Source organism: Leptopilina heterotoma, unplaced genomic scaffold (assembly GCF_015476425.1).
Source record: "Leptopilina heterotoma isolate Lh14 unplaced genomic scaffold, ASM1547642v1 Lhet_105, whole genome shotgun sequence".
Taxonomy (NCBI): domain Eukaryota; kingdom Metazoa; phylum Arthropoda; class Insecta; order Hymenoptera; family Figitidae; genus Leptopilina; species Leptopilina heterotoma.
The window spans coordinates 213,629-285,717 of NW_025110819.1; the positions used below are offsets into that span (position 1 = coordinate 213,629).

General features: G+C 24.6%; 4 protein-coding genes and 1 non-coding gene across 6 annotated transcripts; 1 reads left to right on the forward strand and 4 right to left on the reverse strand.

Moving 5' to 3' along the window:
* Positions 1-1,617: 1,617 nt before the first annotated feature.
* Positions 1,618-12,157, reverse strand: LOC122501678. Its single transcript, XM_043611339.1, has 2 exons — positions 12,041-12,157; positions 1,618-4,169 (listed from the first exon to the last, which is right to left on the reverse strand). The coding sequence occupies exon 2, from the start codon at positions 4,148-4,150 to the stop codon at positions 1,898-1,900; it is 2,253 nt and encodes a 750-aa protein (XP_043467274.1). The 5' UTR covers positions 4,151-4,169; positions 12,041-12,157; the 3' UTR covers positions 1,618-1,897.
* A 433-nt stretch (positions 12,158-12,590) lies between these two features.
* On the reverse strand, positions 12,591-25,343 carry LOC122501671 (zinc finger protein 271-like). 2 transcript variants are annotated; one of them, XM_043611317.1, is made up of 12 exons: positions 25,032-25,343; positions 23,195-23,585; positions 22,824-22,933; positions 22,480-22,604; positions 22,109-22,414; positions 21,452-21,911; positions 20,704-21,041; positions 15,919-16,265; positions 15,486-15,559; positions 15,120-15,354; positions 13,204-13,376; positions 12,591-13,066 (listed from the first exon to the last, which is right to left on the reverse strand). In XM_043611317.1, exons 1-12 carry the CDS (start codon positions 25,326-25,328, stop codon positions 12,794-12,796), a joined length of 3,129 nt encoding a protein of 1,042 aa, XP_043467252.1. In that variant the 5' UTR covers positions 25,329-25,343; the 3' UTR covers positions 12,591-12,793. The 2 variants fall into 2 exon arrangements, with proteins under 2 accessions (XP_043467252.1, XP_043467262.1); XM_043611327.1 differs by lacking the exons at positions 12,591-13,066; positions 13,204-13,376; positions 15,120-15,354; positions 15,486-15,559; positions 15,919-16,265 and adding exons at positions 18,603-19,379; positions 19,514-19,754.
* Positions 25,344-25,520: 177 nt separating this feature from the next.
* Positions 25,521-27,650, forward strand: LOC122501711 (NADH dehydrogenase (ubiquinone) complex I, assembly factor 6). The gene is made up of 4 exons (XM_043611399.1): positions 25,521-25,733; positions 26,166-26,388; positions 26,753-27,148; positions 27,390-27,650. The coding sequence occupies exons 1-4, from the start codon at positions 25,603-25,605 to the stop codon at positions 27,576-27,578; spliced, it is 939 nt and encodes a 312-aa protein (XP_043467334.1). The 5' UTR covers positions 25,521-25,602; the 3' UTR covers positions 27,579-27,650.
* Positions 27,651-37,778: 10,128 nt separating this feature from the next.
* On the reverse strand, positions 37,779-49,554 carry LOC122501759 (neurexin-3-beta-like). The gene is made up of 6 exons (XM_043611482.1): positions 49,350-49,554; positions 48,530-48,771; positions 47,972-48,089; positions 44,494-44,670; positions 41,360-41,519; positions 37,779-38,422 (listed from the first exon to the last, which is right to left on the reverse strand). Exons 1-6 carry the CDS (start codon positions 49,552-49,554, stop codon positions 37,957-37,959), a joined length of 1,368 nt encoding a protein of 455 aa, XP_043467417.1. The 3' UTR covers positions 37,779-37,956.
* Positions 46,827-46,918, reverse strand: LOC122501871. The gene has a single exon (XR_006301591.1). It is a non-coding gene; the product is annotated as a U6atac minor spliceosomal RNA (small nuclear RNA).
* Positions 49,555-72,089: the final 22,535 nt, after the last annotated feature.

Genomic DNA, 72,089 nt, shown 5'->3' on the forward strand with positions numbered 1-72,089 from the left:
TGAAAAATGGAAAATTTCCAAATTTCACAATTTTTAATGGATAGCTTTTAAACTTTCTAAAAATGAATATTATATGTTATTTAGTCAGATTTTATCATAATTTTGCAAAAAATACTATCCTACAAGAAATATAAAAAAATTTTCAATATATCAAAAAATCGATACTAATTACTATATGAAGTATAATTCAGTAGTATTTTTGGAGTCTCTGATTAATATTTTGATGTCAAAATAGTGCAATTCAAAATTATTTATCAAATCAATCTAATATTTTCAAGAAGTTCAGAAATATTGAAAATGGAAATTTTTTATGATTAAAATGATTTCGCAGGATGTCAAGAATTGTAAGTCACCTGTGATACAATACAAGCATATTATGCCACTAGGCAAAAACTTACATGTTAAAACGTTTTTTCATTTTAACTCTAGATTTAACTTTAAGAGATGTTTTGAGCAATGTAAAGACAAAAGTTAACACGGTGTCTATTTTTGTTTAACAAAATTCCCTGCTTTGTCCAAACTTTTCACGGTTTATCTCTTTTTTGTCAAATTTAAATTTACTTGATTTTATCCATAAATAAATCTACAAATGGCTATAAAAATTTACTTATTTTATGAAAATACTGTTTCTTAAGTTCATATAAATATAGATTGTATTACTTGCTGTCGTACAGTTTTCTGTTTATACTAATACATTTAACTGGGTATCTACCAAACGGGAAAAACTGTAAAAAGCTGGGAATATGCCGAACCGGGAATTTTCCTATCAAATTAAGAAAAAGTTTCATTATATTAATTCGCTTTTAAAAAATTGCTTTTTACTTCAATTTTTATTGATGTATAATATTTATGAAAACAGACCCGAGTCAAAATTTAAGCCCTACTTTCAGCCTAAAATTTAGGTCTTATGTTAGGTTTTAGCAGTCGTAACGTAGGGTCTACTTGCGATACAATTAGTTCCAATTAGACTCTACTATAACTCCAAAAACTGTATGGAAAATTTAATTTTTTTAATACATTAATTAAAGTACTACAAATTGATAAATATTGTTCTCTGCATTTGAATTGGTTAAAATAACTAATTTGATAACAAAAAGTCAATCACTGATTCAAATAGTAATATTTTCCTACTAAAATAGCTATAATGGTAACTAATTATTATTTTTTTCCGGTCAAATTAAATTCCCTAGCTATTTCCTGATTTTCCAGATTGGTAGAAACTTAAATGTATTGGTAGAAACTAAAACCCGTCGAAGACGGGTACGACAGCTAGTTTTTAAATAATTTTTAAATATATGAAAATAATTGAATATTGCGAAAAAAATTGTAAATAGTTAAATTCCTATGAAATTTTTATTATTTATGAAAATAATTAAATGTTTGCTTAGAATTTTATTAATTTTTTTTTAAATAATTGAATTCTTTTGGAAAATTTTATTAAAATAGTAGATATTGAAAATAATTGAATTTTGATAAATTATAATATTGAAATTAATTAAATTTCTACAAAGAATTTTATTATTTGTAAAGATAATTAAAATTTTGACAAGAATTTAAAAAAATGTTTAACATAATATTGAATTTTGAAATAAGAATTTTATTACTTTTTGAAAAAAAATTAAATTTCTGCATTCATTTGTAACTTCTTCAAAATTAAATTTCAAAATTCACGATTTTACTTTATTCTTGTTGAAATAATTATTCCTATTATTCAGAGAACTTCAAAATTCCCTTAATTCTTAATTAAATAATTATTCTTATTATTCAGAGAACTTCAATTATTTAATTCCCTTAAGGAATAAAATAAAATTAGTAGGTATAAAATTACTGACTTGAAAATATATTGAATGTACAAAAAAATACTTTTGGCAAATTAATAAACTTCGTATTTTCAATTTTATTCACTAAACCCAGGAACATCATGAAAATCGACATAGTATGCTCCAATTGAATTTTTCGGATAGTAACAATATTTCTTTGCAATTGGAGTATTCTTCTTGGTATCCATTAGCGTTGCAATAACACTTTCTCCTTGTGTGACATTTTCAAATTTAATAGCCAATAATTGATCATTCTTGAATGTACACTTCAAACTCGAACCATCCTGTGTCCATTCAATTTCACAGAAATTCTGCGACACCATATCGTTGGCAATTTCAAAATATTGATTTGGCGTTAGCGCATTTTTCCCATCGACAGCCGGTAGTACTTGATGTTTGTCATAATGATTAGCAGCCGCGTACGAATTTCCAAAACTATTAAACATCTTTCCATTAATTGCGTCACAGTCGTTTTTCAAATTTTCGAACGATTCTTTAAGTTGTTGATAATTATTGTCTTTTAACTCGTGAATTATTTGCGATTTGTAGTAATCTTTTGCTTTTATTCCAGAAGGACGGGATGGATTTGGATTTTGTTTGATGCGATTGCTCACTTCACGTTGTACTTGTCTTACTGCGTATTCGGAGGTTGCGCAAAATTCGGTGATATTTTGGGCATTCATCTCAGAGGAGAATTCCTTGCCTAGGAGGATGAAATCGGGATCGTTGTTTAGGGAATGTTTGGTCACTTGATGGAGACGATCGATTTCGTGGGCTTTTATGTTGAGGAATATCTTCCTACCGTTTAGTTCAATGTTCTCGAAGTTCTCGCCAAAGGCACTGGTTATTTGGGCTTTGAAATCGGTTCGTTCTCTGTCGAGGGTTATTAGATAGGTTCGTCTTGTAGTTTCGGTTCGCGAACGAAATTCGTCGAGTGTAATTTGATTTTTGTTCAACTTGGACAAATTCTCGAGAATTGTTAATCGTTCCTGTTCGGGGATTTGTATGAACGCTCGTTGGTGGATCGTTAACTCGCCATTGATTCTTAGTTGGCCATCACTTGTCAGATTGAATTGCTGAAAGAATTGTTCGATATTCTCGATGTTCTTTAGTTCGCGAATGTACTTTCGATCGCCTTCTTGTTTATCAATCTCGCCGATTTCGACATTCTCCCAATGAGCCTCGCGAAGGGAGTCAAAAATCTCCTGCTGCTCGGGTGTTAACGGTTCCTTGAGTTTGGACAATTCCATTTGTTGGGCACGTTTGATGACACTGCTGGCGGTTTGAAAATTCATAGCCGCGTGGAAGAAGAAAAATGTCGTTGTCATTAGATTCAAAATATCTTGTTTTGTGACTTTATCCTTTGTCGCGACGTCGTAAATTAGATTTAGGAAACCGACAGCGTTCACACTTAGAGATGCTACGGAGATTGTTGTGTAGGTCGCTGTCATTACCAAAGAACATTTGTGTCCTAATTGTGCGCTTTGGATTAATTTTGGAGCAATTAATTCCTGTGCTCCCATTGATATGAACGAGACACTTGAGGATGCTATCGATATCCAACAACCTCGGGCTTCCTTGTCGAAAAAGCTAATGGACAATTCGTGATTTTTACGATCCTGGAGAGTGTGGATTGCACGTCCTGCTCCGTAAACTCCACTAGCAGCTCCGAATGAACCTGCTGTTGATAGGACAGCAACCCCAACGGGCATTGTTAGCGGAAACAATGACAAACCCAATCCTGCTACCATTCCAACCGTACTGCCAATTCCAACAGTTGTCGCCGTTTGATCAGCGACTGATAAAAGTAAACCCCGTTCTGATTGATTCCAGAATTCGATATCACACTTTCCTTCAACTAAATTGTAAATTCCGTTTTTTGGAAGCACTAAATAGGACATATCCCAAGTATTCGTCTCCCTATAACTGGAGAGATCACTATACACTCTTCCCAAATGATCGATAATACAGAAATCGGAAAGATTTTCCGTATTTGTTCGTATGCGAAAAATTGGAAAAATATATTCGGCTTTGCTTTCGAATAATATTGACACGTAGACAATTGCTAGTTGAACAGTGTTTCCGTAACAACTTTTATCGATAAATTTCTCTTGTATTAGAGTCATTAATTCTTTTTGTTCCTTCGAGATGTTTTCTGTATTTCCAAATAGAGCGATTTTGATTTTATTATGAAGATGCTCTTTATTTGTCGCATTGTCGATGTAAAATCTATCCCACATTGCCGATGCGAGTGGACCACTTGCTAAATCGGTTTGGAAATTTAACGCCCTCTCCTTCCATTCGTATTGATTTATAAATCTATCGGACATTGTAAATTTTAATCGTTCTCTGAAATTGAGAAAATTCTTTTAGTTCAAAAATCTAGAGACAATAATTATATGAGATGATCTTCGAAGAAAGGTGCCTAAGAATATTTTCAGGCTATGTTTGCATTATATTTACCTTAATTGTAAATTTCTGTTTGATTACATATAAAATTGAAATCGGTTTTTATTAAATATGTTCGGTAATAAAAACTTAAGGATCAATGGTTTATATTCAGAATTGATCGGCTTTGTGTATTTTCATTTTAAAAATTACAAACATAACATCAAATTGTTACCTTCTAAAGAAAAAAATATATAAATTAAACAATTTTAAACAGGATTGCTTCTAAAAAATATAAAAGTGCTCATTCAAAAATTGGCAACTGCTAGCACTAGTTACGAACGATATTTTTCATAACAAGGTGCAAAAAAGTGCCCTTTTTAGCACCGCGTTATGAAAAAGAATATTCTGATTCACTCTAAAAATTATTAGATACTAAAAAAATGTTTTAATACTTTTTTTTACAAATTTCTTCAAAAGTAAAATTATTTGAAAACATCAATAACTTCTTTTTTTATATAAATATTCAATCGTTATTATTTTTCCGTAGGAATTAAAATTTTTCAAATTCAAATTCAAACCTTTTTGAAATTCAACAACTTATAATAATTCAAGATGATCAAGTGATATAATAATTACTTTTTATTTATTTATAAGAATATTGTTACTATAAATTCTTCAAAATTATTTTCATCATTTCAATTCAATTATTATTTTCAAGAATTTTTTACTAAACTTCTTCTTTAAATCAATTATTTTTAAATAATTTTTGAAAAAGTTCTTTAAAAATTTTCAAATCCATTTGTTTACAATTTAATTTTACCTGAAATTTCGAGTATTTGGAAATTGTTCAATTGAATATATATTAGACAATAAAAACTTGAAATGATTTCACAAAACATTCCATTAAACTTTTTTCAAAAAAAAAAAAAAATTAATTCTTCAGAATTGTCAGTTAAAAGTGGCTCGGTGAAACAAGCGATCCGCCGGCCGCCAGCCATCAGAAGAATCCATAGGCGCCGACACACATAGTAGCGCGGTGGCCCTATACGGTTCAATCAATGCAAAAACAGCGTACGCTAGCCAGGGTTGGAAAATGACGCGTCATTTTTGGTTTCTGATGTATATTACGTAGAATAAGTAATTTACGTAGACAATGTAGAAAACCCATGTAATTTACATTTTCAAGATGGCGGCCATTAAAAGACTAGAAAACATTTCGTGCCACCGTTCTTTTGTTCACAGATTCAACATTAAGCTCCGCACTCATATACCTGGTCATAGCCGAATATACACAGCGCAACGCTAGTATAGTGCCAATGTTAAATTCTACTACTACTACTACTACTAGAAAACATAATAACATAACCTCTTGAAAAGTTTGCTTTTCAGGTTATATCACGTGACAAAATACATTAATGTAAATTACGTAGAAAACTCTTGACGTAAATTACCAAGTAATCTACATGTAAACAACTATGTAGATTACCTAAGGTAGTTTACGTTCCCAACCCTGACGCTAGCTATTACAGTTTATAGAAAAAAATTGCAATAGTCACATTTTAAAAAGCAATAATCCCCCTTTCATTTGTGACCAAGAAATAAAAAGGAAATTAAAGAGGCATTAATGCTCCTTAAAACTTGACAATTAAAAGTTTTTTAAATAAATTTTTGATAGCCAGCGTCCTCACCCGCCCGTATCAGAAAAACGAAAATTGGAAAAAAATCGAAAAAAATTCATAACTCGAATAATTTTTGACCAATTCTTGGTTTCTTGATCGCAAATTAAAAAAGCATTAATGCTACTTTGCATTGGACCAAAAAGTTTTTTTTTTAACTTTTAATAGCCAGCGGTCCCACCCGCCCGTATCAGAAAAACGAAAATTGGAAAAAAATCGGAAAAAAATTCATAACTCGAATAATTTTTGACCAATTCTTTGTTTCTTGGTCGCAAATTAAAGAGGGATTAATGCTCTTTAAAACGTGACAATTAAAAGTTTTTTAAATAAATTTTTGATAGCCAGCGTCCTCACCCGCCCGTATCAGAAAAACGAAAATTGGAAAAAAATTCATAATTTGAATAATTTTTGACCAATTCTTTGTTTCTTGGTCACAAATTAAAGAGGGATTAATGCTTTTTTTCATTCGACCAATAAGAATTTTTTTTTTAAATTTTTAATAGCCAGCGGTCCCACCCGCCCGTATCAGAAAAACGAAAATTGGATAAAAAATCGAAAAAAATTCATAACTCGAATAATTTTTGACCAATTCTTTGTTTCTTGGTCGCAAATTAAAAAGGGATTAAGGCTCTTCAAAACGTGACAATTAAAAGTTTTTTAAATTAATTTTTGATAGCCAGCGTCCCCACCCGCCCGTATCAGAAAAACGAAAATTGGAAAAAAATCGGAAAAAAATTCATAACACGAATACTTTTTGACCAATTCTTTGTTTCTTGGTCGCAAATTAAAGAAAGATTAATGCTCTTTAAAACGTGACAATTAAAAGTTTTTTAAATCAATTTTTGATAGCCAGCGGTCCCACCCGCCAGTATCAGAAAAACGAAAATTGGAAAAAAAATCGGAAAAAAATTCATAACTCGAATAATTTTTGCCCAATTCTTTGTTTCTTGATAGCAAATTAAAGAAGGATTAATGCTACTTTGCATTGGACCAATAGGATTTTTTTTTAAAAATTTTTAATAGCCAGCGTCCCCACCCGCCCGTATCAGAAAAACGAAAATTGGAAAAAAAATCGAAAAAAATTCATAACTCGAATAATTTTTGACCAATTCTTTGTTTCTTGGTCGCAAATTAAAGAGGGTTTAATGCTTCTTTTCATTGGACCAATAAGAATTTTTTTAAAAAATTTTTGATAGCCAGCGTCCCCACCCGCCCGTATCAGAAAAACGAAAATTGGAAAAAAAATCGAAAAAAATTCATAATTTGAATAATTTTTGACCAATTCTTTGTTTCTTGGTCACAAATGAAAGAGGGATTAATGCTGCTTAGAACTTGACAATTAAAAGTTTTTTAAATAAATTTTTGATAGCCAGCGTCCCCACCCGCCCGTATCAGAAAAACGAAAATTGGAAAAAAATCGGAAAAAAATTCATAATTTGAATAATTTTTGACCAATTCTTTGTTTCTTGGTCACAAATGAAAGAGGGATTAATGCTCCTTAGAACTTGACAATTAAAAGTTTTTTAAATAAATTTTTAATAGCCAGCGGTCCCACCCGCCCGTATCAGAAAAACGAAAATTGGAAAAAAATCGGAAAAAAATTCCTAACTCGAATAATTATTGACCAATTCTTTGTTTCTTGGTCGCAAATTAAAGAGGGATAAATGCTCTTTTAAACGTGACAATTAAAAGTTTTTTAAATCAATTTTTAATAGCCAGCGGTCCCACCCGCCCGTATCAGAAAAACGAAAAATGAAAAAAAAAATCGGAAAAAAATTCAAACTCGAATAATTTTTGACCAATTCTTTGTTTCTTGGTCGCAAATTGAAGAAGGATTAATGCTTTTTTCATTGGACCAATAAGAATTTTTTTAAAAAATTTTTGATAGCCAGCGTCCCCACCCGCCCGTATCAGAAAAACGAAAATTGGAAAAAAATCGGAAAAAAATTCATAACTCGAATAATTTTTGACCAATTCTTTGTTTCTTGGTCGCAAATTAAAGAGGGTTTAATGCGCTTTAAAACGTGACAATTAAAAGTTTTTTAAATTAATTTTTGATAGCCAGCGGTCCCACCCGCCTGTATCAGAAAAACGAAAATTGGAAAAAAAATCGAAAAAAATTCATAACTCGAATAATTTTTGACAAATTCTTTGTTTCTTGGTCGCAAATTAAAGAGGGTTTAATGCTACTTTGCATTGGACCAATAAGAATTTTTTTTTTAAATTTTTAATAGCCAGCGGTCCCACCCGCCCGTATCAGAAAAACGAAAATTGGAAAAAAAATCGAAAAAAATTCATAACTCGAATAATTTTTGACAAATTCTTTGTTTCTTGGTCGCAAATTAAAGAGAGATTAATGCTCTTTAAAACGTGACAATTAAAAGTTTTTTAAATCAATTTTTGATAGCCAGCGGTCCCACCCGCCAGTATCAGAAAAACGAAAATTGGAAAAAAAATCGGAAAAAAATTCATAACTCGAATAATTTTTGCCCAATTCTTTGTTTCTTGATAGCAAATTAAAGAAGGATTAATGCTACTTTGCATTGGACCAATAGGAATTTTTTTTAAAAATTTTTAATAGCCAGCGGTCCCACCCGCCCGTATCAGAAAAACGAAAATTTTAAAAAAATCGGAAAAAAATTCATAACTCGAATAATTTTTGACCAATTCTTTGTTTCTTGGTCGCACATTAAAGAGGGATTAATGCTCCTTAAAACTTGACAATTAAAAGTTTTTTAAATAAATTTTTGATAGCCAGCGTCCTCACCCGCCCGTATCAGAAAAACGAAAATTGGAAAAAAATCGGAAAAAAATTCATAACTCGAATAATTTTTGACAAATTCTTTGTTTCTTGGTCGCAAATTAAAGAGGGATTAATGCTCTTTAAAACGTGACAATTAAAAGTTTTTTAAATTAATTTTTGATAGCCAGCGTCCCCACCCGCCCGTATCAGAAAAACGAAAATTGGAAAAAAATCGGAAAAAAATTCATAACTCGAATAATTTTTGACCAATTCTTTGTTTTTTGGTCGCAAATTAAAGAGGGATTAATGCTTCTTTGCATTGGACCAATAAGAATTTTTTTTTTAAATTTTTAATAGCCAGCGTCCCCACCCGCCCGTATCAGAAAAACGAAAATTGGAAAAAAAATCGAAAAAAATTCATAACTCGAATAATTTTTGACAAATTCTTTGTTTCTTGGTCGCAAATTAAAGAGGGATTAATGCTCCTTAGAACTTGACAATTAAAAGTTTTTTAAATAAATTTTTGATAGCCAGCGTCCCCACCCGCCCGTATCAGAAAAACGAAAATTGGAAAAAAATCGGAAAAAAATTCATAATTTGAATAATTTTTGACCAATTCTTTGTTTCTTGGTCACAAATGAAAGAGGGATTAATGCTCCTTAGAACTTGACAATTAAAAGTTTTTTAAATAAATTTTTGATAGCCAGCGTCCCCACCCGCCCGTATCAGAAAAACGAAAATTGGAAAAAAATCGGAAAAAAATTCATAACTCGAATAATTTTTGACAAATTCTTTGTTTCTTGGTCGCAAATTAAAGAGAGATTAATGCTCTTTAAAACGTGACAATTAAAAGTTTTTTAAATCAATTTTTGATAGCCAGCAGTCCCACCCGCCCGTATCAGAAAAACGAAAATTGGAAAAAAAATCGAAAAAAATTCATAACTCGAATAATTTTTAACCAATTCTTTGTTTGTTGGTCGCAAATTAAAGAGGGTTTAATGCGCTTTAAAACGTGACAATTAAAAGTTTTTTAAATTAATTTTTGATAGCCAGCGGTCCCACCCGCCTGTATCAAAAAAATGAAAATTGGAAAAAAATCGGAAAAAAATTCATAATTTGAATAATTTTTGACCAATTCTTTGTTTCTTGGTCACAAATGAAAGAGGGATTAATGCTCCTTAGAACTTGACAATTAAAAGTTTTTTAAATAAATTTTTGATAGCCAGCGTCCTCACCCGCCCGTATCAGAAAAACGAAAATTGGAAAAAAAATCGAAAAAAATTCATAACTCGAATAATTTTTGACCAATTCTTGGTTTCTTGATCGCAAATTAAAAAAGCATTAATGCTACTTTGCATTGGACCAAAAAGTTTTTTTTTTAACTTTTAATAGCCAGCGGTCCCACCCGCCCGTATCAGAAAAACGAAAATTGGAAAAAAATCGGAAATAAATTTTATAACTCGAATAATTTTTGATTAATTCTTTGTTTCTTGGTCGCAAATTAATGAGGGATTAATGCTTCTTTTCATTGGACCAATAAGAATTTTTTAAAAAAATTTTTATTAGCCAGCGGTCCCACCCGCCCGTATCCGAAAACGAAAATTGAAAAAAATCGGAAAAAAATTCATAACTCGAATAATTTTTGACCTATTCTTTGTTTCTTGGTCGCAAATTAAAGGGAGATTATTGCTTTTTAAAATGTAAAAAAATCCACACTATAATGCTGTTTAATATTCAATTATCTAACATTTTAACTGAAATTCATTATTAAATTAATTTTTAAATTAAAATTCTACGGGAATTCAATGAATATTTCTTAAAATTGAATTTTTACAAAGAATTTTATAAGCAAATTTTTAAATAATTGAATTCTTTTGATTTTGACGAATTTTTATAAAATTTTTAAGCATAATTACATTTTTTGAGGAATTTGATTAAAATAGTTTTAAAAATAATTGAATTTCTGCTATGATTTTTATTATAATTATGAAAATAATTGAATTCCTTAAAGCATTTTTATTATTTATGAAAATAATTGAATTCCTGAAGAGAATTTTTAATATTTATGAAAATAATTGAATTATTGTGAAAAATTAAAATTTAGTTAAATAATTGAATTTTTTATGAAATTTTGTATTATTAATGAAAATAATTATTCAATTATTTTGCGTAGAATTTTTACAAAATTTTTTGAAAATAATTGAATTCTTTTCAAAAATTTATTAACTTAGTAGATATTGAAAAACAGTGAATTGAGAAATTTTTTTTTTAAATAATTCAAATTTTGACAAGAATTATATTTAAATTTTTGAAAATAATTGAATTTCGGCGTAAAAATAATATTATTTATGAAAATAATGGAATTATTGCAAAGAAATTCATTAGAAAATTTCGTAAATAATAATTGAATTCCTGTGATATTTTTATTATTTGTGAAAATAATTAAATGTTTCCGTAGATTTTTATTTAAAAATTTTTTTTAAACAACTGAATTCTTTTTGAAAATTTTATTAAAGTAGAAGATATTGACAATCATTGAATTGAGGAAAATTTTTTAAAATAATTGAATTTTGTCAAGATTTTAATTAAAAATTTTTTTAAATAATTGAATTTTGCAGAAGAATTTTATTATTTATAAAGATAATTAAAATTTTGACAAGAATTTTTAAAACTTTTTGAACATAATTGAATTTTTGCGAAGAATTTTACTATACTTTTGAAAATAATTGAAATTCTGCAAACATTTGTAAATTCTCCAAAATTCAATTTGTTAATACCTTCAATTTTTTTTTAGTGTTTCTATAACTAAATTATTTTTTCAATTTATTTTTAAAATTTAAATTCTTTTTAATAATTCAATAAATGTATTAAAAAAATGTAACTAATTTCAGAAGAATTTTAATTATTGAAATTTTTCAAAAATTTAAGTTTTTTAAAATTTCTAATTAAATTCACTCAAAATTGAAACTTTCTAAAATTTCAAATTGAAACCTTTTGAAGTTTATCTATTTATGAAAATTGTAAACGTAACTCTTTTAAAATTCAATTAATTTTGAAATATTAAAGTAAATAAATAAAAATAAAAAAATAAATTTTTATAATAAAAAATAATTATTTAAGTTAAGTTATTCATTAAGTAATTTCTAAATAATAATTTTAGGATAGTTCTTCAAGAATGAATTTATTTGTAAAGAAATTATTGTCAGAAATAGAAAAAATTGAAGGTTTTGCATTAGAATTTGCGGTAATTTCATAGTTTATGAGGGAAACAAAAAAAAAACACCAAAATTCAGAATTTTCTTACGAATTCTAAAAATTAAATTTTTTCCGATACTTTTAATAAAAATCCCTGACTTTTCTCTGATTTCCCTGACCTGTGGCAACCCAAAGTATTAAACATGATTACTTACCCATTAGTAACTCTAATGGAATAATTTCACTTTGCAATTTTTGGTTTTCTGCTTGAAACGCAAAAGCTCAATCTTATCAATATTTCTATGAATCAGTTATTTCAAAGAAGAATAAATAGGTGGATTTGTATGTAAAGATAGATTATTTATTGTCTACGCAAGCGCAAAGATGATCAAGGTCAAATTTCATCGATAATAAAATTCAATTTATTTAAAAAATATTTGCAAATCCTTTTTTTAAATTATTTAACGAATTTTATCTCTAAATTAAAATATTTCGGAAAATCAGAAATTTAATCATTCAATAGGGATATAAATTAGAAATAAATGAAAATAAATAAAAATAAAACAATAGCAAAATAAAAAATGAAATGTAAAGATAATAGAGAGTAAATAAAATAAATAGCAAAGTAAATGAAAAAAGTAAAAATAGTAAAGAAAAATAGAATAAATAATAAACCAAAATACACGAATTTTGAAAATTTAACGAATTTCTAGTCCGTACAGAACGAAAAATACACCGAGAAGGTGTAAATAAAAGACGATAATATTCTTAGAAAGATCCTAATCAATGTGTATTTTGAAACAAAAAAAATATTTTACACCTTAAAGTAACATAATTGTAACGTAATTATTTCTATAATATTAATATACTCAATATATATTAATAAACGCAATTATAATAATACAAATTATGACATCAATGAATAAATTAAATTACATTTTTCTTTTCTTTTTTATTTCTTCTTCTTTTTAAACTTTAGACGTATTTTTCTCCGTTACTTTCTCGGAATTTCGCGAAGTAGACGTTGCTTTTTGTTTTTTAACGATAATTGTGGGATTTGAATTTACTTCTTGATTATTATCATTGACACCTAATTGAGCAAAAAAATGCTGTGGACCAATACCCGAATGTACTTTAACAATTTGTCCATCGCTCAATTGACTTATTATTTGACCCTCGGAAAGTAATTGTCGTGCATCTTGCAATGAGAGGGGAATTAAATTACCTTCGTCGTCGGTTATCTGAAAAAGAAAACAATTTTAAAAATTATTCTAATTTACTTTCAAAATTTTTAATATATATGTAAATTATAAAGTATTTTTGTTAATGAAAAGAAAAAGAAAAGGGAATTTTTCTTTTCCTTTTTTTTTAATTATACCTGAACTTGTAAATCAGATTCGGCAATTTGTTCTTCTATTTTTTCCTCTAATTCTGAATTTTGAATTAGAGCTTCATCTGTTACCGCCTCATCATTTTGTATATGAATTGCACGCAATGTTTGACCACCGACTGTTGCTAATTCGCCCTTAAGTTCCACCATTCCAGAATCGACTGAAAACAAATAAATTATAAATTAAAAACTTTAAATAATTAAAAAACAAAATTCCATTACTTTTTGAGAAAAATTAATTCTAGAAATTTCCTTAAAAATCTTGTCAAGAATTTAATTATTTTTATAGATAATAAAATTATTTGCAGGAATTCAATTATTCTCAAAAAATTTGAATAAAATTCTTCGAAATAATTCAATTATTTTTAAAATTGATAAAATTCTTCGCAAGAATTCAATTATTTTCAATATTGATAAAATTCTCCGCAAGAATTCAATTATTTTCTATAAAATGATAAAATTCTTCGTAAATAATCAATTACTTTTCAATATTAATTTTTACGTAATTTTAATTATTCTGACATTCTTTAATAAAATATATATATTAGAAAATAAAAACTTGAAGAATTAAAGAAAAATTCAATTAATCTTTAAAAAAAAATAAATTCTACAGAATTGTTAATTAAAAGTATGAAAAGTTCAAATTTTCTAAAAGATTTTAATTTGAAACATTTTTTAAATTTAATTATTTCTAAAAATTTACGCTATATTGCTTTCAATATTCAATAATAATCTAAAATTTTAACTGAAATTCATTTTTAAATCAATATTTACTAGAAAAATCAACGAGAATTCATGTATTTAAATACAAGAATAAATATTTTATTAAATAATTGAATGTTTCTAAAAATTGAATTTTTATAAAGACTTTTATCAACAAATTTTTAAATAATTGAATTCTCTTGACAAATTTTAATAAAATTTTTACGAATAAATTTATTTTTCGGAAATTTGATTAAAATTTGATTAAAAATAATTGAATTTCTCCAAAAAGAAAAGAGTTTTTGAAACTTTTTTTTTATAATAGTTTTTGAAAATAATTGAAATTTTGCCAAGAATTTTATTAAAGTTTTTGAAAATAAGATTTGAATTTCGGAGAAAATTTTATAAAGATTATTGAAATTTTGGCGAGAATTTTTGTAAATTGTTGAACATAATTAAATTTCTGCGAAGAATTATCTTACTTTTAAAAATAATTGAATTCTCAAGACGAATTTTATAAAAATGTCTTTTAAAATAATTGAATTTCTTTGATGAATTTTAATAAAATTTTAATTAGTAAATTTAAATTTTAATAAAATTTTAATTAATTTTAATTAATAAAATATTCTTAATTTTAATTTTTAAGAATAATTTCATTTTTCGAGGAATTTCATTAAAATTGTATTAAAAAGAATTGAAAGTCTGAGATGAATTTTATTATTTATGAAAATAATGAAATGTTTGTGTAGAATTTAAAAATTTTTTTGAAATAATTGAATTCTTTTGAAAAATGTTATTAAAGTAGTAGATTTATGAAAAATCATTGAATTGAGAAAAGTTTTTGAAAATAATTGGAATTTTGCCATGAATTTTATTAAAATTGTTGGAAATAATTGAATTTCTAAGAAGAATTTGACTAATTTGAAAAATAATTGAATTTATGCAATAATTTGTAATTGCTTGAAAATTCAATTTCTTTTAGTGTTTTTAATTATAATTCTTCTATAAATCCATTATTTTTAATAATTAATTAAAAATATATATTAAAAAATTTAACAAATTTCAGAAGAATTGGAATAATTAAAATTTCTCAAAAATTCGAAAGTAATTAAAATATAAAAATAAAAAAATAAAATATAAATCAATATAGATATTAAGATTCTTTAATATTATAAGAAATTTTTTTTCTATCTTTGTCATACCAATGTGTAACATTCTCGATTGAGGAACGATATTTGTTGGTTCTTGATAGGAGACGTAAAAAATTTGTGGAACCTCTTCATTAGATATATTGTCAGCTGATATCACTTCGGCGATTCGTCCTTGCATTGAATTCTCATTAACTTCCTGGGGATTTGGTAAAATTTCCCAAACTTCACCAATAGCCGTACCTTCCGAAATTTCATTTTCATCAGTTATGTTAATTTCCTTATGAACCTAATAAAAAACGTAAATTTTTTTTTTTTTATTATTTTTCTTAAAATAAATCACAGAAAACAAAAAAATAGTATTTTTATTTTATTTTTTTGTTTAAATTTTCGAGAAAAAAGAATAAAAATCCTTGTTACTTTTTTGTGTTTGGTGAGATTTGAACAGTCGGCGAAAGCCTTTCCACATATTTCACAAGAATATGGTTTCTCTCCTGAAACAAAATAAATTTTTTTGTAAAATTGATTCATTTAATTTTTAAACTTTGATTATTTGGTAATTTTTGATATTCTACTGAATATTTAATTAATTTAATATTTAATTCGTTTAATATTAAACTATTTGAATATTCAATCAATTGAATGTTAAATTACTTCAATATTTTATTAATTTAATATCAAATGAATTGAATATTAAATCAATTAAATATTAAATTAACTAAACATTGAACACTTTTTAGTTTTTTAGCTTTTTTTAGCGCTTTTTTTAGCAATTGAACGAAATTTATTTTAATTCCAAATTAAATTATTAATGAAGTGTTTTTTATTTGGTTTAAAAAATAAAATGAATTACCTGTGTGTAGACGAAGGTGTTTTTTTAAAGCCCATTGTTCCGTGAAAGCGCGATTACAATGTGCACATTGAAAGGGACGTTCTCCCTTGTGTCGACGAACGTGACACTTCCATGTGTCTTTGTGCAAAAAACTCTTCTCACAAAATTCACATTTCCATGGACGATCGCCGGTATGACGCTTCACGTGTAATTTAAATTGTGACGACGTCGTGAATTTACGTCCGCAATAATCACAGCAATATGGTTTTTCGCCCGTGTGAATTCGCATGTGCTCCTGTAAATTTCCATTTTGCGAGAAACTCTTTTTACACACATCACATTTGTAGGGTTTATCACCTGAATGCCATCTGCAATTATTTTTAAAAAATATTAATTAAATTCAATATAAATTTTCAAAAATTCTGATAAAATTCTTTGAAAGAATTCAATTAATTTTATAAATTAATAATAAAATTCTTGAAAAAAAAAATCAATTATTTTTAATACAATTTTAATAAAATTTCTCGAAAGAATACAATTATTTTTAATAATATTTCTCGAAAGAATACAATTATTTTTAAAAATATTAAATAAAATTCAATTATTTTCAACAGTTTTTATAAAATTTCTAAGAAAAATTAAGTATCTTAAATGTTTTCGATTGAATCCGATTAGTTTCATAATTTTTAATAAAATTCTTTCAAAACATTCCATTATTTTCAAAAATGATGATAAAATTCTTCAAAGCAATTTAATTATTTTTATAAATAGTAAAATTCTACGCAGGAAAAAATTCAATTATTTTTATAAATAGTAAAATTCTTTATAGGAATTCAATTATTTTTAATAAAATGTTAATAAAATTTCAAGAAAGAATTCAATTAAATTTTTACCAATTTTTAATAAAATTTTTCGAAAGAATTCAATTATTTTCTAAACTTCTAATAAATTCTTGGAAACAAATTCAATTATTCTTAAAAATTGTAAAATTCTTGCAAGAATTAAATTATTTTTAGAAATAATAAAATTATTGACAGGAATTCAATTATTTTCAATAAAATTTTAATAAACTTTAATTTAACGAGGTATTTAATTATAATTTTTAAAAGACAGGATTATTTTTAAAATTTTGAAAAAAATCTTTGTTTAATTGAATTATTTTAAAAATTTCCAATTAAAATTATTCAAAAACTACATTATTTTGAAAAAAAACAGAAAGAAATTCTTCAAAAGAATCTAATTATTTACAAAAATTCTAATAAAGTTGTTGAAAAGAATTTAATTTTCTATCAATAATTTTAAAAATGTTTTAATAGTAAAATTATTAATTACTATTTTATTATTAACAAAATCGATTATATTCAAAAAATTAAAGAAATTTTTCGAAAGAATTCAATGATTGTCAAAAATCTTGAATAGTATCTATTCTTCGAAAGAATTTAATTATTTTCTATATTTTAATAAAATTCCATGAATGAATTAAATTATTTTCATAAATAATAAAATTCTTCTTCAATCCTTCTTCAAAGGAATTCAACTATTTTCATTAATAATAAAATTCTTCGGAGGAATTTAATTATTTTTAATTGAATTTTAGTAAAATTTCTCGAAAGAATACAATTATTTTTTTAAAAATGTTAATTAAATTCAATTATTTTCAAAAAATCTGATAAAATTCTTTGAAAGAATTCAATTATTTAAAAAAAAATTTTAATAAAATTCAATTATTTTCAACAGTTTCTATAAAATTTTTAAGAAAAATTAAGTATTTTAAATGTTTTAATAAAATTTTTCGATTGAATCCAATTATTTTCTATATTTTAATAAAATTCCCTAAATGAATTAAATTATTTACATTAATATTAAAATTCTTCGGAGGAATTCAATTATTTTTAATTTAATTTTAGAAAAATTTCTCGAAAGAATAAAATTATTTTTAAAAATATTAATTAAATTCAATTATTTTCAAAAAATCTGATAAAATTCTTTGAAAGAATACAATTATTTTTATAAATTAATAATAAAATTCTTGAAAAGAAATTAATTGTTTTTAATACAATTTTAATAAAATTTCTTGAAAGAATACACAATTATTTTTAAAAATATTAATGAAATTCAATTATTTTCAAAAATTCTGATAAAATTCTTCAAAACAATTTAATTATTTTTATAAAATGTAAAAAATTCTTCACAAGAATTCAATTCATCTTTTTTGAAAGATTTTTTAAAAATTGTTTCCTTTCTTAGGTTGAGATTGGTAGTAGTTAAGGATTAATTTTTTATTTCCACTCTTTCATTATTTTCTTTGTTAAAATTAAAAGAATTTTAAAAGAATTTCTTTGCTAGAAACGTTAGGGGAGTGGGTCTAGTTGTGAGACGGGTTTTATTTTCGACCTATAAATTGTAGTAAATGGGTGGACGAAATTATTAATAAAATACACCGTTCGAAAAGTAACTGAAATACCTACGCAACTTTTATTAAAAGAAAGTAGTATTCAAATGCGAATTTTATGATAAATTTTCCGAGTTTTAAAAAAATGTGTCCAGTTGTGAGACACATAAAAAATTGTTAAAATTGAAAAAGTTTGTCATAAAACGTTATGTTTGGGATAAAAGATAAATAGTTAAATATAATATTTATAATATATATATATATATTACATTATATACTAAATAATAATATTTGTACATTAAAATCAGATTATCAGTCTTTTTTTTTCTTAATCGCTGTTGCAATGTTCGCAAGTAAAATAACTTGTGCGCATGTTCGCACATTTTAAATGAACAGGACGTTGGCATGAGTTGCAGTTGACAGAGTTAAATGCGGTCAAATTTTTTGGTAACAACTCTGAGCAAAGAATGCAAAAATCGCTATCATCATCATCGCTATCATCATTATCTGATGGCGATGAAATGTTTGTTTTCGGGCGCTTAGCTGGTGGTATTGCTTTCTTCTTTTCTGCTGCTGCTCTTTTCGTTGCTGTTGCTGTGTTATTCTCCGCTTTATCTTCGAGAATAGCAATTTTTTCATCTGAAACCGATGAACAGCTATTGTCTGTCATATTTGATGCTCCTGGAGATGCTAATTGTTCAATTACTTCAGGTATAATCACTTCTTCAGAAACGACATTCAAAGGATCAACAACAATTCGCAGTTGATTATTTTCCTCGAGATTAGCAACTACAGCAGCAGCAGGATTTTGCTGAACAACTTCAATATATTCATAATCACTACAAATATTGGATGTTAATGGAGTAATTCCCTTTTTGAGCTTTAGTTCCGGATGACGTTTCATAAAAAGATGATACCACTTTGGTCCGGCTTTTGATGATTTATTCCAAACTTGTGGATATTTGATGTTGAGTTTTTTTGCTATCTGGAATGCCAATTCCCTCAAATCATTAACGCTCAGACCATTAGAATGATTAATGCGCTTCAGGATATAGTCGAGAAGAATTTTTTCTTGTTTAAGAGAAAAAACCTGTCGTAAGAAAATTTATTAAGAAACGAGTGTTTAAAGAAATGAGTATTTTATGGAAAAAATATAGTGTTTAAAAAATGAGTATTTTATGGAGAAAAATACAAAACACGGTAGAAGAGAGTAAAAAAACATACCATATTTGATGGAATTTTTTTGCAGCAAAATTCGATGAATTCCATAAATTCATTCTCCTCAACCGATGACATATCATTTCCGAAATTATCTTTTACTTTTTTTATGTAGCGCTGCAAAGTACTTTTATCAACGTTATGTTCACGGGCTGTTGATCGGATGCTTTTATTTTCCAATAAACACAATTTAATAGCTTCAACGAGAGCAGCATTAAAATTGATTTCTTCTGAGTCGGTTAAGTTTCTTCCAATTGACATGTCAAAAAATACGAGAAATAAAAAATCAAAACAAGATTTAAATAGAAAGGTGATTGGAATTATAATTGACTTGGAAAAAAAGTACTTTGCACATATTTGAAAAAAACGCTTTTTAGTCGATTCTCATTCAAAAGTGTTGACAATATCCGCTTCGGTGTTCACGAAAAAGTTGGATCATATAAAACGAAATGTTTTTTTATATAAACCAATCGGCTTTTTAATATTGCGTGTTAAAAAAAATTGAATGTCTCACAACCGGTGGTGTCTCACAACTAGACACACTCTCGTTTGAATCAAAATCGTAAATGGTGAAGGTTTCACTAAATTTTTCTTGTTGTTTCTAACGATTCAAAATATTTTTTGAATCAAATTTTTCAATTAGAATTATTAAAGAAAACTTTGAAGAAATTCTTCGAAAAAATTTAATTATTTACTTAAACTATTAAAATTGTTCAAAAGAATTTAATTTTCTATAAATAAGTTCAATAATAGTTAGTAATAAAATTATAGATTACAATTATTACCAGAATAGAAATTAAAGAAATTTTTCTGAAAAATTCAATTATTACTAAAAATTGTAATATAATTCTGAGAAAAATTTAATTATTTTCTTAAACTTTTAATAAAATTCAATAATCAAATGTTTAAGTAGGTACAATTATTAAAAACACGAATATTTTATCAACTTAAAAGAAATTCTTCATAAAATTCAATTATTATTAAAATTTTCAATTAAAATTATTAAAAGAAACTCCATTATTTTCAAAAAATTCAAAGAAATTCCTCATTATTTATGTAAATAATTAACTTTTTGTAAAGAATTTTTTTTTTTTAATTTATGAAAATAATAATATCGTGCTTTGGGCGTATAACATTTTCTAGTTATTAAATTATTAATATTAATAAATTAAAAAATAAATTTAGAATTTATTCACCTGTGATGTAGTGTGAGACTAGTTTTATGGGCAAATTGTTGTCCACAAATATCGCAGAAATATTTTTTCTCCCCAGTGTGCGTTGATTGATGATTGAGAAGATTTGCTTTTGTCTTGAAACTTGCATTACAATGTTTACAAAGATAGGGACGTTCCTCGGAATGTACAAGTTGATGCCTTTGCAAAAGTTGTTTGTGCTTAAAACTCTTGCCACATTTATTGCATACAAATCGTCTTCCATTATTGTGCTCAGCCTCACGATGATATAAAATTGAACTCGGATGATTTAATACTTTCCCACAAATATCACACGGAAATCCCTTTTCATTTTTGCCATTCTTCAAAATAAAAATTTCTCCATTAGTTTATTTTAGTCATTTAATTACAAATTATTCATATTTAATTTACTTGATTATAACTTAATTTTAACTTAATTAAAATTAAGCTTCGATTTTAATTTTATTACAAGCTAAATTTAACTTAATTATAATTTAATTTTAACTTAATTAATTAAGCTTCGATTTTAATTCCCTTTCAAGTTAAATTTAACTTAATTATAATTTAATCTCAACTTAATAATGAAATGAATTGTAAAATAATTAAAAAATAATTATAATCAGGAGCCTTTTTGGAAACTAAGGATTCTATAAAAAAAAATAAGAAAATAAATTAAAAAAACTTTTAGAAGAAAATTAATTATATAACTAATCAGGTGTTTAAATAAATAAATATAATAAAAAATAATTACCGGTGATGATTCTTTATCGTCGCCGTGATCGTGCGTTTTCTCGTGAGACTCGCGTTCTTCCTCGGCGTTAAACGATTGTGAACATTGCGAGCACGTAACTTCGGATTTTTCTTCTTGCGATGTAATAATTTTATCCGATTTTTCACCTTGTGAATTGTCTTCAATTGTTGTTTCAAGAAATACTTCTTTCGCCGGTATTTCCTCGGTATTCGCTAAAATTGTATTTTCAATATTCTGTTTATTCGATGAGGAGGAAATAATTTCGGTTGTTTCCTCGTTTGTTGAGACGATCGCTTCGGTGCTTGCAACATTTTCCAATGGTTTAATAATTTCATTGACAAGCTCGAGAATCTCGCGTCCAACGTGCGACGTTGTCTTTTGATGTAAACGAAAATTGTCCTCATTCGAAAATTGTCTCTCACACTCCACGCATTTGTATTTTATATTTTTGTGTAATGATCTGCGGAAACAGAAATTAAATTACGACAGTGAATAAATTATTATTATAGTGAATAAATTATAATTATAATAAATAAAATTATAATTATAGTGAATAAATTATAATTAAAGTAAATACATTATTAATTCTAATGAATAAATTATAAATAGATTCGAATTAAAGAAATTATTTTTTAAATTGAATGAAATTAAATTTACTTGTGTGTTGCGTATTTGCTAATTTGATGAAATCCTTTTCCGCAAATATTGCAGTAGTATTTATTTTTTTTCCGCTTCGGTCGTCCGCGGCCACGATTTCGATTAATCACAACTAATTCCCCTAAATCTTTACCCTCCTCAGTCTCTAAATGGCCAATAATTTCATTTCCATCGGGCGTTGTTATTGCTTTAAATTCATCGAATTCGTCGAAATAATCCTCATCCTGGTCGTAATCGCCTTCATCAAAGACGCCCTCCTCCTTGAAAATTCGATCAAGTTCCTTGCCCTGAACGGCTTCTTTGAATCTAAAGAAAAATTTCAATTTTTTTTTATTGATAAAAAATCATTTCTTTGTTTCTATAATTTTCACCTTTCGGGAATTTTTCTCTTTCGACGTCGCCTTCCTGTCCCGTCGTCCTCTTCTTCTAAATCCTCATCTTGTTTTTCCTCTTCCCCTTGACTTGTCTCTTCTGTAATTTCTTCTAAAACCTCCGTCTGTTAAATGAGAAAGAAATTGTTTATTAATTACACTTTGACAATGTTTTTTATTTACTTTAATCTCTTTTGAAATTTCTCCCGCAAAATCTGTCTTTTAAATAATAAAAATTTGAAATTTGTTTTAAACAACAAAACTTAATTTTTAAGTTTCTATAGGCAAAAATTCTGCTTTATAGAATTTAGAATATTTTAAAATATAATTTTGTCCTTAAATACCTTAATTTCGATTTTCGGGGGTCGCCCTCGTTTTCTTCGTGGTTTATCTAAACCTTCCATTTGAAGGCGTACTTCGTGATCGGAAGCGTACATTGAACCGTCAGGCATAACTGAAATAAAAAATTTAAATGGTTTCATTGAAATTGAAATTATCAAATTAAAGTTAAAATTAATAAAGTAAAATTAAAATTATGAAGTTAAAGTTAAAATTTTGAAATTAAAGTTAAAATTAAGAAATTAAAATTATTGAATAAAAATTATTTTTGATAATTTATTATATTTATCATATTATTTGTATATATTAATTAACTATATATTTTTTTTAATTAAAGAAATAATTATTATTTGGTGAATATTAAATTTTTTTATACTCTTTATGTAAATTTGTTGATCGAGATTTTCATTATCGTCATCATCCTCATTATTATCATCGTCATCATCATTATTTCCATCATTCTCCAGATTCTTTTCCTGATTATCGACTCCGGTAATTTCGACACTCTCAACAATTTGATTATCATTATTTTCCGAATTTTCCACAATTTCCGTTTGTTGAATTTCCTCCTGCACTAATTCAATTTCATCGCGTCTTGAACGTTCCATTTCACGTTTCGCCTTTCGTTCATGTTCAATTTGTTGTTTCCAAAGATCGCGAATTTTCTTCTGACCATCAACAACCAAATCGAAAAATTGAATTGTCGATTCCAATTGTATATTGCAACCGGGACAAATTGTTTGCGGTAATTTCCCATCATTTTGAATCTAAAATTTACGATGAAAAATTAAAGTCGTCGTAAAAATAACTAAATTTTTATGAAATTTAATTATTTTTCAAACTTTTAGTTCGAATTCTACAAAAATTTGTTTATATTCAAAAATAATTTTGAAAAGTAAACAAATTGGGTTTCTAAAAATATAAAATTTATTTTAATTATATTTAACAAAATTTCCAATTAACTGTAAATTTAAATAAATATTTTTAAATTTTTACAAGAATTTAACTAAATTCAAAAAGTTATAATTAAACATTTTCGAAAGATTCATTTTCTCTCTAATTTTGAAATTAAATTATTCATAACTTAAACAATTTTTGTTCAATAATTATTCTTATTAGAAAGTTCTACAAGAATTGAATTATTTATATACAAAAATAAATAATTGATATTCAATATCTTCGAAAGAAGAATTAAAATAAAACTTTTGAAAATGATTTTATTTTTCGAGGAATTCATTTAAAATTGTATTAAAAATTTATTATTGAAAGCCTGTGAAAAATTTGATTATTTTTGAAAATAAATGAATTCTTGCAACGAATTATTTCGAATAAAATAATTAAAATTGTATTAAAAATAATTGAATTTTTGCAACGTATTTTATTAAAATTTTTCGAAAATAATTTAATTCCTGCAAAGAATTTTATTGAGTTTTTTAAAATAATTGAATTCCAGTGAAAATTTTTATTATTTGCGGGAAAATAATTGAATTGTTACGAATAATTTCATTAAAATTTTTTTTAAATTAAATTGAAAATTGTATTTTTCAAAATAATTGAATTCCTGTGGAAATGTTATTCGTAGATATTAATTGAATATTTGCGTCGAATTTTATTCATTTTTTTAAAATTGAATTCTTTTGAATAATTTTATTAAAATAGTAAGTTAAAAATATTTTAATTTCAGCAAAGAATTTGGTTACTTATGAAAATTAATTGAATTCTTGAGAAAGATTTTCCAAAAATGTTTAAAAATAATTGAATTGTTTCAAAGCCTGTTATAATAATAATAGTAATAAAAGTTTTTGTTTGAAGTAAAATAAAATTTTGAAACATTGTTTCCGAATTTTCACCCACATCTATTATAATTTTTAATACAAAAAGTTTTAAATAGAAAAAAATATTTTCCGTAAAATGTTTCTCTTTTTGAAAATAAAAAGTGAGGTTATGAATTTCGAGAATGTGGCAATTTTCATTAAAAAAGAAAAACGATTGATCATAATTGTTATTGAGAAATTTATTTGTTTAAATGAAAATTCCAATAATTAAGTTGTTATTTATTTTCGATTTTAATGGGAGTACAACGAAAATCAAATGTAGACCCTTTTTGTAAATTAATAAAATAGGAAGTCAAGTAGAAGTCTGATTTTTAGTAATAGAAAGAGAGAAATGTTGTTGATTGACGAAAAAAAACATGGATGCTCTTATTTATATACCTTTAGTGGTAAATAGCGATTAACCATTGTGCTTATATCCGGTTTCTCTGTGTCATCAGAAAATAGAGATTCTCCATTTTCACTGTCTGTCGCACACAATCGACAAATTGTTGAATTATATAAATAAACTTGTTCCTCCATATTGTGCAAACGATCTTCTTGTAATATTTTTCTTCGTTTAATATCGTCATTAATTTTTTGGAGGTTATGTCTGAATATTATCGACAACGACGACAACGACGCGTTTAATCGATTGTGAATGCAGTTCGATATATCGAATTGTAGTCTCGAATGCATTTGAAAAAAAGGCGCGTAAAAGTAAATTATTATTATATTTAATAATTCTTATCAACAATAAAATATTTTCAATGATAAATTTTCTTTGGAAAATTCTTGATAGAAAAATAAAATTAGTAGGGAAAAATAAATAGAATTAAAATTTAAAAAAAAATATGAAAAATATGTTCAGGACAGGATGGGGAATGATTTTAGTTCGGAAGAAAGTTACTGTAACTACCCAACCTTGTAAATTTTCGATTATGTAGTAGACGATATTATATCGATTATCGATATGCGAATGTCGTGTTATTTGTTATGGAAAAGTGGACAGCGGTGTTTAAATATAAATTTGCAACAACAATGCACTCGTTTAATGTCAACAACAAAACAATCGCCGAGCGAATATTGTTTGAATTTAGTCAAGTGAGTGGGATTTTTTTAATGTAGATTTCTCTGATTTTCTTTTACATTCTTCGCACGCAGTGTCACCATTGTTGCGAAAGTGAGGTTAGGTTCTCTTTCCAAGAGTTTCTATTCGTTTATTTATGAAAATTTAAATAAAAACAAAAAAACGTGGAAAATAATTTTAAGTTAGTAAATAACTATTAATTCGTTTAATGTTATTATTCATTATAGTTAATAAATTTTTATTAATACGTTTAATGTTTATTGTTAATTATAATAAATCATAATAGTTTATAGTTATAATAATTTAATTCTAATAATTTATAATTCTAATGATAATATTTTATAATTATAATTAATTTTCATGATTTATAATTAAATTTTAATTAATTAATATTTATCGTTAAGATTTCTTTTAGTTTAATTTTAATATGTTCGTTTTTTTCACAGAAAACATGACTACGAAGGTTTTCTGTGCAATCTACTTTTGAAAAATGAAATAAGATCGGCTGCTTTTGCGATTCGTGCTTTTAATGTTGAAATAGCGACTGTTGAGGATCATGTGCAAGACAAAAGAAATGGTTTAATGAGACTGAAATTTTGGGACGATACAATAAACAATATTTACAATGATTTACCGCCTAAAACGCCAACAGCTTTAGAATTACACAGAGTAAGTTTTATTTGCTGACAATAATTTATTTTCTATAACTTAATTCTTGAAGAACTAAAAAAATTACTTATAAATTATTTAACGAATAATTTTACTTAAATATTTCAAGAATAATTTATTTTTAAAAGAAGAATTTCATTATTTTTAATACAATTTCAATTGAATTCCTGAAAAGAATTTAATTATTTTCACAAAGTTTCTATTGCAAAACAATTAAATTGTTTTCAAAAATTTTAATAAAATTCTAGGCACAAATTAAAAAAATACATCTAATAAAATTATTAATTAAAAGGGACAAAAAAATTTCAAAAATAAAAATATTTTTTTGCAAAATCTAATTTTTTCTCTCTTTTTAATTTTACAGATTTTAAAGCAACACAAATTATCGAAACATTATTTTAAACGTCTCATTGATGCGAGATATGCAAAATTAGAAAATTCACGATTTAATGATTTATCGACAATGGAGAAATATGCGGAGAATGCATTTTCATCGATTTTGTATTTATTGCTCGAAGCAAATGGTACAAAAGATTTAAATTGTGATCATTTCGCGAGTCATTTGGGTAAAGCTTGTGGAATTGTCACATTAATACGAGCAATTCCATATTATTCGCAAAAAAATATTATCATGTTACCAATGGATTTAATTGAAGAAAATAAGGTTTCTGTGAAATCAATTTTTCGCTGTGAATCCAGTCGAGAATTAAAGGAAATACTTTTTCAAGTCTCTTCGTGCGCAAATTCACATTTGCAAAAGGTGATGAAATTTTTTTTAAATAATTGAATTATTGAGAAGAATTTTATTAAAATTTTATTGAAAATAAGTTAATTCTTCTGAAGAATTTTTTTGAAATTAATTTAATTGTTTCAGAGAATTTCATTAATATTTGTTGAAAATAATATATAATAGTAATTAATTAGCTAATAAGTACCATTTTTAAAAATTTTAAATCTGAAAATTATTTTTAATGTTAAAAATACTGTTTCTTTTGTTTCAGGCTCGATCACTGAAAGATAAAGTGCCGAAAGAGATTTATCCAATTTTCCTGCCTTTCCTGATAGCAGAAGATTATTTGGAAAAATTGAGGCAACACGATTTCAATATTTTTGATCCAAAATTGCAGAGAAAGGACAATTTACTTCCGGCAAAATTGTATTTGCGGAAAATGTTAAATAGATTATTCTAAATTATATACAAGAAAGAAAACACACAAAGAACACACACATTCATGTTCAATAAACAGAATTTTCGTAAGAAACTCCAAAGTAATTTCTCCGGTAAGAATATTTTTTTATTTTCATATTTTTATTTTTTAATTCTATTTCTTATTATTTATACCATTATCAAATCCATACAAATCAATTTTTAATTTTATGAACATTTTTTATTCTCTGACAAATGGGAAAAAGTTGAAAAAAATTGAATTTACAGAATGAACATTTTTTTTTCAAAAAATTAAGAAAAATTAAAACTAAATATTACTAAAGAGTAATTTTTGGATTTTTTAAATTAAAAATGTTTCATTTATAAAATGAAAGACTTTTAGAAAATTATTTATTTATTTAAATATTTATTAAATGAAAAATAGGTAATTTTCTGAAATAAAGACAAACAATTTTTTTTTAATGATTTTTATTCGCATAATTATGTTATGGCAATTAATCCTAATTTTTTTTTTTTTTGTTTATTTACATTTGACCAGATTTTTTTTTCATAAGTTGGGAAGGAGAGGGAAGGGGGGGGGGGCAGTTTTTTTGCAATGCGACTAATTACAGGCACTACCAAATTTTTACGGGTGCAGTGACGTGGAAAAAATTGTCTATTTATAATTTTTTTCAAAAATCGAACCCCTTTTTTTTAAAATATACTCTCAAAATTAATATACAATAATTAATGTCATTAATTAATTAATTATTTAATTAATTGTATTTCTATAAAAGAAAGCGAAAAAAATAATAATTCTAAAATTTGCTTATTTTAACGCGACGTAAAAAAAATCAACATTATTTATATATATTTATATATTTATATATTTATAGAGTAGGCTGATGCTTTCAACAATGATATATCACGCTCACAAAATTCTTTGGTCTCTAAAGAAAGGTTTATTATTTTTTTTTTATTTTTTCATCATCGGGAAGCTTCGAGTCGATGTATAAAAAATCTAAATGCATCATTCGCTAAATTATCATTACGCATTCATTTTTTTTTCTTTTTTTTTTTAAATCTCGCGTTGTTTTTGTTGTTTTTTGTTATTTTCTTATTTTTTTCAAGATGAAAGAGATTTTTTTCACAAAAAGAAAGAAAGAGAGTGAGAGAGGGAAACAAATAAGAAAATAACGAATTTATTTTTATTTGCGGAAAAAAACAATCTGAGCTATAATTGTTTTTTTTTTTTAGTTTTTTTTGTCTTAAATTCACGCTAACATCAGTATCTCCGATTTGAATATAATCTATCTATAGTGCATTCATATTAATATTAACTGTACAATGTAAAATATAATTCCATCTAGCTAGCGACTCCAAAATACGACTGAGCGCAATTTTTTTTTTTTTTTTAATGTAAATCGCATTCTCGCACTTTTTTTCAAATCTTTCATCATTTGTCGTATTTTTTTCTCTTTTTTTTGAACTATTTGCAAAAGTCGAGAATTTTTTTTTCTTTTTTTGATACATTTATTTCAGTTATAATTGATTAAGTTTATGTTATAGGAGTAACATTTTTTTTCATCGTAGATAAAGTTAAATAGGTATAAACATTAGTCTCAGTACATTGAAGGATATGCGCGAATAGATTTTTGGGAAACGTGTCGAGAATACTCGAAAGATAATTTTTATTTTCTATAAAATGTAAAATTATAGTTTAAGTTTAAGTAAAACTTTTCAATTTAAATTTTTTAATTTTTAACTTTAGATTATTCTTCATTTAAAATTATTCGGTAAATTAAAATTTTTTCAGTATTTTTTAATTAAAGAATTTTGTTAAGAGGATTTTTATTCGGCAAGGAATATTTTTCACCGAACGAATTATTAATTTAAGCAATTTTATATTTTATTTTTTCTCGTATTAAAAAAAAATTCTTTTGTGTTGTGATTTTTTGGTTATTTTGAAATTTTTGAATTTTTTTTGTTAGGCCGACTTTTTTTAAAACATAATTTCCATTTAAAAGAATTTTTATTTACCAGAATTTTTACTAATGAGAATTTTTATCAATGAAAATTTTTAATTAAAAGAATGTTTGTTTATAAGAATTTTTATTTGAAAGAAATTTTTATTTGAAAGATTTTTTTTTAAACAATTTTTATTTCACAGAATTTTTATTTGAAAGAATTGTTATAATTGAAAGAATTTTTATTTTGAATAATTTTCATTTAAAAGAATTTCTATTGAAAAGTAGTTTTATTTGAAAAAATTCTTATTTAAAAATATTCTTTCAAGAAATTTTTATTTGAAAAAATTTTTATTGGAAATAAATTTTATTTCAAAAAAGATTTATTTGAAAAAATTTTTATTAAAAACAATTTATTTCAAGAAAGATTTATTTGAAAAAATTATTTCAAACTTTAAAGAGTTGTTATCTAAAAGAACAATTCTTATTTTGAAAGAATTTTTATTTAAACAAAGTTTTATTTAAAATTATTTTTTATTGACAAATAGTTTTATTTGCAAAAATTTTTATTTGAAAGAATTATTATTTAAAAGAATTTTTATTTTAAAAAACTCATTGTAAAGAATTTTTAATAACAAACATTTTTATTTAATTAATAATTTTTCATAATAAATATTCATTATAATAAGCAAATTATCAATTAATGTTAATGAAATTAATTAAATAATAATTGAAACTTTCAACTTTATTTTATTGATATATAATTTTTATTTTTATTTAACAAAATTTTTTGAGCGAAAAGTAATTTCCTTTAATTATTAATTAATCTATTTTATTTGTCTATTTGATATGTTTACTTTGTACGGAATTTCAATTTCAAAAAAAATATTTTTCTCTAATTTATTTTTAATTATTTTAAACCATAATTTTCAGTTTATTAAAATCAAATTATTTTATAATTAATATTCATTATGCCGAAAATTTTGTTTAACTTAATTTTTGTAAATTTTTTTATTAAACTCAATTTTGTTTATTATTTATTAAACCATTTATTTAGCATAATATTTGCTAAAATGAATTTTCATTTTCTGTTGTTGAAGAATTGATATTTTTTATTAATTTTAGTTAAATTTGAATTAATTTTAATTTAATTTTCATTATTATATTATTTATAAAAGAAATAATTATTTAAAATAGCATTTTTGTTTGAAAATATTGTTTTTTGAAATAGACGATTTTAAATTATCGCGCGCTTTAGTTTCGATTTCTATGGTTGGCAGCAGTGTGGCGTGCGCGCTGTGTTCAGCTTGATGCGTACGCGCACAACTTCATTTCATTACTGTAAAGTGTTGTGTCGTTGTGTTTAACATCTGAGCTTTTTCCAATATTAAATCCATATTTATCACAAGAATCGTTCTATTTTTTCGGCAATTATTCTATAATCGTTTGAATAAATAGTTTCTGAACAGTGTAAATATGGAAAAATGTCAATAATTATAAAGTTTATGATTCAGTTCGAAGAAAACTTGTCTCCATTTTTTTTCGAGGTTATGTTGTGTCACTTTGAGAAATATTCATTTTGACACGATATTTATATTTATGAAATCGACAAGTATTTTATGAATCGAGCAATAAAGTTCGAACCAGTAAAGGTTGGTGATAATTACTTTAATATGTAAAATGTGAAAATATTTTTCGATATGTCATTTGATGAAATGTGTTGATGGCCAAAATTCTACTATTTTATGCGTTAATGTTTAAATTTACGAAAAAGGAGTTTTTCCTCTTTTATTTTCGGTGAATTTAATTAGTTTTTTTTGGCAAATTAATTTTCTCTTTTTTCAATTATCGAATTCTTCTTTCAGATTTGAAAATTTTTGATAAACTCGCACAAATCGTGAGTTTGTAAATGTAAAATCTTTGAACGATATTTGTTTGAAGATTTTTACGTCTAAAATTTTAATTTCAATTTATTAATCAATACTTGAATAAAATTTATTTATTTTGAGAAAAATTAATGAATACTTGAAAAATAATTCAAGTATTTTTTTAAATGTAATTTCTTTAATTTTTTTCTTCATTTTTGACCATTTTAAGGAATTTATATTCTGTTTACTTATTGTCTATAAAAATGGTTTTAAACTTAAATTTCGAAAATTATTTTTAAAAAAAATTATTTTAATTTAAAATTGTAATTAGAAACGTAAAAATTCTCTTGACGAGTATTCTTGACTACGTTTATAAGATAGAAATTTTTTTTACAAAAATTGTCCACATTTAATTTTTTTTATACAACAATTTTTTATTTTTCAAACAAAAATTTCTCTGATACGCTTCGGTTGTGTCGCTCTTTTCTCGCGAGGAACAAAAGAATTTCGATATGCAGTCGCTTTGGTTTTTTATCTTCATTTTTTTAATACATTTTTTTTCAAAGTTTTTTTTTGAAAATTATTGGGCGATAGAATTAATTAATTAATTAATTAATTATACTTTGAACACTCGAGAAATTGTGCATAGAAGAGGAAAATCGATCGGTGCTTCGATTAATCGGACAAAACTTGGATAGAAAAAATTTGTTTTTGTCTTTTTTTTTCTTTTTTTTTTAAATGCTCCCTATAATCGACATCAAAAAATTTTTTTTTTTTTGAAATATTTTAGGACACGGCTCTAAATAGTTTGACTAGAGTTCTAAAAATTGTTTCTTTTTACATTCTCGCAAAAAAAGAAGACGGTATTTTTTTATTAATAATATTTAAGTAGAAACAAAGAAAAAAAAATTCTATTTGCATTAAAATATTAATTTTTGTAAAATTATGAACTTGTTAAATTTTAAAAAAAGTTCTTTTACTGGAAATTTTTGTTAATTGGTAATTTATTTTCTCATAAAAATTTAATTTTTATGAATATATTTTATTGAAAAATTCTTTTATTTTATGAATTTAAAGGTAGATGGTCACTTTTTCTTTAAATTAAATTGAAATAATTTTCTTCTAAATTAAATTCAAACGATAAATATTTAAATATTTAATTCAGAATTGAAAAAAAGTTTTGAAATTAAAATTTCTCTCAATTTTTTAATTTATATTAAATAAATGTTATTAAAAAAAATATTAAATATTTAAAATATTATTGCAATATTATTGTTAAAATTTTATTACAATAATATTATTAGAATAATATAGAAATATTTTAGAACTCTAGTAAATAATTTCGAATGCGTATTATAATCCAGCTCGTCATATTTAATTCGAAATATAATAATCGGATGCCAGGAAGAAGCAAGCAGCACGGGAAAAAAATAACATTTTAAAATCATTTTTAAAAAAGCGTAAACATTTTCTAATAATAAATAATATATACATAAATATATGGAGCCATTTTATTTTTTAAGATAAAATAAAGAAAAATAGTTGATAACATTCTATTTACATGGCTCTGTCATACTTTAGCCGCAAAGTAATAGAAATCACCCCTAAAAATCATCCACTAATTATGATTTAAAAAAATTTTTAATTTTTATTAAATAAATTGGCTAAAAAAAATTAAATAAAGAATAAATTATATATTTCTAGACATTTCTATTTTTAGTCTAGATAACGAGTTTTAAAAAAAATGTCTTAATATAAGAACATAATTTCATTTCTTTCCCGTGCTTTTTTAGTTTTTAATTTTTTTTTTTTAATTTTTTGGGTTTAATTATTAAAATTTGAGAACATAGCGCGAGTGTCGAGTCTCCCTGGAAGAAAGCGTAGTGTGTGTTCCAAAAGCGAACATTTTCAATTATTTAAAATTATGAAATCAGGACTCATACAATATACATACACATTTATACGAATACACACACACACTCTTCACTGTACAATAATGCTTCAAATTTTTTACCCCCATTTTCTCGCCAGCCTTTTATTCGATGAAGATGATTTTTTTTTTGTATATATTCTCAAAGCCGAGAAAAGTACGAATTTTTTGTTGTTGATATTTTTGATATTTAAAATATTTAAAAATTTAATATTTCGTTTAAAAATTTATTTTAAATTATATGTAAAATTTGCGTCAATTGGGAAATTAGTAGATTAGAAAATTTAGTTAATTTGTAAAGAAAATTTTAAGGGCATGTGATAGTTGCATTATTTACACTTAAATTGTTTTATTTTTATTAACTCTCTGCCTGTTGAGTTATCCCCCCACCAGGCAATCGAAGCCGATTTTCGCCTATAGACAGAGAGTTAAATTTAATTAATAATTTCGATTTTAATTATATTTCGAATTTTAAAAATGGAAAAAATTTTAATTTTTAATATTGATTTTTTCAAACACTTGGGAAGTTTAATTAGAAAAGTTTGAGTCATCAAAAATACGACTTAGAATAAAAGATATGTTTTTCTTTTTTTGGAAGATTAGTTCAAAAAAAGTGGGAAATTGGTTTTTCCTGATATTTTTTTTAGAGACAAATGTCTTTTTTTTTATTAATCAGTCGTGGATAGATATGGTAATTTTTTTCTTTTGTAAAAAAAATTTTCATTGGATAAATATTTGCATTTTTTTACCCTTTTTTTTCATAATCTATGCGGCTTTGTATGAAACGCGTGCAACGGCATTCGTGCGCTGAAGTGTCTCGCGTTGTATACATAAACACTCTATACATACTTTTTTTTTTATTAACAGTTCTTAATTCGTATTGGCAATACTGCATTCGCACCCTGATTAAGCATATCTTGCATGCTACGTTTTACAATATTTTATAATTTTTTTTTTGTCGGATGCGTCACTTTTCGTATAACTTATATTTATAATGTACTTATAATCAACTTTTTTTTTAAAAGTAACTTGAATATTTATAGGAGATATTTATATATATACTGAGAATAATTTTTATTCTCTAGTTTCGAACATTTCTTGTGTTCTTGTTTTTTCACTTGCGGTTTTTTTCTTTTCTTTTTTTTTGCTTTACACATTGCGTATGTGGAATTTAATAAAATTTTTCTTTTAACTTGATAAACAATTTACACGTATAACACAATTTATAAATAGTATTTTTTTTTAAAATTCTTTTTATACAACAATATAATTGAATAATCTACATAGTTAACTGACCGACACACTCGCTTTTATTTTCTAGTTTTTTGGAGATTAAAAAAATATTTTTTTTATGTAACTATTGCAATGAATTTGGGAATTATTTTCCCGAGGGGTTTTTTTTGGGAAATATTCAGAAAAAGTGTTTTTACTTCTGATTTTGTGAAATTTTTCCGCAAATTAAAAGTCGAAAGTCGCTTGCATTGTTAAACGATTTTCGATCTTATGGCAAATGGGAATAATTATAGGGTCTTGATAAATGGAGGGATTATAATTTTTCCAGACTAAAATTCCAGACCTCTGGGGTAATAAGTGCATCATTTGCTACGCATGCTTCAATTACTGCGCTTTTGGAAAAATATTCATTAATTCAAAGTGAAATTTACAATTTTTAATATTAAATTTTACTATTTTTGGATAAATTTTTACCAAGTCCAAAGTAAAATTTAATAATTTTTACTGAAATTTACTTCGGATATATAGTGTAATTGAAAATTCATAGAATTTTAAAATAAAAGTATAGCTTTACGATTTCTTACTTAATTTAAAATTTGAATTTTTAAAAAAATTATAATCCCCTTTGTTTACAGGCCTCGGATCGACTTTAAGACACAAAAAAAGTCGCTTTAGTCGATTAAAAATACAAAAAAGTCGAAAAAGTCGTTTATTTAATTCAGTGTTGCAACAAAAATTTTATCTTGTAACTGTAATAGTTATTGTTCATGTTTTTTTTAAGTTATTAAGTTATAATATATTTTAAAAAAATTATAATTAAAAAACTCTTAAAATTAATTTTTTTTTAAATTATAATAAAAAAAGTCTTAAAATTAATTTTTTAAAGATAATTGATAGTTTTTTAATTATATATATATTTAAAAAATTTCCAAACAATTGAATTTTGGTAAAATCTTTTAAAAATAATTGAAATTTGATAAATTCTTTTTAAAACAATTGAATTTTGATAAAATTGTTTAAAAGTAATTGAAATTTAAAAAAAACTTTTAAATAATTGAATTTATAAATTTCTAAAAATTAGTTTTTTAAAAATATTCTAATGTAATTTTTCGAAAATAATTGAATTTCTTAAGAGAATTTTTGTATAATTTAAAAAAAAATCTATAAGTAATTTTTTGAAGAATTTTAATTAAAAATTTTCATAATGATTAAATGTTAAAAATTAAATTAATTAAATTAAATTAAGTAATTAATTAATTAATTAAAATTAAATGTTAAAAATAATTCTAAAAAATTTTAATGTTTCTATTATTATTTGTACCTATGTATTTGAATTTTAGGAATAATTTTTTTTTAAATTTTGAAAAGAATTGAATTTTAAAAATTTATAATAAAAAAAATTCTAAGAATTACTTTTTAAAAAAAAATTTAATAGGGGAATGTAGTCAAGGTTGGTCTACTGTCTAGGTAGGCCACTCGCGTTTTTTTGTCAAGTTCACTAGCGCCACCTACGCGCATTTTTGTCGAAGCTTGTCTTAGTGAAACCTAACTTTTTGTTCAATTACATTTTCGGAAAATCGAAAATTGTGTTTTCTGTGACGTCGGTACAAAAAAAGCTCAAAAAAAGTTTTGTGCATAATGTGAAAAACCATTAATAAAAGATAAAAAACAAATTGAATCGTCAAGGCAAGTATGCAGAAAATTTGTGGGACTCATGGTTGAGAGGAAAACAAAGTAAAAAATCGAATCCCGAAACGTATTTCTTTATGGTTACAACAATTCGGTAATGTTACTTACTGTCAAGGTCGGCCACTATGTGTTTAAAATGCGCAAAGATGAGGACGAGCTACTTCATTGGCAAAAACTGCAATTCTGTATAACTCATAATATAATTGATCATCTTATTAATATTTTTATTTAATTTTATTAATATTTTAGTGCAAAAATTTTTTTTATTTATATTTATTTTTTTATATTGTTTATTTTTATTATTTTGTTATTTCATTAAGTTACAAACTGTAAACAATAAAGAATCAATTTTCCGTAACTCCAAACATGTTATTTTATTTTTTAACGATTAATGCCCTTTGAATTTTAAACATGGCCGACCTTGACTGTAATGGCCAACCTGGACTACAAATTTTTTTTTTTTTAAATTTTTATAACTTTTTCATTTTTAAACCTGTCAATTTACTTTGTACAGAAAAAATGTTCCTATTAAACAGGACTTTCCAACCATATTCTTCAATTGTCCAAATTCATTTTTAAAAAAAAGTTATAAACAAAAGTCAAAAAGGTGGCCGACCTAGACTATGTTCCCCTACTAGTTTAAAAAAAAATAGTCAAAAAAAGTCATAATATTCGAGGCCTGTGTTTATCTGTAAAAAATTACTGTGATCCCTGAAAAAACCAGAAGAAAATTTTTTGATAATTTAAAAAATAATTTTGATTTAGTAGAACAATTTGGTAAATTTATATTTTTGTAACTAATTGTTAAATTGTTTCGCATTTACAAATATAATTATTTAAAATTGTAACGTAGCCTTTAAACTGTTATTTTTAATAAGCGCATTATCGCAGTAATTGACACACAGTAATTGATTCAAGCGCATAGTAATAGACACGCTTTTCGTATTATTTTTAAATGTTTAAATTTTGTATTAATAATAATTTATTTTTCTATGATGAATTTGAGAAAAATTATATATTTAATTTGTATATAAGTGCCTTGAGACTTTGTTTTTAGTTTTTAAGGAAAAACTTTTTAAGGAATTTAAGGAAATTTTTCACAAAATGAGAGGCAATATTTTACGAATATGATTTTGTAGAACTTTGACTGTATATTGCTTGTGCATTTAGAAAATTATTAACATTTTTTAATTTAAAAATTTGTATTTGTATTTAGAAATTATCTGTAAAAAATTTAAGAGCCGACTATATGAATGTATTTTTTTTGTTATACTTTTTAATGGTAAAATATTTTTTTTATTTCTTTGCTTAAAGATTTTAAGAAAATATTTTTAAAATGGGAGAATTTTTTCGAAGTAAAAATCGAGTGTGTCTGGTAGATTTTTTTTTTTTTTTGAGGTTCTATAAAACGAAAGGCCCTATACATTTATTTTCTCTAGGAGCAAACGTTTTTTTATTTTCACATTCCTTATACGCTCATTTTCTGAATTGTTTTTTTTGCTGTTTGTTCATTCTCAGTATTTTTTTTTATTCCTATTTTTTGTCATTTCTCTATCTGTATGGTTTTTTTTTTTTTTTTTTGGTTTTTTGTGTTTTTGTTCAACAGTCAGTCTTGGCTTGCTTTCTCTCGTTCGTTCAGATTATTTATTTCTTTTTTAGTCCTAATAGTTGAGAGAAAAATGTTTTTTTTTTTTTTTGTTAACACTTTTAATGTTTTTTTAATTTGGGTTTATTTTACACATACCACTCTTTAATGTCTTTAACTTCACGTTTTTTGCCGTTCCTATTGACATTGGCGCCATTTTTCAAGGCACCATTATAGGGTTGATTTGTGCCGGCAGTGCCTAAGAGTGCGGCATTTGGATCTTGACAGAATGTCTTGTTCTCGTCGACCTTATAATTGGCCTCGGGTCGACTTTTAAATTTGAGAATTATTAAAATTATTAGAACAATTGCTATTAGTGCACCGGCAATAATGCCGATAATTAATGCTGCATTCTCTGCTGTTTCTGATGTTATCCTTTTGTTATTGTTGTTGGTCACTTTGGGACGTAATGTGAAGGGTTTAAATTCAGTGTCGCCAACACCTGGTGGTATTGGTGTGTGACGTTCCGTCATTTCGGTGGTTGTTGTTGATGATGTTGTCGTTGATGCTGTACTGGTCACTGATGACGTACGCTGACGTTGCGTTGTCACAGCACTGAAAAATGAGGTTAATGTTAGAAAAAGTTATTGTTTTTTTAAAAATTTGTGAACATCATTAATTTATATAAATAAAAGATGTTTTGCGATTCTTCTGTGACTTCCAAAAATATTGAATCATTAATTTATAATAGTAATTGATTCTCTTTCTGTATTTTTGATCCAAAAATTATAAGCACAACCTAAAATGTTTTGCTTTTTAGCAAAACTTTATAATCATAACCTATAATTCGTTTGCTTTCTTTAAGGTTTGAATCAATTAAAATTTCATTATTTTAATCAGTAAAACATGTTTTGACTGAAAAATCATTGATTTTTACTGCGGTACAATAATAATTTTAACAGTTTTATCCTGTTTATTCAAAGTTGTTCAATATATGACAGAAATTTTGTGAAGTGATCGATTTATATATATATTATATTATGGTATATTATATATATATATTATAGTACTTATTAATAAATGATTGGAGTCAAATATTGTAGAATATTTAAGGATATATTATATAGACGAAATTAATTGATAATTCTGCAAAGTTAAGTGTCAGTGCTTTTAAATAATTTATAGTTATCTTAATTAACATAGGTTTACTACACCTATATATAAAAATTTATTTTACACTAAACAAATTTGAGTCCAATACTTATTTTTGTTTAATAAACATAAAATTTGTAAAATTGGTTCATGAGTTTTTAAACTTTACACACCTTATATTAAAATTATTAGATTGATTAATAAATTAGTTATTAAATTAATTTAATATTATTAAAAATTAATCAAATATAATAATTTGAACAATGAAATTTACTATTTTATCAATAAAAATCATTACTTACTCGAGTCACATTAACTAATTTAGACAACAAAAATTTAGACATATAAATAAACATATTATTTAAACCTATAATTTAATAAGCGGTTGGTTCTGATGATAAGAACTATAGTTCTTATCATTAAAAGCTTTTTCTTGTACATTTGATTGATACAATCAGTCAAAAGAAGTAATTTGAATAATATCATTTATTTGTTTTATCACTAAAAATTATTATTTACTACATTCAGTATCTCTAATTTTATCTATAGAAACTTATGGTTTTTTTTTAGTAAAAATGAATGATTTTAATAACAAAAACAGCTAATTAAAATAATCAAATGAATGGCTTGAATAATTAAAAACTAATGATTTTTTCTGTATTCGTGATAGATTCAAATTGTAACTAAATTCAAATTCAAATTGTGACTAAATTTTATAAGATAAAAAAATCACAAAGTAGGTGAAAAAGAGTGACAAATTGAAATGAGAAGAAGTGGATTGAAATTTTTTTGAAGTAGTTCTTAAAAGACGAATTTTAGTGACAATTGAAAGAAGTGCAATGCATTGGAATTTTTTTCAATCAGTTCTTATAAAAGATAAATTTTAATTTTCGATTGTTATTTATACTTTCACTAGTTAGAGGGAAAAAGGAAGAAAGAGAAACAAAGGAGGGTTGGGAGAAAATCAATGAAGAGATACATTCATATTAAACATACATATTTTCACTTTTATACTTCCATTTTGAGAGTTTTTTCTTGCTTTAATACACTTGATTTTTCATTCTTTAATTCGTAATATAGGAAATTCATAATTTTTCAATTCAGCTTTAAAAAGACTAAATTTTTTGCAAAAATTTGAGAATCCGCGTTCTACTTTTAAGGTTAGAAATTTTTTTCTGTTATGAATTTTTCCACTTGCATTTTTAAAAATTAACGAATGATACTTGAATTTTTTACTTTTTCTACTAAATTCGATTTCTATCCGGAGATAAATTATAACAAAAGGTCTTTAATTCTTTAATTGTAAATTAATAATTTCGGTAATTGGTAATTTAATTTGGCTTTTGCGAAAAATTTGAGAATATACAGTTCTACTTTTAAGGTTAGGAATTTTTTTTCTATTTCGGATTTTATACCTTTTTGTATTTTGGAAAATTAACGAATTTTACTTTTATTCTTTTATTTTTGTATTTGAATTTGTGTGGAAATTTTTTCAATTCAAAAATAAACAAAAGAAGGAATTTGAAGTTGGGGATTTTTTTTTAAAATTGCTTTAATTTGCGTTTTTTTCAAATTGACAATTTTTCTTTGCAAAATAACTAATTTTCAAGAATTATTTGAAAAAAATGAAAATATTATTGTGAAATACTATAAACAAAAATTAGATTCTACAAAATAGAAATTTTTTTATTTTTATTATTGAACTTTTATTATTAAAATTTAATTTAAATTTCGGGAAAATTAGCTTATTTCAAACAATGGAAATTTATTTATTTTTATTACTAAACTTATTTTAATATAAAAAATGAATTAAAATTAGCGAAAATTATTTTTTTAAAAAATATAAATTTATTTATTTTTTATTAAACTTTTATTATTAAAATTGAAATAGTATTTAGCGAAAATTAGCTTTTAAATATTAAACTTCTATTATTATTATTATTCAAATTAGATTGAAATTTATCGACAATTAGTTATAAATAAGCTTCGAAAAAATAGGAATTTATTTTTATTATTATTCAGCTTTTGTTATTAAAATAAATAAAAAAATGTTTGATTAAACATACTTTTATTATCCTAATAATTATTTTTTCCAATTTTTTACTCAAAATTTCATCCACTTTTTCGATTTTCATCGATAAGGATGAGGCGATTTTTGTATTTCTATACGAAAATATGATCGAGTTGATAATTACATAAAAACATATGGATAGAATATGGAATGGAAAAATATAGAGAAAAATCAATTATTCGTGAAAAGTAATAATGAATTTAGTTTTTCTTTTTTTTATTTGAGCATTAAAAAGGGTTGGAGTTGTGTTTAATTTCTAATAGTTGTTTGGTGCAAATGACAATGTGACCATACTATACCACTACTAGTTTTCATTTTCATACACTCACCTGGTTTGAGTTGTTTCTGTGCCGGCAGTTGAGACATTGTATAGGGTCGAAACAACTGTCACAATTCCTCGTGGCGATGTTGATCCTGTCAATGTTGTCAAGGTGCTGATGTGGCTTGTTGCAATCTCTCTTTGTGTTGTAAATGTCACCGAGCTCGAATCTGTGACAAGAGATCAGTGCGCGTGTTGAATTACTCAGTAAATTGTTAAAGGAGGGTGACCCGGCTGGTAAAATACGCTTGCGTAACCAGGACCGTATCAATTTCCCTTTTATCAGAGAGAAAGAAAAGACTTTTCTTTTGGGTAAATTTTGTTTTATTTTTTTTTTTCAATTCTCCCTTGTACTAGGAGAAATTTTTTTAGGTTTAGTTTTACTTTTTTTTGTTCCTTTTTATTTTATTTTTTCGTTTATTTTGTTTATTTTGATTATTCTGTTTATTTTAGTTTTTTTTACTGTTTAAAATTCTGGAAAAAAAATTCTGTTTGAAAAAAGTTCATTTTATTCAAATTTTACTTTTTTAAAACAGTTCTGAAAAGATAAACATTTTTCCCTAGTGTAAAAAAATCAAGGATCAAAATGCTAGTGAAAACTAACCTAAAAGTTTATTTTTTGAAAACCTGAAAAGACAAACATTGTTCCCTAGTGTAAAAAAATCAAGGATCAAAATGCTAGTGAAAACTAACCTAAAAGTTTATTTTTTGAAAACCTGAAAAGACAAACATTGTTCCCTCGTGTAAAAAAATCAAGGATCAAAATGATACTAAAAGCTAACATCAAATTTTAGTTTTTAAATAGTTCTGAAAAGATATAAACATTAACAATTTAGTGTAGAAAAATCGATGGCAAAATGTTAGTAAAAACTAACCTCAAATTTTACAAAAATAAAATTCTTTTTTAGTTTCAATTTTTAAAGTTAGTTTATAAATTTTTATCTTATAATTTTACTTTTATAAATTTATTATTTTAATTTTGTAATTATAATTTTATAATTATACTTTTATAAATTTATAACATTAATTTTGTAATTCTGATTTTATAATTTTTGTTTAATTATTTTATAATTTTAATTTGATTATTTTTTTTTATTTATTATTATACACTCGGCTTTTGATTGAATCAAATTTTTCAGAAATGTTTTCCAAAGTAATGCAATTTATTAAATGACTTATTAATTAATAATAAGGATATTGTAAATAAATAATTAACTTACTTAAGATTATGTTAAATTAATGTTAATATTTTGTTTAAATTTGAATATTTGAAATTACTATTAATTATATTTTAATTGAATTACTAAAGACATTTTGTAGTTATAAAAATTTGTCCAATATGATAATTTAATTTTACCCTTAATAATAATTGAATTAAAAAGAAAATTAAATATTTGATATTTATTTTTTGAATTTTTGAAATCTTAAACTCAATTTATCAGAAGTATATATTTGGAATGAGTCGAGAAACATATAATTATTCTTTAATGAGGGATCTCGTTATAACATGAAAAAAGAAAAGGAAAATTGAAGCGAAAAAGGAATGAATTCGCGTATTTCAAATGAAACTTGCGGAGCGATTGGATGAGGCCATTAACCCGGGGGTTTTTGGACTATCCGTGCGAGATTTGATAACATAGCTTTGAATATCGACAAAACTGTCAGCGTTGTACGGACACGGTTGAATAGGACCAAGAGAAGTTGTAAAAATGTCTTTTTCTTCCCGCGTATCGTGAAATGGGGCAGTGGAATATATATATAAGATATATTTTTGCAATCTCGTTCATCGCCTTTCGCGTTTCCTGTTCTTTTTTTTATTTTTTTCTTTAACTCCTGCATAAGAAATGAAGAAAAAAATATTTAGATATTATATAGACTAAATTAGAAAACCTCGTGACCTCTCAGAAAACGTTCCTGCTGGTCGATATCCATATACCTTTCTCGGGTATTGATTACCGTACACGTGCTTTTCACACTGGTGCGGGACTATATAGGTTGAAAAATGCTGGTCAATTCATTCTTTCAGTTTTTTTTTCTTCTTTTATGAACGGTAATTTTTACAAAATGGTCGAATTTTGACGAAGTAGTTAATTTTTTAATACTTTGGAAAATATTAAATTTTTAAGTACACAATAATTGTAAAATTGCTTTGGATTATAAAATGTTTATTTTATATCCGCAGGCCTCGGACTTATGCGACACACAACTATTTATTTACTGTTTTTATAAATATGGTACTAATGACATAATTATTTCGTTAAAAAAGCGACTGATTGTATATAGGTACTATTTCTGAAAGTACAAAAATATACCATAATTCTTAAAACGAGATTTTAAATATAAATTTATTTAGTGAGGAAATTCATTCTAAGATGCTACAAAATTTGGAGACGATAAAAATATCGAAAAGGGAAGTAAATTAAATATTGAAATCCGTTTAGATTAATAATTAATATTAAACGGATTTCAATCAAATTTAGAGAGTTTGACAATTATATAAATAATTATAGAGTTAGGAATATTGACGAAAATGTTGAGATTTAAAAATGGAGGTGCTATTCTCCACCTGAGAACGCCAAGGTCACCGCTAGATGGCTAGACGCCATCTAGCGTTGACCTTGGCGTTCTTACGTGGAGAAATTTAACCACCGTTTTATCCCTCAAACACTTTTTTTTGAAAAATTTATTAAATTTTTTATTTAAACAATTTATTAAATTTTTAATTTAAAAAATGTTATTGTGAGAATAATATAAATTGTGTTGTAAATATAGTCCGAGGCCTGTTATACGAACAAAAATATTTTCAATAGTTTCAGTAGTCATTCTAAAATTTATTCAAGAATTGAGGTAACGGGAAAATTAGATAATTCTTTTCTAGAAAAATTCAATATTTACAGGGATTACAGTTTTATCTAATATTATACTATTAATATATTAATAATAATTTTTTAATAATATTAATATATTAATATTACATGAAAAAATCACTCTGATCCCTCTCTGATTTTGTAATAATTTTTGAAAAAAGATTTTCCTTTTACCTAAAACTATATTATCGATTTTGAAGAATATGTATTTTTTATGAGAGAATTTTAAGGGGAAATATATTTTTTTGAGGGTGAATTAGTTTTCTTGAATACCCACCAGTTGCGGAGGTGACGAACACTTCTTGCGTTGTTCCAGGATCACCTGAACCCTCCTCGCAGTCCTCCTCGTCGTCGCATGACGGTCGAATTTGAATATTGTCCTTATTAATGTACTTTGGTTTGAATACAGTTGGTGACCTAGTTGGCGCCACGTAAACTGGCGTTATCAAATCGTCTGCAATTATAATTAATATTATATAATTTTTCATTTTTATAATGGACTAATAAAAATTAAATTAACTATACATATATATGTATAACCAGAAAATCGATATATGAAAATTATGTGACCAAGTATATTGACATTTTTTAATAATTTATTTATAAAGAATATTTACAAATTAATTATACATAATTCAAATCGATTTTTAATTAATTTTTCATTTATATGATGAATTGACAATTTTAGTATTATTTATAAAATGGTGGAATTACTTGCAAGTAATTCTGTAATATTAATAATTCAAATAATAATTGTTTATGAAATTAAGTAATATAAATATTAATGTAAATTAAATATTTATTTATTTATTATTTATAATATTTAAATATTAGAAATACAGATTAAAACTTTAACCGGTGCGCAATATAACCTTAAAAAATTAACTTTTAATTAATATTTGTAAGTTTTTCAAGTTAATTTTAAAGCTATTTCTTCTGTTTACTTTTAAAATATATACACGGAGAGAAAATTATATTAAATCTTGGCAAAGTATTTCACAGTTTGGGGAAAAAATGCGACAAAGCGAAATTTTGATATAAAAAATACTAAAGTTTAAAAAAACTTACTGTGAAATTTAATATAACTCTATCAAATATAAGAATTTTAGTTCAATTTTAATATAACTTTACTAAATTTCATATTATTTCTTTCATTGTTTAGTATTTTCTATATCAAAATTTCGGTTTGTTGCACTTTTTCCCCAAATTGTAAAATATTATAATTACAAAATTTAATATATATTATTTTCATCGTGTAGTGTAAAAAATCAAGGATCAAAATGCTAGTGAAAATTATAACCTAAAAGGTTATTTTTTAAAACCTGAAAAGACAAACATTTTTCCCTAGTGTAAAAAATTGAGGGTCAAAACGTTAGTGAAAACTAACCTAAAAGTTTATTTTTTTAAAACCTGAAAAGACAAACATTTTTCCCTAGTGTAAAAAATTGAGGGTCAAAACGTTAGTGAAAACTAACCTAAAAGTTTATTTTTTCTTTAATAAATATGAAAATCCTTGAATCATATTTTAAATTTCCTATTCGTAATTTTGACACATATTATTATTATTATTAGGTATGGATAACGATTAAAATTGAGTTTTTAGTTGGACGGTGAAGATTTTTCATTGAGCGAGTATCAAGTGAAAAGAGGTCGATGAACGTGAAGAGAGAAAGGACGATGTGTTTGTCTGTGTGTGTGTGTTTGTCTCGCGGGAAGTTTATCTCGGGCAAGGGGAGATTCTAAATATGCAAATGAATTGAAGATACAACCGGGCAAGCATGAAGATGAAAAGGTGGCATGCGTGTGACGATAACTTGTGGCTTATACGTGACCTCTAAACGAATATCCTCTCGTGTATTTCTGTTAGGGGTCTCTCATCCATACATGCGTGAAATTTATTTCTCTTTGTACGTCTGATGCTACTTATATTGTTAACTGAAACATGTCCATTGTTTATGGACGAGTTAATTGTTTTTTTTTTTTTTTTGCTTTGTTCTATTTTTTTTCCTTTTTTAATTCGGTCAAGTATTTTCAATCGTCCTTTTTATACTGTCATTATTGTTATTCTTTTTTTTGAAATTTAATGAAAATTCTTCATTTTTTAAAAAAATATAATTTTTCTAATAGTTTTACTTTAAATTTAAAAAAAATTAAGAATTAAATTCTTGCTAAAATTAAATTAAATTTTTTTAAATAATTGAATTCATGTTAAAAATTTTATTACTTGTAAAAATAATTGAATTTTTGTGAAGGATTTTATTAAAAATTTGGTAAATAATAAAATAATATTCAGACTTAATATCTTTAAATATACAGTCAGTAATATATTATATTTACATTTTATAAAAGAAAAAATAATATAAATTATAATATAATTATAATATATAATAATATAATTATAATATATAATAATATAATTATAATATAGTGATAATATTATAATAGAAATTATAATAATTTATTTTAAATTATTATTAAAAAATTGTAATAGAAATATAAAAATTTATACAGTAGGAAAATCTACATGACAGTCAAAGCAAATTAACACGATTATTAAATTATAATTATATTAAATTATAAAATTTTATGATTTAAAAGAAAAAGGAGAGAAAAAAAATGTTGGAAAGTTTTGTGCCCTTTCCATTATTTGTGTTCCATCCTTGTCTAGGGGAGTGCTAAACGTCTCTCCTTTCATACTACACGAGGGTTCTATACGTTCAGCGGGCTTATATATGAATCGAGGGGATATTTCACAACCTGTGAGAAGCGACAGTTTCTTTAAAAAGTCGAAAGAAAATTAGTTTAATTAAATGGGTGAAAGTGGAAAGTGTCTTATTTTTTCAAAGGAACATTGTGAAATAAATTTTATCAAAAAAGAAAATTTTATCACTTTTTTTTTAAATTTTCATTTGAATTTTATACTTGCGCAGGGACGTAGGAAGCTTACCAAGCGCCCTGTACCTGAGTGTTAATATTAGGGGAAAAATTTGATGTCTTTTAAATTTATTGCGTATTTAATTTAATTTCGGAGAACTTTATTTGGTTATTTATTTTATTTATTACTTTATTATTTTATTAATTATTTACTTTATTTACTTTATTTACTTTATTTATAGCGGTTTTTTTAATAGCGGTTAATTAAAACTAATCCAGTGATGTATGAACTTTTTCACGTGCCCCGAGTATTAAAATTTAAAGTAAATTTTATTTCCAATTTTTTCCAAATTTTTTTGGGAGTCATTCATTAGTTTTATTTACAATGTAATAATAATTAAAATTATAAAATTAATGAAATTATTAATTAATTATATTATTATTTTGATTTACTGTTTAATTTACTTTTTGATGTTTTTTTTTTGACTTTTTGATTCAATCTTATATCTTAATATTTTCCATTATACTATTTAACTTGACACAATTAAAATTTTAATCCTTTCTTTTCATTTCAGATCAGTGCCTTTTGTTATTCTTCATAATTTGGGTCAAGAGTTCGCGTTCTTTGTTTTATTCTTCTCATCAAATGTGAGTCAAATATAATATACTAATATATAAAATTTGCATACATGAAAATTCCTTGTAATTGTGATATTAAAAATTTTTATTTAATTTAACTCCAATTTCTCTTTTTCAAAATATTATTTTTCTTATTTTGAAAAAGAACATACTGTATTGGTTTTTTTTTAAATTGTGCCATTGAATGTGTCTAGAGAAATTTGGTTTATTTTTTTTTTTATTTCATTTGAAATGAAACTTACCAGCGCCATTGTCGACAATAGGTGTACATTCCTCGTCCTCGTCATCTCCGGAACAGCCACTTCCGGCGCCGGAGAAAATTAGGTCGTCCATGACACCCGGGGATCCTGAAGCGGGAGTCTGAAATTTTTTTTATTTTTTTTAATATACCGTAACGTCAAATGTGCCATTTTTCGTTTTAATTGACAAATTTCTTGGGAAATTATATATCCTGCAAAGTGTCAGAAAAAGCGTGATGTTTTAAAATTGGAAGTTGATGAATTAGTTTTTACTTTAAAAACTGTTTGTTTGACACTTATTGCAGAACTATATAATTTTTATTTTATTTTTATAATTTTATTAAAATTATTTTTTATAAATTTTATAATTTTAAAAATAACTTTATAAAAACATTTTGTTTTCTAAACGAGGAATAAATAAATAAGTATAATTACCAATAAAATAATTAATAATAATAATAAAAAGTTATATATATTTTTACGAGATTTAAAAAAACTTAAAAATTTTTACATAAATGAATAAATTTTTTTTTGCCGGAAGGGGGGTGGGGGGAATCTTACTTGTTGCATCCTTTGTAGTGGCGCGGCTTTATCGACGAGACTGCCCATTGGCAATAATTGAACGTCACCTCTTGATGTTATTTTCCCATCTTTGGCGGCTGATAATTCTAAAATTCTTACGCCATTAACGACTAATCCCGAAACAACACCTAAAAATGGCCTGTCAACTCTTCCTTTACTATGATTCCAACGTCCTCCAACTTGAATTGTCGATTGACTGTTAAAAACTGCCATTTGATGACCTGAAACAATCAATATAATAACAAAATTTATAATATTAAATGTATATTGAATTTTGAAATATTATTATAAAATATCATAAATTATCAAAGAAATATTATATAAAAATATTTTGAAAATAATTATGAAATTTAAAAAAAAATGACATCTTTGAAGTATAATTTTTAAAAAATTATACTTCAAAGATGTCTAATATTATATTAGAGTGGAAATTTTAAAATTATTTAAATAAAATTAAATAAAATTTAAAAAAGGACACAATTTTTTATAAAAAAAAATATGTGTCGCGTATCTGAGAAGCAAACAATTTTAGGTTATGTTTGTAATTTTTTGAGTAAAAATACAGAAAGTACAGTAACTATTTAAATTAAATATTTTTTTAATTATCTTTTTTTGTTTAATTTATAATTGTATATTTTTCTTATATTATTTAAATGTATATTTATATATGGAAATGTAGACATATAAATATAAAATGTGTGTGTATTTAAAGATGGAAGGCCTCGTGTGCCTCAATAAGAAGGGCCGTGAAAAGGAATTGAGGGAATGAAATTTCATCCTCCTCTCTTCTTAGTTCCACATTCCGATTGTTGTGTCGTAATTCTGTTGTCGATTCTTTGTTTGACGGATGTTTTCGTTTGACCAAAGAACAGGGGAACATGATCGAGTAGGAATAAGCGAAAGAGAGTGAATATCGCCGGTTTTCTTGTGGGCTTCACCATTGCTCTTGACTGGCTGACCGTTGGCCAGTTTCCCTTCCCTCGCAGCAAAAGATCGTGAACCATATACCCAACTCAAATGTAAATTATATAACTTTCGCGTATACATACGAAATCCGTTTAAATTATTTGAAATCATCTAAAACATAGCTAAAATTATGCATGTTTTACCCTCCCCCTTTTTTTATTTAAAAAAACTTATAAATAAAAATTGATCCCCTTTTTTACCTAAGACCCCCTTTTTCCCTTTAAATTATTAAAATTCTTCATAAAACACCTAAAATTATACAGTTTCTTCCCTTTTACCTTTTGCAAGGTTCTAAAATAATTGAGACATTCAGATTTCTTATTATTCTTAATTATTTTATTTATTTCATATTTTGATGCTTACTTCTGTCCATGTATTATTTGTTGAAATCGTCATTAATGACTTTTGTTTTAAATTTTTTATGTTAATTTTTGATGCTCAAGAACACAAAAAAACGATAATCTAGAACCTATACTTAAATAGGAGCCAAGAATATTCCCTACTTAAATTAAGTGGCCCCACTTAAATTAAGTGAAAAATATTCTTTACAATAAGAATATCAATCTTACTGCAAGAATATTTTTCAAATATTTCATTTTTCACTTAATTTAAGCGGGGCCACTTAATTTAAGTAGAGAATATTCTTGGCTCCTATTTTAGTAGGTTATTCTTAAAACTAGATTAAACTAAAAAATCTCTGATAACAAAATAATGGATCTAACTGACACCCAGAGGTCTGTTTCATTTAGAAAAATAAGCTGTTGGACCCTGAAGTTTGAAAATTTTGAAAATCTATTAGTTTGGCGTTATCTGTTGTTAAATTTTAATTAGCTATTAATTTCGATGAATAAAGTGCGTAATATGCTCAAGAAAAGTTGGTATAGTAATAGTAATTGTACAGATTGTAGATTTAATAATTTATGTAATTTTCTGTTACAACCAGCCCCTAGTAGCGTCTGATTTTGCTGGTTGGTTTTCTATAACTTATATGATATAAAAGTGATAAGAGAGCCCTTTCTTCTCATAGGGTCTAAATTTGGTTGGTTTTAAGAACAGGCAAGCATCATTCTCTTGGAGCTTTTATATATAAAAGGATGTGTGGTGGTCAATGGTCCTTCCATGATGTGGGAAACTTGACCTTCAACTCCACACACATCCCTTCCTTTCTTCCCTTGCCTTGATCATCACGAGTGGAATACACAATTTTTATGTACAACCGGAATTATTCCTGCTTCTTTGTTTCTGTGAGAATTTACTCTTATGGCTTTTACAAGGTTGTCACAGATCAGGGAAATCAGGGAATTCAGTGGAAAAGTCAGGGAAATTAGAATTGGTCAGGAAAAGTCAGGGATGGATTTTTATTAGAAGTACTGAAAAAAATTACATGTTTAGAATTTATAAGAAGATTTTGAATTTTTGTGTCTTTTTGTTTGATGCCTTATAAACTATATATGAAATTACCACGAATTCTAATAAAAAACATTAAATTTTTTCTATTTTTAACAATAATTTATTTTAAATAACTTAATTCCATTGAAGAACTATGCCATAAAGTTAAGACTTATTATAAATCATTTAATAAAGTATTTTTTTGAAAAATTTTAATTTCATTTCTGTTGAAAATAGTTTCAATTTTAAAAATTTTAACGCAATTCTTTATTGAAGGAATTCAACTATCTTAATAAATATTAAAATTCTTTCCAGAAATTCTATTATTTTCAAAAGTTTTTTTTAAAAATCTCGTCAACATTTCAATTATCTTTATAAATATAGGTGCAAAATTCTTCGACAAAATTCAATTACTCATATAGGAATTTTTATAAAATTCAATTATTTTCATCAATAATATCTAGTATTCATCACAAGACTTCAATTATTTTCAAAAATTGTAATAAAATTCATGGAAAAATACAATTATTTTCATAACTAATAGCATTTATTATACAAAATTCAATTATTTTCAAAAATTTTAATAAAATTCATTGCAAAATTCCATTATTTTTTATAAATAATAGTATTCATCACAAGACTTCAATTATTTCCAAAAATTTTAATAAAATTCATGGCAAAAAACAATTATTTTCATAAATAATAGTATTTATTACAAGAATTATTCAATTATACTTTCAAAAATTTTAATAAAATTCATGGTAAAATTAAAAAATTTCATAAGAATTCAATTATTTAAAATAGAATTTGCATAAATTTTTTCGAAAAAAACAAATGTTTTAAAATTTGGCATAAATTTTCATAAATATTAAAATGTTTTTTAGGGATTTAATTATTTTCATAAATAATAAAATCATTAAGAGGATATCATAATTATTTTCAAGAATAAGATAATGTTCATTACAAGAATTCAATTATTTTCAAAAGTTTTAATAAAATTTATGGCAAAATTTCAATTATTTTCAAAAATTTGTCATATTTAAATTATTTTCAATATTCTATTATTTCAATAAAATTTCCCAAAAGAATTCAATTATTTGAAGACAATTTTGACAAAGTTCTATTACACGAATATTCAATTATTTTCTAAAATAATGAAAATGTCACTGAAATTCAATTATTAAAAATAGAATTTGCATACTTTTTTTTTGAAAAGAATCAATTCTTTGAAATATTTTTATAAAATTATTTTCATAAATAATAAAACTCTCATTACAGAATTTCAATTATTTTTAATACAATTTTAATGGAATTCTTTGAAAAATGTATAATAATTCTTGAAAATGTTATTAAAATTTGTTGTAAGATTTCAATTCTTTTTATCAATAGTAAAATTCTTCGCTGAAATTTATTATTATATTTATAAAATTTCTCAAAAGAATTCAATTATTTAAGAAAAATTAATAAAATTTAACACAAAAATTCAATTAATATTACGAATATTAAAATTTTCGTAGAAATTCAATTATTTGAAAAACGAATATTAAGAAAATTTTTCGAAAGAAATCAATATTATTAATATTTTAATAAAATTCCTTTAAAGAAATTAATTAATTAATTATTTTTAAAAATGTTATTAAAGTCGTCGAAAGAATTAAATTATTTGAAAATTTATTGATAAAATTTCTTTATGAAAATTCAATTTTAAGAAGTAATCAATTTTTCAATGAATTATTTTTGTATTATAAATAATTGAATTCTCGTAAAATTTTCTAATAGAAATTGATTCAAAAATGAATTTTAGATAATATAATTGAATATTAAAAGCATATATATATATATATATATATATATATATATTATATCATGAATTTTTAGAAATACACTCCGCCGGTTGAATTTTCTAAAGGTTTCAATAAATTAAAATCTTTGAAAATCCAAATTTTTCATATTTTTAATTAAAAATTCTATATGGAACTAATTTTTTAAATATTTCTAATCAAAATGATAAAAATATTGGTAAATAGGAACTTGTTACTTCTACCCCTGTTAGCATTAGCCTAAAGCTCCCTTAATAAATATTTTTAAAGTTTATATATATGCAAAATTAGCGAAATTAAATCTACACTAAAAAAAAATTTATTTGATACAAATAACCGATTAATAATGACTATTATCAATTTATTAAATATTTACTTGAATGAAATAATATTTATTGGAGTCAATTAAATATATGGTATTTGAAGCAATAATTTCAGTATTTGAAGCAAATATGAATTAAACCATTTAATTGACTCCAATATATTATTTGACTCCAAATATTATTTGATTCAAGTAAATATTTAATTGATAATAGTCAATTAATCGGTTATTTGAATCAAATAGATTTTTTTTATGGAAAAAACGAACTTTTTTCTTATATTTTGTTTATTATAGACGTAAATATTAAACTAACGGTTATAGTTTATCTACAAGTTATATGTAGGTTTATATAGAGTGTAGGATGCGACGCGACGGGTTTTTTCACTTTCAGATATATGTAAATTAATTGGAGACATTAATCAGGCTAGTAGCTTGAGGCTGGAGGTTTACTCTCATATATATATATATATATATATATATATATATAAAATAAGTATATATAAACACATACAAATATATATATATATATAAAATAGGTATACATATATATACAAAAAAGAGGATCTCGCCGCCGGACAGTTCTGATCGAGAAAAATCGATAGCCAGTGTATTTTTATACTAGGCAAGTATATAGTGGTGCCGGTTGGACTCGAAAAACCGGATGTTGACCAATGTTGTGTGGTTTCGACTATATATACGTATATATATACAATATAATTAGACATAATGTGTGTATAGCTATTACACTCTTTATTGGACTCGCTCCCGGTTGAGGATGCTAAAAGCGCTAAAAGCCAGAGGCGCATATTGTGTTCTCTTTGGTAATAGGAAAGTAACAGGGGCAAGTAAGGGCCTTTAGAATCGAGGGAGAGAAGGAATGAGGAGGATCCAAATTACTGTTTTTATTATAAGTGTTTATTATCTCGCATAACAGCCGTGTCATAATTTTTGGACCGTTCCAAGTAAAAAAAAATTACTCCTCCTGACATCTCTACCAGGTTACCAGAAGAAAATAAGATCTCTCGTCACGAATATATACTTTCGTTTTTACCCTTCAAAATTTTCGACGCATTTTTAATTAATATTAATTTGTTAATAAATTGTTATGTTATATATAAATTTCAAATCTATTTCACTGAATAAAAAATTTATTTGATTCAAATAACAGATTAATTGACTATTATCAATTAAATATATTTACTTGAATCAAATAATATTTAATGGAGTCAATTAAATGGTATTTGAAGCAATAATTTCAGTATTTGAAGCAAATACCTACCATTTAATTGACTCCAATAAATATTATTTGATTCGATTAAATATATTTAATTGATAATAGTCAATTAATCGGTTATTTGAATCAAATAAATTTTTTTTTCAGTGTTGGAAAACGAACTTTTTTGTTTAAAATTATTATTAAATTTATTAAGGACTGACTGTATTTTATTATTGATAACATATTCTGGAAAGAACAAATATTAATTTTTAAGAAAAAATAATTAAAACCTAAAAAAATTTATTTGTTTATATAACTTGCATAAATAATTCAAATATTTTATCATGTGCTTCTATATATAGGATTTTTTTAAAAATGCTTCGAATTTAATCAGGGTTGCCACAAAAATTTAATTTTGTTTTTCCTGATTTTCAGAAAAAATTTTGACTTTTTCCCTGACCCTAAAGAATTCAAAAGTAATGTATTCAAAATTATTGAATTTTTGCAAAGAATTTTATGAAAAAATTTGAGAATAATTGAATTTCTCTTCTAAGAATTTTATTATTTATAAAAATAATTGAATTCTTGCGAAGAATTTTATTATACAATTTTTGAAAATCCTAATTTAATTCTTTTGGATAATATTATTTATGAAAATAATTCAATTGTTATAATGAATTTTATCAACAAATTTTTTAATAATTGAATTCTTTCAACGAAATTTAATAAAATTTGGTTTAAAAGTTTAAAAAATTTAGATTTTTAACAGTTTTAATTTGAAACCTTTACAAAATTCAGTTATTTCTAAAAATTGCAATTATTAGTAACTTCTCAAAAATTCAATTATTATATCTAAAACATTAACTGAAATTAATTTTTAAATCAATTTTTATTAGAAAATTATACATAGATAATTTATTGAAAAATTAAATGTTTCTTAAAATTTAAATTTTATAAAAGAATTTAGCAACAAATTTTTAAATAATTGAATTCTTTCGACCAATTTTAATAACATTTTCAAGAATAATTACATATTTTCCGAGGAATTCGATTAAAATTGTTTTAAAAATAATTGAAATTCTGCAATGAGTTTTGTTATTTATGAAAATAATTGAATTATTGCGAAGAATTTTATAAAAAAGTTCCAAACATTTTTTTTTTTGGAAAAAATTTATTCAAATTCTATTTTTAATAATTGAATTCCCGTAAAATTTTCATTATTTTAGAAAATAATTGAATATTTATGTAGAACTTTGTCAAAATTGTTTTTAAACAATTTGAATTCTTTTGGGAAATTTCATTAAAATAAGAGAAATACAAATTATTGAATTAGAAAAATTTTTTGAAAATAATTGAAATTTTGCAATGAATTTTATTAAAAGTTTTGAAAATAATTGAATTTTATTACTTATTATTTTGAAAATAAATGAAATCTTGTGATGAACATTGTTATTTATGAAAATAATTAAAACCCTGAAAAGAATTTAAAAATTTTTGAAAATAATTGAAATTTTGGCAAGAATTTTATTAAAATTTTTGAAAATAATTGAATTTCAGAGAAATATTTTATTATTTATAAAGATATAATTGAAATTTTGAAGAGAAATTTAAAAAATTTCTGAACATAATTGAATTTTTGCGAAGAATTTTTTTATACTTTTGAAAATAATTGAATTTCTGCAATCATTTTTATAACTTCTCCAAAATTTAATTTTTTTAAAGTGTTTTTCTTTAATTAAGATTCTTCTATTAAACTTTGAAAAAGATTTCAAAAAAAAACTTCTTTATTTTTTATTATTATAGAAAAAGCACAGTTTTCTTAAAAGTATCAAATAAATACCAAATTGGATTAAAATGATACCAAAAATTGAGATAAAATTATGATTTTACTTTTTTGGTATCAATTCGTTGCAATTTGATACTTTTAAGTTAATATTGAGGTGAAAAAGTGGACAAATCACCAAAAAAAAGGGGAAAAAGGTGACAAATTATCAAAAAAAATTTTTGATGAGAAAGTATTTTTATATTAAAGAGTGCTATAACTTATATGCATCACAGTTTTCTTGAAAGTATCATTTGGATACTAAAGTGTATTAATTTTGATATAAAAATTTAGATCAATTTTGTATTTGATCATCAGTATCAAATTGATATATTTTAGTAACAATTTGATATACTTTTAAGAAAATTGTGATATTTTGTACTTGAAGTCATTCACTATATAAGATTTAACAATAATTTTGTTTTATTTAAATACCTTTGTTAATTAACAAACGTTGTTAACATGTTTATTACTTATTTGAAGTGTTTTATTTCTTGAATTGAATGCAAAAAACAAAACTTGTTTATCTTTAACAGTTTCAAAGTTATGAGCAATTGAATAATTTGGAGAAATTGTTGTAATATTTTATAAATAAACAATTGTTTTGGCTCAAATAGTTAATTTTCTGAAACTCCATACGATTAAATGTAATATTATCAAGTTTTAAGTTGTTCGGTGAGGATGCTCCGAAAACATTAAAATATAAGATGAAGTCGCACAAGTGAAGTCTGTAGTATGTATATGAATGTATAGGTGTACTATATATATATCTATGTAACATAGTATTTAGTATACATGCGCAATACATATATATATATATATATATAATATACATATGTACACATATGCTATATATACTATGTATATAATATACATATGTACACATATATGCCACATACAATATAAAAAGAATTCAAAGGAATGACCCTTGTGATGTGACTTTTTTAAAAATATTTTAAATACTATGATACAAGTGTCCGCCGCAATTGGCAGATAAGTGTCATTGATACCGCATTCCAATCTGAAGAAGACCAATAAACTGTATCAGTTTACTAGGAGAACATGAAAACGTTGGGGCGTCAACGAAAGATGAACATAAAACCCGACCAGACAAGTTGGTTGTCTGTTTGAAAGGAAACGGGATTTTTCGGCAGTGGGCCAGGTATCTGCGATGAAGAAAAAAGGGGGCGTTACCTTTCTGAAAAATACATCGTCATCATTCATTGCATCTTCAATCCAATGGTCCAAGTTTTGCTCTTAAAAAGTACTTCCACTTCTTAGAATTATTTTTTTTAATCAGTAGAACAATTTTTTCATATTCTAAATATTTTATATGGGAATCATTTCTAATAGGAGTTCATTTTCAAATGGCTTAAGTTAAGAGTTCGTTTCCCGACGGTTATTATTTCAAATACGGTTAATCTTGATCTGGATCTTGATATTTTAGGTTCGTTTCTTTAGTATCTTCAGTATCTTCAGTATCTTCAGTATCTTCAGTAATAAAAGTAAAAGGCAGTAACATTCTATTTAGAAGATAGATTTTTGGTAAATATTTAACTGTTTATTTATTGATAATAAATATTTGTGTTCAAAAATTAAAATAAGATTGAGAATGTTTTTGTGAATCGATTTTGTGTTTTGAAATTCGGATTTAAAATTTGCGCTTCCTCCCTCCACCGTCTCTTCTAAAAATAGCAAAATTATCAGAAAAATATTAATATTCTAATGTCAAGAAGTTAATAAAGTTAATAAAGTGAATAAATTAAAACTTTAACTTTTGTTTCTTTCTTATTCTGTTTGGTATGTGGTAAAATGTGGGTTAAATTTTATTGCTCTGCATTGGAGAAGTGATGAAGATGTATCGGCATATAAGTATATAATATAATATGCTTTTTGAGGCAATTAGCTCTTGGGCGACATAATCTAAATTAATAAGTAAACTGTCAGGAGAACAGCTTTTAGGGAGAGGTGGATGAACCCAAAAGTGGGTTAAGGTGGCGTTCGAAACGCTTAGACAAGTGGCGCATTCGGTTAAAATGGATCAGGGGACAAGGAACCGTTGGCGGATATAAAAGTGCCTAATCTTCGTCTGCAGGGCCAATGTCTACAATCAAGTTGGAATGGTTTAGCTTTGCTTCTGCTAAAATTTAAATATATTAATTTCGATGAAGAAACTGGGTAATACGCTCAAAAAAGAAAAATATTACTGACCTATGGTAATAGTTAAATATTCCTACATTTTTATAATTATACCAAAAATTTCTTTTTTTGAACTAGACCCTAAAAGTAAATTTAATAGAATTGTACTATATAGTTATGCTATATAGTAAAATTTCTGTAAGAATTAGTAGATCTGTTTTACTAATTATGGATAAAAGAGTTTTACTAATTTATTTATAGGGATCGCAGTTAGTCCCCTTTTTCCCTTTTTTATCCCCTTGAATTATTAAAATCTCCTAAAATGCACCTAAAATCATAAATATTCTCTATACTCTTTTCCACTTATTTTTAAAAAAAACTTATAAAAATTGTTAGAAAAATTTTTAGTTATGATTAAAGAACACTTGCTATTTTTGTAAATTAAAAATTTAGTAATTTAAAAAAAAGGTAAAATTCATCCAAAATTCAATTATTTTCATAAATAATAAAATCTCCACAGGAATTCAATTAAATTAGAATAGCATTTTCAAAAAAATCAATTATTTAACAAAATTTTTATACAAATCTTCACAATAATTCAATTTCTTTCACTAATAAATTAATATAACAAAATTCAAATATTTTCATAAATAATAAAATTTCCACAGGAATTTCATAAATTTAGAATTATATTTTTAAAAAAATTTCGAAAAAATCAATTATTTAAAAAAATGTTATATATAATTCTTTACAATAATTTAATTACTTTCACTAATAATGAAACATTTTTCATAAAAATTCAACTTTTAAAAAAATGTTTGATAAAATTCTAAGCAAGAATTCATAATTACTTTCATAAATAATGAAACTCAACGAAGAATTTCAATTATTTTTAATATACTATTTTAAATTAATTAATTAAAAAATTCAATTATTATTTTCGAAAATAATAAAATTCTTTTCAAGAATTCCATTATTTTTGAAAATTTTTAATATCATTCTTTGCAACTATTCAATTATTTTAAAAAAATGTTTTTTTTAATTCTTTGGAAGAATTCAATTATTTACAAAAATATATAACAATTTTTCACAGGAATTCAATTATTTACAAATATTTTAATAAAATTGTGCGAAAGAAATCAAGTATATTTTAAAAACGCAGTTTCAATTCATTTTTTTTTTTTTTTAATAATTCAATTATTTTCTTAGATATTTAATAAAATTCTTTGCAAGAATTCAATTATTTACATAAATAATTCTTCGAAAGAATTCAATTATTTCGATAAATAACAATAATATTCTGGAAAATTCAATTATTTTGAGTCATTTTAATAAAATTCTTTGCAAAATTCAATTATTTTCATAAATAACAATATTCATCACAAGAATTCAATTATTTTTGAAAGTATAATAAATTTTTTCTTCGAAATTCAATTATTTTAAAAATTTCTAATATAATCGTTCGCAGGAATTCAATTATTTTCATAAATAATAAAATGCTTTTTATGAATTCAATTATTTTCAAAAAAATTTAACAAAATACCGCACATACATTCAATTATATTGTCAAAATTTTAATAGAATTCTTTGTAAAATTTAATTATTTTTAAAAACTTTTCGCAATTCAATGATTTTTAATATATACTATTTTCATAAAATTTCCAAACATAATTCAATTATTTAAAAATTTTTTTGTAAAAATCTTCGTAAGAATTCAATTTTTTTTATAAAAAATAAAATTTTTTAAGGAATTCAATTATTTAAATTAAAATTTGCATAAAATTAGTCGAAATTAAATTAAATTAAATTAAATTAATAATTACTTTGAGGCATTTTAATAAAATTCTTTGAAAAATTCAATTTTTTTTATAAATAACAATATTTATCGCAGGAATTCAATTATTTTGAATAAAGTAATAAATTTATTTTTGAAAATTCAATTATTTTTAAAAATTCTAATAAAATTTTCTAATTTTTTCTAATTATTTTCAAAAAAATTTAATAAAATGCATATATTTATTGTCAAAATTTTAATAGAATTCTTTGTAAAATTAAATTATTTTTAAAAACTTTTCGCAATTCAGTGATTTTCAATATACTACTTTCATAAAATTTCCAAGCAGTATTCAATTATTTAAAAAATTTTTTGTAACAATCTTTAAGAATGACATTTTTTTTAAAGAATAATAAAAATTTCTCAGGAATTCAATTATTTAAATTAGAATTTGCACAAAATTATAGTCGAAAGAAATGAATTATTAAAAATTTTTTATAAAATTCTTCGCAAGGAATAAATTTTTTTTTATAAATATTTAAATTCTTTCATGAATAATAGAATTTGTTTGCAGTAATTGAATTTATTAGCAGGATAAGAAAGAAGTAAATATTTTTTGTTGAAAATTAGGAAAAAGTCAGGAAAATAAAAAATATGGATAATGGAATTTTTGTCAGGTTTGTAAAGTGTATAAAACGAGTTTTTTTTTATCGTCAAATTTTTTTACAGAGTGTGGGTTTGAATCAGTCAAATGAATACAACTGGTCCGTCAGTGAGTGGGTATATGGACTATGATCGAATCAGTTATGCTATTAAAAATATGATTTTTTTATAACCAATCTTTTTAATATTAAAATAAAACAATGGCAGATATTTAAAGAGCACTTGTAAAAATTTCTATATTGTGTTAACATTTTTCGTATATATAGATTTATTTTAAAGAAGATAAGGGACAAATAATTTCTAAAAGGATAAACATATATCTATATATAGCATAATTATGGAACCTTTAAGAATTAAATATACACACAGGGACACACAAATAAGATGAACCTCGAATAAGAAACCTTTCTCACTTGTTGTGCTCTCCTGTTCTAACAAGCGCCATGCGCCTTCGCGGTTTTCCCACGCGCCCTCACTCGGTTCTCACGCAGGTTCCCTCCGTCGACCCGCGAAGTGCCCAAGCACGACTTTACTTACACACACACACAAACGTTCTGAGATCAAATCGTCGGCCTTGCCCGTGGGAAAAACAAGAGGGGAAAAAAAAATTAAAAACAGAAAAAAAAATGTGAAATCGGTCCAATGATCATTGGCCATGGCCCATAACTTGGGACCTACTTCTTTGACCAACATGAGGTCCTGGCTAGTCGGGGTTTCAATTTCTCGCGTTCCCGGAGTCCTCTCCCACGGTGCAATCCCGTGGGAACGATTTTAATTGGCTGGGAAGAGGCTGTCGTCCGACTCCAAACTCGGTATGCCAGAATCTTATCTTCTTCCCCCTCCCCCCCTCTCTCTTCTCTCTCTCATCCACCTTCAACCCTATTGACCTCGGACACGTTCACTCTCTACCCCGACGAGAGAGTGTTGTGCTTTTAAAACCACCCATAAAGTTTAACCCCACGAGTCGAAGATCAACGCCGTTGCCGCACGAGAAGAATTCAAGAATGAAAGAGGAGAAGAGAGAGAGGGGGGGGGGGGGGGAGAGACTAACGTATATCGAGTTTAATCGCATCGTAAAGCTTGACCCTTATCGTGTCGGGAGCACGTGAGAATGTAGGCGACGATGGAGAATTCTTTATTGTTAGAGAGAGAGAGAGGGGGGCAGACTGACACTCCTTTCTTTGCCCATTGAGTCGAATTCAATTAATACTGCTAGAAAATTAATTTTTCTCCTCTTATTGATATTTTTTATATTTTAAATAATACTAATTTGACTTTTTTGAAAATATTTTATCAGCTATTCGAATTTTCTTTTGGCGAACCTGATGAATTTGGTTAGTTTAGTGTTTTTATGTTTTAATTGATTTGAATTTTCCCGCCATTGCATTAGGTGCGTGTGAATAGCAATTTCCGAAAAAGTCGGAAAAAAGTAGCATGAAATCTTAGAATAAACGCGACAAAAAAAAAAACACGAAATTGGCAAAATTGTAAAAAAAATCACATTTCTTGACAACAGTTATACAGATTAATATCAAACAATCCGGAATAAAATTGAAAAAAATTTAATAAAATTAATAGCAAAATTTTTAGGTATTTTTAACACTTTTTTTAAAAAAATTCTTTAAAATGTCAATTATTTTTATAAATAATAAAATTCTTCTTCCGAAATTCAATTATTTAAAATAAAAATTTTAATAAAATTCTTCGCAGAAATTCAATTCAAAAATTTTTTTAAAATTTTTTGTCAAAACTTTATAAATAATAAAATTTATCATAAAAATTTAATTAACTTCAAAAGTTCTGATAAAATTCTATATGCAAAATTCAATTATCTTAAAAAGTAAGAAAACTCTTGGCAGAGATTAAATTATTTTCAAAATTTTTTTTTTAAATTCTTCTCAAAATTTTAATTATTTTTGTAAATATCAAAATTCTACTGCAAAATTCAATTACTTTTAAACATTTTTAAAAAAATCTGTTCATAATTTCAATTATCTTTATAAATAATAAAATTTTTCTCCTGAAATTTAATTATTTGCAAAAATTTTAATAAAATTCTTGTCAAAATTTTAATTATCTTCATAAATAATAAAATTCATACTGGAAATTTCATTATTTTCAAAAGTTCTGATACAATTCTTTGCAAAATTCAATTATTTTCAAAAGTAAGAAAATTCTTCGCAGAAATTCAATTATTTAAAAATTTTTTTTTAAATTTCTCGTCAAAATTTTAATTATCTTTCATAAATAATAAAATTCATACTGGAAATTTTATTATTTTCAAAAGTTCTGATGAAATTCTTTGCAAAATTCTATTATTTTCAAAAGTGAGAAAATTCTTTGCAGAAATTCAATTATTTTCAATTTTTTTTTTAAATTGTCCTCAAAATTTCAATTATCTGTGTATAAATATCAAAATTCAATTACTTACTAATGTTTTATAAACTTCTTCCCAATAATTCAATTATTTTCATAAAAAATAATAAAACATTTCTTTTTTATAAAGTTTTATAATATAAAATAATGATTTTATCGCACTCGGAGCAATCGATATCTTCATGTTTTATAAAATTTTTTATAAGTTGTTTAATTTCAAAAAGATTTGAATTTGAATCTTTTGAAAGATTTTAATTCCTATGGAAAAATAATAATTAAATATTTATTTAAAAAATAAGTTTTTGATGTTTTCGAAAAATTTGAAAGAAATTTGCAATTAAATGTAACCGAACATTTTTTTTTATTCAAACTTATTTTTCCTTTAAATTAAAAAAAAAAATTTTTTAATTTCAGTCGCATTTTTTACTAAAAAAATCTCAAAAAAGTCGATTAGTTGCATTTTTTCACAAAAAAGTCGAAAAAAGTCGAAAAAAGTCGAAAAATAGTCGCACAATCCGATGCCTCGGATATTATATAACATTTTCGACTTTTTCCGACTATTTTTCAAAAAATGCGACTTTTTTCGACTTATTTTCAAAAATTACGATTTTTTCGACTTTTTTTCCGAACATTGCAATAATTTTTAGTATAAAATGCAACTTATTTTCGAAATTTGCATTTGAAAAGAGTTTCAATAAATATTGAAATTTTGTAAAATTTAATTAAAAATAATCGATTTTTTTAAAGTGTTTTATAGGTACAAATTTTTGAAAATCAACGTTTAAAGAATATTAATTGCAAATTTTGAAAATAATTGAAATTGAATTTCTCGGTAGAATTTAATTTTTAAAACAATGTTTTTAATATATTTCGAATTAATTCAATTATTTTCTAAAATCTTAATAAATCCGTCGAAATAATTAAATTATTTTTATAAATGGCAAAATTCTTCGCAAGAATTCAATTATTTTCATAAATAGTAAAATTCTTTGCAGGAATTCAATTATTTTCAAAACATATCTTTAATTGAATTTCTCGGAAGAATTTAAATATTTTCAAATATTTGCATAAAATTCAATTATTTCCTAAAATTTTAATAATTTCTTCGAAATAATTTAACTACTTTTATAAATAATAAATAAATTTTCAAAATTTACAATAAAAAAAAAATTCAACAAATAAAATAAAAAAAAAGTTTCAATAATTGAAATTTTGTAAAATTTAATTGAAAATAATTGATTTTTTTCAAATAGTGTTTGATAAAAATTTTTTAAAATAAACTTTAAAAGAATTTTAATTGCAAATTGTCAGGGAAATTTATGAACTGAAGCTTCTGAGCTTGATTTTTTGCTTTTGGATTAATAAATTTTTCTAATAAGTATAGTAATTTCTAATAATTAATAAGTAAAATTTAAATTTAAATGTAGTCGTAAGTATAGCAAAGATTTTGAGGTTATATATGTTGTAATTTTTTTGAATAAAAATAAACAAACTTACTAAAAGTTTTAAGACTTACATTAATTTAAGTCTTCATTATATACATCTAAAATAATTAATAAAAATTACAAATTTTTTTTTTTTGTCGCAAATAATTAAAAAAAATGTACCCATTTTGCGATTTTTAAAATCTTATAAAACGGTGAATACATTATCGCGTGACACATATATTTTAAATTAATTAATCGATGGCGCATATATCAAATATATAATTTAAATTTATGAAGTAGGGAGTCTATGTGGTATATTTATATATAGAATAATGAGGAGTGTATAATGGAATATATATATAGTTCTTTTTAAATGAAATGTCAATAATTTATGGACGAAAAGACGGTTCTGCTTTAGTAACTTTTCGTAGTAGGCGAGTAGAGTATTGAAAGAGTTTTGTTACACGTGGTATTTTATAATTGTTTTTCTATTTCTATATATTATATAATATACAATAGTCGAAGCACGCACGTTTCTTCCCACGGGATAATATATCTCTATACTCCTAAACTTTATTTCCACCTATTAGATGAAATGTTATAATTTATATAATATATTGGTCTAATTGTCTATTTGTTCATTTATATTTTTTTTGTAATTTATAATTTACTATTATTATTATAATGATTATTTGCATAAAAAATTATAAACAAAATAAATATATATTCTATAGTGGATGGGTATGTGCGTATATAAAAATGAGCTCTGGAATGCTCTCCCTTGATTCTCATTGGTTCATCCGAAAAGTGTCTCCTTATATATACATATATATATATATTATATATTTGCCTTTCTGTGGCCTCTCGTGAGAATCTTCACAGCTTCAGGGGAAATTGATTCCCAGGTCGACTAGGGGATCAGCCGATTCGAGCAGGTTTTCAAACTCATCCTAACTACCCCTTCAATTCTCCCACTTTCTATTTTCTTATAAGAAAATTTAGGCTCTTTTATGAAAAGTTTAAAAACGAAAGAAAAATTGTAACAAACAAATATTATAGTTTTGTTATCTCTTTTATAGTTTGTTGTACTTTTCTTTTTTCTCGTATTAGTCATAGTAAAAACTAAGCAGACATATAAGAAACTTCTGTACTTTTCTGGTAAACTTTACTATCTTAGGAGTAAACGTTGGTATACATTTTTTAAAATTAATAAAATGTAGATCGAACGGATAGCGTCTTGAAATACAGTAAAAGTTGCTATGAAGCTAAAATTGCATGGCACCCACTTAATTTTGGTTTAATTTTAAATTTAAGTATTTTTTATGAAGCTGTAACATGCATCTATAGTTATCACGACCTACTTGATTTTTCAAAATTTTATGATGCTTTTCAACAAAAAAAATATTTGACTTCTAAAATTAAGTGGGTACCAGTTTCAGGTTCATAAATTTGCTGGGGTTCGACTGTCGTAACATAAATATCTCGTCACTCAACCCAAAAATGAATATAATAGCTTTACAAAATTCCTCAAGAGGACCAGTCGTGCAACAATGGGGCAAATTTATGGTCAATTAGTGGATGAATAGAAAAAGTTGACTTTTGTATACTTTTGAGCCAGGAATGCAGAAGTATCAAGGAGGTCAAGGAAAATAGTTTTTATTTTCGAAAATGATGGAAATTATTTTCCGAAGGGCCCAACATTTCAAAAGTTATTTTGTATTTAGACACTACTTAGACTTTTAGAACTTTTCTATTCTAAATTCTTTTCTTTTCTAAATGTTGCGACGCAACAATTTTTTGATTTGCTTTTGTCTCAATTTGACATCCTTAGAGAAAAACTGTGTTAAAAATAAATTTTGTTTGGCACGACGAATCATTATATATTGAATCAAAATAGTTAAATCAGATTTAGAAATGAGAGCAATTGCCGATGTGTTTTTAAATTTATGATCTAGATTTTGTATGTTACATATTATAAGTATATATAGAAAAATTTAGACATAGATATGTGTATAAGAAGAACGATTCTTGGATAACTTGCTTCATGTTTCTGTTTGCCTGATAGTTGAGAGACCAAAGTTGGTCCCAAGTTTGGTATCTTCTCACGCTTCGTATAGCCTTCTCCGGGTGGTGACCATTTGAATCTCACTTCTTCTCCTCATCCTCCTCTTTTTTTCTCTCTTTTCATCAAATTATCAAAGGCTGGGAAAGTCGACGGCTCGCACGTGTCTTCCCACGATTTTCGAGATCTGATCACGTGACACGTCTCTTTACGGTCTAGACTAGACTATCATTGTGAAGATATTTGTGTCTACATAATATATAAATATGTGTTTATATAGTCATATATGAGTATGTGATTCCTAACAACCGTTCGCTTGTAGCTTATGAAAAATCAACCGTCAATACAGAATTTGTGGAAAAATGACTATGATTGGTCAGTTGAGGATATAATCATTGATTAACTTTTAATCGATGTTGGTTAAATTGCCCCTTAACATTTTAAGTATGATTGTATGATTATATCATCATCATAATGATAATCATGTCTGTTTAATTGCAGGCTTCGCACTCATCTACTAAAACCTAATATTTACCACTTTTTTTTTACATATTATGTACTTTTTTTCAGATTTCAGCCACTAAAATTTACTATTTCTGTTTTTTTTACAAATTCCACTATACTTTTAATTCGCTAATACTAGAAATCATCAAAAAACTATTCACAAAAATTATAATCAAATTCTTTAAAACAATTCAATTATTTTTAACAACTATTCGGAATTCAATTATTTTCAATATCTAGGTATTTTCATGAAATTTACAAATGAATTCAATTATTTAAAAAAAATTGATAAAATTCATACAAAATTCAATTATTTTGATAAATAATAAAATTTCCACAGGAATTAAACTAATTTAGAATAGCATTTTCAAAAAAAAATTCGAAAAAATCAATTATTTAACAAAATTTTTATACAATTCTTCACAATAATTCAAATACTTTCACTATAATAATGACTTTTTTCATGAAAAATGAATTATTTAAAAAATTTTTTGGTACAATTCTAAACAAGAATTAAATTATTTTTATAAATAATAAAACTCATCGAAAAATTTCAATTAGTTTTAATACTATTATAAATTAATTAATTGAGAAATTCAATTATTTTTAGAAACTATTTAAAACAATGTTTATAAAATTCTTATGATGAATTCAATTATTTTCAAAAATAATAAAATTTTTCACAGAAATTCAATTCCTTTAAAACAATTTAATAACATTTTTCGCAATAATTCAATTCTTTTTAAACAATTTAATACAATTTTTCAAAATAATTCAATTATTTTCATAAATAATAAAATTCTTTCCAAGAATAATATTCAATTATTTACATAAATAATTATTAATTATTTTATTTTATTATTTATTTATTATTAATTATTAATTAATTAGTTTAAAAATTAAATTATTCTTAAAATTCTAATTTCAATTCCTCCAAGAAATCAATTATTTAAAAAAAGTTTTTTTAAATTCTTTGGAAGAATTCAATTATTTACAAAAATACTAGAATGTTTCACAGGAATTCGCAATTATACATTCAAATATTTTAATTAAATTGTTCGAATGAAATCAATTATTTAATTTTAATTAAATGTTTTAATAAAATTCTTCTCAAAAGAATGCAATTATTTACATAAATAATTCTTTCAAAGAATTCAATTATGCCGATAAATAATTCTTTTAAAGAATTCAATTATGTCGATAAATAAAAAAATTATTCGCAAAAATTCAATTATTTTGAGGCATTTTAATAAAATTCTTTGTAAAAATTTAATTATTTTCATAAATAACAATATATTTATTACAAGAATTCAATTATTTTTATGAATATAACATAATATTCAGCACAAGAATTCAATTATTTTTGAAAGTAATAAATTTCTTCTTGAAAATTCAATTGTTTTAAAAAATTCGAATATTTTAGAATTTAATTATTTTCGCAAGAATTCAATTATTTTGATAAAAATAATAAAATGCTTTTTTAGAAATTCAATTATTTTCAAAAAAATTTAAAAAGAAATTGTTTTGTACGCAATTTAATTATTTTAAAAAACTTTTCGCAATTCAATGATTTTCAATATCTATATTTTCATAAAATTTCCAAACAGAATTCAATTTAAAAAAAAATTTTGTAAAAATCTTCGTAAGAATTCAATTCTTTTCATGAATAAACAAATTTTCTCAGGAATTCAATTATTTAAATTAGAATTTGCATAAAATTAATCGAAAGAAATCAACTATTTAAATTTTTTTTATGAAATTCTTCACGAGACTTAAAAATTATTTTTATAAATATTAAAAAAATCATGAATAATAAAATTCGTTGCAGAAATTCAATTTTGTAGCAGAATAAGAAAGAAGTAAATAATTTTTGATGAAAAATACACGGAGAGAAATTTATAGTAGTGGGTAACATAATTGTGGTTAGGGTGACCATCTTTAATGCTACGTATACAGACAGCTATCTAGATAGTCACCGTTACCATCAATATCATCAGGAGTAACATCTTGGTAGTACGGGGTAGCATAACTATATTTTTTTTAGCATCTGGGATGGTTGGGAGTAGCATAATGATAGTATCGTGTAACATCATCTTTTTAACATCAAAATCTGACTATCCATTTCTCTCAGTGTAGGAACAAGTCAGGAAAAGAAAATGTGGAATGGAAGTCTTGTCAGTTTTGTGAAGTGACTAAAACGAGTTTTTTTGGTCGTCAAGTTTAATTTTTCGATGGCTACTTTTTCACTATACTTTTCTTTAGTTTGTAAGCTACTTTTTTTGAAATTAATTCTCGAGTTCGAAGTCTGCGAACGTAAAGATTCGTCTTTGAATATATTTGTGTATACATCTTTATCCCTACTGTTGTATGTATATCCTACATATATGCATTTACGTTTATATTGTGTATACACACATACAGACGGGAAAGCAACAAGTAATCCTGAAAAACCTGTTGTATTTACAAAAAAAAAAAAAAATTTTCATTGATGCACTTTAAGAAAAATTTCTATTCTGTCGTGTATACTGAATAGAAGAAAATTAATGTTGCCGATATGATAAATGTTTTTCTTCTTTTTTTTCTCTTTGGAAATTTTATATTTTTATGGGGGTAAATTAATGATGATGATGATGATAGTAGACGAGAGAGGATAGTATATAGATAATTTGAAAGACCTTTGAATGTCAAAAAGGTTAGGGTCGAACGAAAGCAAGTGTTTAGAAACACCAGGGAATCATAGAGTTTAAGAAGATGGCATGGAGCCTGTAAGATGCTAGGATGGAAGATTCTTAGGGCATATACCTTCTTCTCCCTACGGTACTATATACAAGTGCGGCGTGTGTGTCTATATATACAAACTCACAAGTATGCATGATCCTCTCAATGGAAGTTGAGGAATATTCTCGTTTTACAAAATTTATGTTTCTTTCGGTATTTTTGTGTAAAAAAAGCATTTTCCTAAAAACTGCCGTTACAACTTGATCCGTACTATGTTGGTTGTAACAGTAATTATTTAACAGTTCTAAATTTATTGGTTCGAGTTATTTAAGGTTCGAGTTATTTAAGATTCGAGTTATTTAAGGTTCGAGTTATTTAAGGTTCGACTATTATTACAGAAAGATAAGAGCAATATGAGCACTAAACAAGTTCACTAATTCAGATTAGGGTAAATATGGCAAAAAATTATAGTAAATCACAAATTACAAAAATTAAATAGTAAATTCTTTTACTAATTTTGTAGAGAGTATTTATATGTGGGCTTTGCAATAAGCAACGAGCAATAGTTGTTATACATATTCTCTGGATAAATGCAGGCATGAAAACGTGCGTTTACGTAAATACGTTACGTAATGAACGTATTTTACGATTATTGTTGTTGAGAGTGTATAATTAGATGTATATAGGTATAAACATGTATAAAAGCATATATATAGTATGTATTTGTGTATATGTATATTGTATGTATAGTATAGCGTCAAGGGCCAAACAACACACATATTCATTGCCTGGGAATCATCAATGTTTCCCATACCCAAGCCTATACACTACTGTGGCTCAACGGCGTTTCCCACCATTCTGATGGAGAATTGGTGTGAAGACCAGACGTTCCCAAACTCACTATATCCCGGGCCTCGTGAGAGAGAGAGACTATTTTTGCAAACTTAACCATACTTTCACAGGGCCAAGTACTAAAATTTTATGCTTCGTATAGCATATCCCAATATATATAATTTGTCGAAACAATTTTTTTTTATTTAATTGCGCGGTATTTTGTGTCCTGTATATTAGGTGCAACCATGCGGTTGCCACTTATTATTTTTATTTATTATTTTTTTGGTATTTTATTTGTGTATTTAGTGCTCGAATATATAGGGACATGCACGTCCCTATGTTTGAGCACTAAATATACATAAATAAAATACTAAAAAAATAATTTTAGGGATCACACTTATTAGTTCCCTTTTTTACCTAATCCCCTTTTTCCCTTTTTCTATGCCCTTAAATTATTAAAATCCCCTAAGGGCCAGTTTCACCAGCTGCCGATTAAAAGTTAATTAATGATTAAAGTTATTTTAACCGACCATGATTGGTAGGTTAAGGATTTAATCATTTGATTAACTTTTAATCGGTCTAATTTTATAGTCATAGACATTTAATAAAAAAAGAAGATTAAATTTAAAAAGTACATCATCCTTCAATTATACTCAGAATAGAAAGTTTTAAACTTTGATTATATACTTTATTTGCAATATTAAAATAATTATTCTATTTTAGAACACGCAGCATTTTTAAGAGTGTTAAAATTTTGATGATGTCATTTAAATTCTTTTATGAAAGCAACAAAATTTTAACTGGAAATATAATTTTTAGAGTTTTGTAATTTTAATTAACTTTCTAGGAGAAATTTAATTAACTTTTCTATAAAAATATTATGAATTCTAAATATAATTTCCAACTCGGGATCTAAAATCGCATATAGGATTTTCTTCCCTTTTCCTCATATTTTTAAAAAAAACTTATAAAAATTGGAATGTTTTCTATAAGTTAGAATAAATTTTATATACTAAATTAAAAATAAGTTTTACTAATTTTCAATAAAATTTACGACTGATATTATATAAAATTTACTATTCTGGAAATAGCGATTTTTAATAGCATATAAAATTTACTATTTTCAATGTTAATTTTTCATATAATAATTATTCAAATTCCCCTCGAACATTATACAATTAGCTATACTAAAAATTATATTTTTGAGTAAATTTTAGTAAATTTTTCTAAAAGAAAATTGTCTTTGAAAATAGTACGAAAGTAATTCTGCGGAAATAACAATTTTTAATATTACTATTTAATTTTTTCAAAAAAGTATATACAATATAATAGAATTTTTGTCTATTTTATTAAAAGAAACTTTTTATCGAAATTTATATTATTGTTCTCTAACAGCTTGATTTAGAAAAAGAAGTTATTTCTTTTACAAAATTATGTATAGAATATTTTGTAAACATTTTGTTTAGTGCTCATATTGTTCTTATTTTTCTGCGTAATATGAGTCGAA

Bases quoted from the DNA above. Each gene is read 5' to 3' on its own strand.
- LOC122501678 (XM_043611339.1), bottom strand. From the start codon at position 4,150: ATGTCCGATAGATTTATAAATCAATACGAATGGAAGGAGAGGGCGTTA.
- LOC122501671 (XM_043611317.1), bottom strand. From the start codon at position 25,328: ATGCATTCGAGACTACAATTCGATATATCGAACTGCATTCACAATCGA. The intron at 21,042-21,451 runs GTAATTATTTTT...TTTATTTTGAAG, and splicing joins ACGATAAAGAATCATCACCG to AATGGCAAAAATGAAAAGGG. The intron at 15,560-15,918 runs GTAATTCATTTT...ATTTTGTTTCAG, and splicing joins ACACCTTCGTCTACACACAG to GAGAGAAACCATATTCTTGT.
- LOC122501711 (XM_043611399.1), top strand. From the start codon at position 25,603: ATGCGAATGTCGTGTTATTTGTTATGGAAAAGTGGACAGCGGTGTTTA. The intron at 25,734-26,165 runs GTGAGTGGGATT...TTTTTTTCACAG, and splicing joins TATTGTTTGAATTTAGTCAA to AAAACATGACTACGAAGGTT. The intron at 27,149-27,389 runs GTGATGAAATTT...CTTTTGTTTCAG, and splicing joins CAAATTCACATTTGCAAAAG to GCTCGATCACTGAAAGATAA.
- LOC122501759 (XM_043611482.1), bottom strand. From the start codon at position 49,554: ATGGTTCACGATCTTTTGCTGCGAGGGAAGGGAAACTGGCCAACGGTC. The intron at 41,520-44,493 runs GTGGGTATTCAA...CTCTTGTCACAG, and splicing joins GTTCGTCACCTCCGCAACTG to ATTCGAGCTCGGTGACATTT. The intron at 38,423-41,359 runs GTGAGTGTATGA...CTCATTTTTCAG, and splicing joins ACAGAAACAACTCAAACCAG to TGCTGTGACAACGCAACGTC.